This window comes from Alnus glutinosa, chromosome 4, assembly GCF_958979055.1.
Source record: "Alnus glutinosa chromosome 4, dhAlnGlut1.1, whole genome shotgun sequence".
Classification (NCBI taxonomy): domain Eukaryota; kingdom Viridiplantae; phylum Streptophyta; class Magnoliopsida; order Fagales; family Betulaceae; genus Alnus; species Alnus glutinosa.
In genome coordinates this window covers 10,392,236-10,464,324 of record NC_084889.1, presented here as the reverse complement: position 1 = coordinate 10,464,324, position 72,089 = coordinate 10,392,236, and the positions used below count along the sequence as shown (strand labels likewise).

The 72,089-nt window shown below is 36.7% G+C and overlaps 6 protein-coding genes across 6 annotated transcripts in view; 4 read left to right on the top strand and 2 right to left on the bottom strand.

Annotated features, from left to right (window-relative positions):
• The window catches only part of LOC133865942 (WD40 repeat-containing protein HOS15-like), a 14,987-nt gene extending 870 nt beyond the window's left edge, over nucleotides 1-14,117 (bottom strand). The window contains exons 1-13 of the mRNA XM_062302469.1: nucleotides 13,986-14,117; nucleotides 10,772-10,917; nucleotides 10,305-10,668; nucleotides 7,986-8,080; nucleotides 7,852-7,898; nucleotides 5,938-6,088; nucleotides 5,522-5,585; nucleotides 5,213-5,371; nucleotides 4,894-5,015; nucleotides 2,554-2,628; nucleotides 2,313-2,366; nucleotides 2,137-2,210; nucleotides 1-11 (exon numbers count right to left, since the gene is read on the bottom strand). The exon at nucleotides 1-11 is cut by the window's left edge and continues 64 nt beyond it. Of these exons, the coding sequence (XP_062158453.1) occupies nucleotides 1-11; nucleotides 2,137-2,210; nucleotides 2,313-2,366; nucleotides 2,554-2,628; nucleotides 4,894-5,015; nucleotides 5,213-5,371; nucleotides 5,522-5,585; nucleotides 5,938-6,088; nucleotides 7,852-7,898; nucleotides 7,986-8,080; nucleotides 10,305-10,668; nucleotides 10,772-10,917; nucleotides 13,986-14,046 (1,423 nt within the window). The 5' untranslated portion in view covers nucleotides 14,047-14,117. The remainder of the gene's footprint in view (nucleotides 12-2,136; nucleotides 2,211-2,312; nucleotides 2,367-2,553; nucleotides 2,629-4,893; nucleotides 5,016-5,212; nucleotides 5,372-5,521; nucleotides 5,586-5,937; nucleotides 6,089-7,851; nucleotides 7,899-7,985; nucleotides 8,081-10,304; nucleotides 10,669-10,771; nucleotides 10,918-13,985) is intronic.
• A 7,266-nt stretch (nucleotides 14,118-21,383) lies between these two features.
• On the top strand, nucleotides 21,384-23,519 carry LOC133866042 (cytochrome P450 81C13-like). The gene is made up of 2 exons (XM_062302607.1): nucleotides 21,384-22,408; nucleotides 22,843-23,519. The coding sequence occupies exons 1-2, from the start codon at nucleotides 21,491-21,493 to the stop codon at nucleotides 23,461-23,463; spliced, it is 1,539 nt and encodes a 512-aa protein (XP_062158591.1). The 5' UTR covers nucleotides 21,384-21,490; the 3' UTR covers nucleotides 23,464-23,519.
• An 11,500-nt stretch (nucleotides 23,520-35,019) lies between these two features.
• Nucleotides 35,020-35,896, bottom strand: LOC133866114 (protein FAR-RED IMPAIRED RESPONSE 1-like). The gene is made up of 2 exons (XM_062302670.1): nucleotides 35,881-35,896; nucleotides 35,020-35,765 (listed from the first exon to the last, which is right to left on the bottom strand). The coding sequence occupies exons 1-2, from the start codon at nucleotides 35,894-35,896 to the stop codon at nucleotides 35,020-35,022; spliced, it is 762 nt and encodes a 253-aa protein (XP_062158654.1).
• Nucleotides 35,897-45,407: 9,511 nt separating this feature from the next.
• LOC133866040 (cytochrome P450 81C13-like) lies at nucleotides 45,408-47,505 on the top strand. Its single transcript, XM_062302606.1, has 2 exons — nucleotides 45,408-46,394; nucleotides 46,829-47,505. The coding sequence occupies exons 1-2, from the start codon at nucleotides 45,477-45,479 to the stop codon at nucleotides 47,447-47,449; spliced, it is 1,539 nt and encodes a 512-aa protein (XP_062158590.1). The 5' UTR covers nucleotides 45,408-45,476; the 3' UTR covers nucleotides 47,450-47,505.
• Nucleotides 47,506-56,937: 9,432 nt separating this feature from the next.
• On the top strand, nucleotides 56,938-59,097 carry LOC133866452 (cytochrome P450 81C13-like). Its single transcript, XM_062302983.1, has 2 exons — nucleotides 56,938-58,049; nucleotides 58,421-59,097. The coding sequence occupies exons 1-2, from the start codon at nucleotides 57,132-57,134 to the stop codon at nucleotides 59,039-59,041; spliced, it is 1,539 nt and encodes a 512-aa protein (XP_062158967.1). The 5' UTR covers nucleotides 56,938-57,131; the 3' UTR covers nucleotides 59,042-59,097.
• Nucleotides 59,098-70,169: 11,072 nt separating this feature from the next.
• LOC133866467 (cytochrome P450 81C13-like) overlaps nucleotides 70,170-72,089 on the top strand; it is a 2,168-nt gene continuing 248 nt past the window's right edge. Inside the window, exons 1-2 of the mRNA XM_062303001.1 lie at nucleotides 70,170-71,142; nucleotides 71,566-72,089. The exon at nucleotides 71,566-72,089 is cut by the window's right edge and continues 248 nt beyond it. Of these exons, the coding sequence (XP_062158985.1) occupies nucleotides 70,231-71,142; nucleotides 71,566-72,089 (1,436 nt within the window). The 5' untranslated portion in view covers nucleotides 70,170-70,230. The remainder of the gene's footprint in view (nucleotides 71,143-71,565) is intronic.

The window sequence follows — 72,089 nt, the reverse complement described above, 5'->3', positions numbered from 1 at the left end:
CAAAGGAAGCGCTGCTCAAACAGACAAAAGGGAGAAACAATAAGGAAAATAATAAGGATAAAAAAAATTCTTTGCCTCCGCAGCACAGTGTCCGCACTCACAACATGAGTGGTTAGGAGGCTCTTTCATTGCAATAATGACTGAAGAATATTAATTTATAAGCGAGAATAGTTTTGTATGTATCAACCCAAGGTTGGAACAATACGCTGTTCTCAAAGAAAGCAACAGAGATACATTGGCAAACTAAAAATTCTAATGAACATGTAAATTTAAAAGGACTATCCATCTACTGTTTTAGCCACATTCTCCATCTATATAGTAGACACATGGTATAACTAATTTGTTTTTTCTTTTTTCTTTTTTTTTTTACAAGTAATTCACTCTCATTAAAAGCGCATAAGGGCACAACCCCCTAGTACACAAGTATACAAGAGAATATAACTCAATTTTAGAGATCACATGACTCCTAGCCTGACTCCTTTTTGATGGGGCAATAATTGGCTTTCTCAGGATGGAGATATAAATTATAATGACTGGTTTCTCTACACCTAATGCTCATTAAAAAGGGAAGGGTAAATTTTCAGCTGATATATCAAATCTTATATAAATTCAGGAGATACATGTGAAATTCTTAACAAAATTCAGAAACACATTGGTGTGTTTGGTAAAGATTGTTGTGATTTTTTCTTTTTTTAGTAGTAAGAAGTGATTGATGTGATATAAAGTAGAAAAAACTTATATGAAAAAGTGAAAAGACTTGTTTTTAGGGGATTTTTAATTTGAATAGTAATAAAAGTGAAAAAAGTTAGAATGTTTTGAAGTTGACTTTTTTTTGGGAGAAGTGAAAATAAGGGGAGGGAAGGGAATGTTGGTTATCAAACACACCCATTATACAAGCTAAAACATTAACATATGCCACCAACATTTGAGTTGAATTACTTATAAAAAAATAGTTGAGTTGAAATCAGTTCACATTACAATATCATTGCTATCTAATATTACATTTTGAGTAATGCTATATTCCACATTTCTATCCTACAACTATCCTGCAATGCTGACGTAACAGTCTGAATCAACCCTTGAATTTTCTTCTTTTTCTTTTAACAATAACTTATCCAAGAATTGGTTGAAATTGTCCATAAGCATTTTAAAATATTTGTAGGATAAAAATGTCATTACTCTTACATTTTGCATGTGGAAAGTATTTCCACTTCACACGCAATGATGCCACCCACTCACCTGCCAGGTGCACAAGACCTTTCATGGAATTAATACAATTCTAATGGACTACTAGCCTTTAAACTGATACATGTTATAATGGTTCATCGAGTAGGGAAGTCCAAGGACAATTTACTTTCTATGAACAATAATAACAAAAGCTCACGGACATTCTAACGCAATGCATAGATGACAATAACATTGGTATATATTTGGTTCGATCAACAAGAGTCACTGTCTGATTGACGGATAACTTGTTCCATCACCCTGACTGGTGACAATATCAAAGATCCAAGACCACCACCACGGCAAAAAAGCTGGGGCCAGGCATGGCCCACCTCCTTTAACTGGCTATTATAGTCAGTTCAATATGGCGCAAAAAAAACATAATTATATTACTGTTATGTGAGCATGTGGGTATTGGCTTGACCATCAGCAGAGAATACATGCTACAATAAGTGACACAACGGAAGTAGACTAATTAGTTAATAATTTCTTCAAATGTTTTATTAATGATGTGTCATATTTATTTTTCTGATAAGAAAGACAAATGTTAATAATGTCATATTTATTTTTCCCTCAGTGGTGAGAGGTTTTTTTGAGTTTGAGAAGAATGGATTTTGGTTTGGGGGTGGTGTTGTTGAAGAATACATCTAATGACGACCTGAAATTGGGATGTAGAAGACATCCCATATCCGTGTAGAGAACAACTGGTCTATAATAATAAAATAGTTCATTTATACATCCAAACAAGTACATTTATTACTAATGGCATGGCTGGCCAACACTATAGAAACTATTACTGCCCCATCCAGTAACGTATATTTCCCTGAATTGAAGTAAAATTAGGTCCTATTTGAACTAAACCTCTTTAATCCACCATATTGTTACACTTAAATGTGAGACTAGCGCATGTACCTTGCAAGCAATAACTGCTGATTAGGATTGTTTGTGCCTGGTCCTGTGGGACTCCATCGGATAGTATATATCTCCTAAAAAACATTCAATTCATCACTAATAACAATCTGAGAATAAACCAGAAAAGCATGTAAAAGCAGGGGAAATTAAATGACCAAAAAGAAGGAAAGCAGTACCTTAACATGCTCCTTCAAATCGTGCAAATACTTGTCCTGTTTCATACTCCATATCTGTCAAAATTTTGTAGTAGTTGTCAATCAAGTCCCAGAAAAAGCTTGAAAGACAATTATTAGAGACCCCATCAAACAAGATTGTTCTATACTTCAAAAGAAGAAGGAAGAAGAGAATCAATCCTAGCAGATTAAATGCTAGGATGTAACACCAAAAAGACAGAAGTTAGTAATCATAGGCAATCACCTTTGCAGTGTAATCATCAGAGCAAGAAGCCAACAGTGAACCTGTTGGATCCCATTTGATAGCATTAACTTCACCCTGAAACGGCGCAAAAAGAAACGTTTGAGTAAAAATTAGTGTTTATATCAACCTCCTCAACAGTTTCTTTTTTTGATAAGTGAACGCAATTTATTAAAAAGCGCAAGCGGCGCAACCCAAGTACACATGAAGTATACACGAAAAGCACCTAGCTAGGACTTATAAACTAAGCTTTAACTCTTTTTTTCCTAGGGTAAATTACACTTTGCCCTTCTAAACTACCACCCTAATTACACTTACATCTCCAAACTACGACTCACTACAACTCAGACTTATAACCTATCAAAATGTTTTGAGTTGTCCTCTGCGTCAAATTTGACCGTTATTTTGGATGAAAAACGTCACGTGTCTAACACGTTTGAAATATTTTGGAGTAACTAATTTGTCCCCATTGTGTGGAAATGCATCATTTTAGTAGTAGTGATAAATAAAAAATAAAAAAAGCTAACGCAGAGTCTAATTAGATGAGGGTGGATGTGTGGCCACCCCCTTGTTCTGTTAGGGGATGGCCGCGTAGCCACCCCTTAGTTCAAACGAGGGTGATCGCAGTAGCTACCTCCATCTGTTCAGATGGGGGTGGCTTTTGCTAGGCCAGCCCAAGAATGAAAAAAGACATGGTAGAATACCATTGTTTATGGTACAAAAGTTACTATAAAAATGGTAAATGCCCTACCTTTGAGTGTTGTTTGAACTATTGATGAGAAGGAAGTCCGACTTGAACCCAAAAAAAAAAAAAAAAAAGCAATTGTGAATCGAGACCTATTATTTGGCCTGTTTTCATGAGTATTATATTCTCATGTAAGGAAAGAAAGAGCTGCTTGCTGCAAAGTAGGCCTACTAAGATAAGAGCAAATCATGAACCCAAAAGATTAGATACGATCCAGGGTAAGCCGGAGAGCGTGGCCAGATCTTACTCAATAAGGCGATGGATTGTGAGATTGACAATGCTATTATGCCCATTCTGCCGAAGACAACAATACAATGTATATTGTGTTGAGAGATTCCACCCGGAGGTGAGAGACGGGTATTTTGGGGGATATGACAAGAGTATAGTATAATAGGCAGGCGAGTAGAAAGATAGCTAAAAGATTGGAATAAAAAATCGCCCTTGTGTTTTGCTAGGGGGTGGCTGCCTTTGTGTCACTTTTTTTTTTTTAATCACTATTACTAAAACAGTATGTTTTCAAACAAAATAGGAGTAAATTAGTCGCTCCAAAATGTCTCATACGCACGTGCTAGTCACATGTGATGTTTCTCATTCAAAATAATGGCCAAATTTGACACGGGGCACCAAGAACAGTTTGGTAGTTTATAGGTCTGAGTTTCAGTGAGTCATAGTTTGGAGGTGCAAGTGAAGTTAAGGTGGTAGTTTGGGGGGACTAAGTGTAATTTATCCTTTTTCCAGTGATAATACTTACAAAAGCAGGAAATTAAGGTAATCAAATTGTGAGTCAGAACCCTGCAGGTGAAATTTGATGCTGGTCTTTATAGTTATAGAGAATATAATGCAGAAAATGATGGGAATAAGAACAGAAGACGTCTTGCAAACACCAAGTACTTATTTATTCATCATTTTAGCTAGGATAGCTTCAAATTGAAGACCTGCCCTACTGCACCCCTTTACCACTAGAACCAAGTGCCAGGAGCATCCAAATTCTAACAAGGGACAACCACTCAAGTACTCATATCAAAAAAGGCAAGAAAAGAGGTCAGTACTTTGTCCCCACCATGGCACCTAACCTATGTTGGGTAATTGTAGATACTCAACTATTCAATTTTAATGTATTTTTACTGACTGACCCTAATTAGTAGGAATATTAAATGACTTATCAAGAATCTATCCCAAAAAGAAAAAAGAAAAAAAAGAAAAAAAAGAAAAAAAAGAAAATATATATATATATATATATATATATATATATATATATATATATCTGACTCCTAAAGAATTCACATATACAAATTCATGCAATGAACATAGCCTGAAATTTAAGTGGGCTCAATATGAAAAGGTTCAGAAACCAATGAGTTTCTAACCTGCCATCTCCCAGGCAATTAAAAGAACTAGAGACAACTTTATAAGAGCGTATACTGCTCACAATTATGTCATTGCTCATTAAAAAAATGCCTGAAGCACAAGGTACGAAACAAGAATGCAAAGATAAAAAAGGGCTAAGTTGTCTATCAAAAGTTTAATCCAAGAGATGATATGGTGTAAACAAAATATGCATGAGAACTTTGAAAAGCTTTCACATTACTAGGTCAAACCTGATGCCCTGAGAAAGTTTTGATTGGTCGATTCTCTCCAACCTTGCAAACATTTATTGTACTGTCAGTGGAGCATGTTGCAAATGAAACATTGTTTCGCCAATCAACATCAAGGGTAGGGCCTGAAAAGAGAATTTAGCTCATTATCAATAAAAGAAAGAGCATAACCCCCCCCCCCCCCCCCCCCCTCCAAAAGAGAAAAAAGACAGAGAGAGAGAGAGAGAGAAGAAGAAGAATAAGGAGTTTTTTTCCACTACATGATTACATAGATATTCCATATGCCACAGAAATTATTAAAATAAAAATTACAAAGTGGAACCTGAATGAAATTCAAATTGCTGTTTCCATTCCCCGGTCTTTATGTCCCACACAATTGCAGTTTTATCCACACTGCCACTAAGAAGATAATCACCCTTCTTGTTCCACTTCAGAGAAAAGATTGGACCTTTATGTTTGTTTAATGTACTTCTTAACTCCCCTATCAAAGAACCCACCAGTCAATAATACAGAAACTAATGTTATTGCAAAATAAGAACAAAGGACCCATGTACTTTATTAACCTACTGATTTAACCACTGACAGGGTTCAATGCAACATGTTAACAGTGTTTCAAAGTGAACCAACTCACCATCTCTACTCCATATTCTTGCTTGCCCATCATAAGAACCCGTTGCAAGTAATGTCCCATCCCCCTAGATGAAAAGGGCAATAGAAAGAATAAATACACATGTGCAGCCATTCAATTTAAAACTCATGGCAGTTTTTATTTATTATTATTATTTTTTTTTTTAAGTAATAATCAAGTCTTATAAAAAGCATAAGGCGGCTCTAGTACACCGTAAGTATACAAAATGAATTACCTAACTAGAAAGAGATAAACGAACAAAAAAATCGACATAGCTAAGCAATAGTGGGGACACAAAAGCCACTGTCCAATTTCACACCTTACTATCACAAATATGAAGTGAAATTAAAGAAACTAGCTTGATTTAAAACTGAATAGTATAAAAGCGCATCAACCATAATCATACAATAGACACTCACATTCCAATCAAGTGTTGTTACATCCTTGCTTTTCTCATTGGTTCTACCTCTGAAATGCTTCAGCACCACAACATTTGTAGGTCCATTTTGCGCACTAGAGCTACTGGGTCCATCCGCAATGGTCCAAATTCTCGCACTTGAATCTCCAGACCTATATATTGGGAAAAGAAATACATATATTTTTTAAGCATGCAACCAGTTGGGTGCAAAGAAGAAAAAAGTAAAAGAGCTTGAGTTGTTGGCACTTTTTTATACTTGATAAAAGCAAAATATATGTTCCATCCACTCAATTATAAGATTCTGATGATATGGAACATATATGGTCCATCATAGTCATACACACCAGATGCTGCCATGTGCCAGGGTTATGTTACCATTACATGATTTCTAAAAGAACAGAGAAAAGACAATGGAGTATCATCTCTAAACATTACAAACACTGCTGACAACAACAATCTTGGTGAGTCCCTATTCAATCACCAATCCTTCAACACCCCAATGAAGTGGAAAACTCAAAACCTCACTTCTAGGCAATCACATCTTGACAACACACCATCCAACTATTTTACACCAGGGACAGAAGCACATGTGACTGCAAAGAACAAACTAATTAGTAAGAGCATCGTCCATTCTAGGCCCTGCTCCAAACCAAAGTCAAATAAAATCATGTAACAATGCGATGACTCATCTTATGGCAGCTTGTGGTCAACCTAGTACGACAGTTAGTCTAGCCCTTGGCTTGTTTAACTGTATCCAAATCTCAAATACTAAGAAGAGCGCCTTGTGAAAGACCATCAATCCAAATGGCCCCTTCCTAACAGTCTAGGTGACCAATTTAAAGGTCACATCACTACTTCTATTTTTGTCCATCATATTAGTTTAGTTAATGACACTTGTTGGAAAGAAATTGATAAGCAATGGGGCTTCCAAGGGCTTGTTTAACTGTATCCAAATCTCAAATACTAAGAAGAGCGCCTTGTGAGGAAAGACCATCAATTCAATGGCTCCTTCCTAACAGTCCAGGTGACCAATTTAAAGGTCACATCACTACTAGTATTTTTGTCCATCATATTAGTTTAGTTAATGACACTAGTTGGAAAGACATTGATAAGCAATGGGGCTTCCAAAATTGAGCTAAAACCTGGCCACTCACAAACAAATGTGCATGTGCACACACATACAGCTTGTAGTTGGAATTCAAAAATAGGGTTTACATAGGACACCATATAGCAAAATTTAGAGAAAAAGGGAGACTTTTAAAAATGGTACAAAAGAAATCTAATAACTTGTTACCATTTTGGCCAACATGAGTTATGGTTCATATTTACAAGATCAGGATTTTGAACTGGAAGTGCAGACCTCAAGAAATAAGATAAAGAGGAGCCACACAGCCAACCATATAGCCCCACTCTTTTATTGGATATAAGGAAGCCCAATCCTACAAAACTACTATAAAAGATTTAGTGAAACTAGGAACCAGAAAAAGAAAAGACGAAAACATAAATACTATTACAGCTAATTACTAACGCCAGTGCATTGAGTCTGGTCTATGCCATCTTGCTCGCTAAAGAATTTCTTCATTTGTGCTTAATAAGCTTCAGCACATAAACATTTAATAAACAGACAAGTGGAAATTAAAGTTTTGAAATAGCCATATAACATTCATGTTACTCCAAACAGCCAACAAATAAAAACTAAATAGTTCAACAAGAAACAAGTAACACAAAATATAGAGGAAGTTATACACACACACACACACACACAAGGAGGACTACTAAAGGAGAAGCATTTGTAAGTGTGGACAGGAAAGAAGAATGATAATAGCAACTTTTAACTATAATTGAGACATAATTTGGAACACACTGATGAGATAATTCATATTAGAAGTATCTCTTTTGAAGACATTAGACTCACCCAGATGCAAGCAGCAAACCTGATGGACTCCATGCACAAGCAAAAACCTGTTGGCAGTGGAAGAACAAATTCAGGGCACTGCAATGCAACTAATTAAAAATGGTAAACAGCATGTCACAGGGATATGATCAAACCTCTGAGGTATGGCCTTCCAGAATTGTTACATCACAACTAGAAATGTCACAAGGCAAGGATGTTGAGCTTGTAGAGATGTCCATTGGCTCTGTCCCTATTTAGCTTATACACAAACATATTAAATGCTTACACGAGAAAATAATATACAATTTGTCACCTAACAGAATGGAAGATGTGGGTGTGAAAGGGTTTGCGCATGCTTGAGAAACAGAAGTGATCTCTCTCTTAAGCATACTACATAAAATTATTCTACCACGTACAAAACGAGGTAAAATGCAACGCCTACTGCAGAAAATAAATAAGCTATCAGTATGCAAAAACCATCACAAACTGTGTTTGCATGACATTCAAGTATTAATATTTGACATATCAACTGACATAGGCTTAGTGATTTAAAACACATCGTTTCAATGAAAAACAAAATTACAATATAAAACTGTATATAAACTAAAGAAGATAGAAACACTTGCAATTAAAGGATGAAAGCTTTGATGAAAGATTTTTGTTTGGTCTTCTCTTGGCCATGTGGTGTAAGAGAATTGAAGAGAATAGACTTTTCTTCAAGAAATTATAGTGGCAGAATGGTGTAGATGAGCTTTGGTGTTAATGAGCTCTTGAAAAATTGTGAAAAAAAAGTTGAGAATGACGGGCGTTGGAGGTACAAGGCTATAAGGGGTCTTTTATAGGTTTAGGGTTCTTTCCTTGTCTCCAAAGGACTAGGTTTAAGAGACCAAAAAGTATTAAAAACCAATTTTTCGGAATTTCTGAAAGCCTGGACAAAAACACCCCTAAGGGGTGTTTAGGGCTTATTTAGCTTTAAAAATAGCATTTAAAATATTTACCTATCAATAGTACCATGCTAAAAATTAATTTTGAGGCTAGTAAAGTGTTTAAAATAGGATTTTCATGCTATATCATTCACATATGCAATTTCAACCGAATTCATGAAGTTTTAAGAGAAGTTTCTAATATTAACATAATTAATGACATTTGACCCATTAAGCTAAAAAATATTGTTTTATGAAAATAATCATGCTAGAATGTTGCCTAATTGAATCAACATGCAGCTAAATATGCACTTAAAAATGCTTGAAAAAGTATTGTTAATGCTAACTAAGGTTGGAATATTACAATCAGAGCATACAGCATCTGATCAGAAAAACAAAAAAGGAAAATAGAAAATGGTTATCCATATATGAAGCACAGGCGAGACTACCAAATTATGGCATCGTTGAGGGTAACATTGCAAGCACTAAAGTCCACTTTCACCAGGACATAAACCCTACAATTTACTGGTCCTTGGAAAGGTCATGCACCTAGAAATCCAGTCAAGATATTTCATGTGGGGCCTATTCACCACAACCGCTGTTATGGAAATACTAAAGTCTCAGGATAGGCCCCAGATCAAATTAACTGCAATAGGTGCTTGGAAGTGAAGAGCTATCTCAGGTAAAAGTTTTGGAACAAATGCATACCACAAAACTTATATTGCCGAATGCAGACTGATGTAATCATGCCTTGAGGAGCACGTAGGGACTAATAAGGAGTATAATCTCCATATAATTGCTAGTCGTTTCTTTCCTTGTCTAATAAGGAAAATATATTCCAAATAAGGTTATAGGCTATTCGTGAGTATTCTTTTTCACTAGGGTCTAAGTCAATGACAGCTAAACCTAGCCTTGTAACATGTAGCTATCATTCCTCTAGGGTTCCTGCATGTGAGCGGCAGCTAGGGTTCCTGCATGTGAACGGCAGCTAGGGTTCCTGCATGATGTAAATGACAGCTAGACCTAATGGTTATGTCTTATGACCTAGCTGTCTCCTATTTAAGCATAATCCTAATGAATAAAATATCATGCTTGAATATTATCAAATCTAATACATCTCATTGTGTTTTGGAGGTCAAGCTCCCTCGAAGTAGCCATTGGAGATCACAGCTCTCTCAAAATAGCCGATTTATCCTTTCCTATATTTTGTTACTAGTGGGTCCGCATCACAGACCTAAAGATGCCCAAGCAAGCACACACATAACCAGCATGTAATACAAGCCTTAGTCTCTCAGATGCTGACAGGACACTACATTTCACCTTTGAAATTAAACACAAACAATGAGACAATCCATTATCTCCACATCCTAAAATTTGGAATACACCTTCCCACACACAAAGCAAATGGACACTTCAAAATATGAAAGCCAAATACAAACTGAACAGAAAAATATGGACTGACAACCGTACATGTTTCAGAATGATGACCACATGAGGATGAGACACAATTTCATAAATAAAATTGCAAGAGTAATGGCAGACGTAGATCACCTCCAAAAGCTCCATTTTCTTCATATTCCATTATGACCTTATCTTCACACTTTTCTCCATTGAAGTGATCCTGTTGTGACTTTTCCTTATCTTTACCCTTTTCTTGCTCCCTATCCTTCTCTATCTTCTCTTTATCCTGTTCTTGCTCTTTTTCTCTTCCTTTTTTCTCCTTCTCTCTTTCTTGTGCATGTTCCCGTTCATTTTCCTGATTGTATTCATTATGATGTTTCCCATTTTCTTCATGTCTATCCTTTTGTAGATTTTCCTTTTTAGCTTTTATGATTTTCTGTAGTTCATAGGGATCCTTTGTAATAAGATCCAAAGGTTGTAGAAATGAGAAATCATCATCCATGTCACCATTCGTCTGGAAACCTAACAGAGATTTAAATCAGCAGAAATTTCTGAAGTATGCATAATTCAAGTTAAAAAAGATATGGAATGAAAACAAAATTAAGAAAAATGCTTACACTACTCAAATCTGCCTCCAGCTCAAGATACTGAATTCCTTTTTGAACAAATCTAACAAGAGCACCTGGTGGAACTAAGTTACCATCAATTGAGCTTTTATTAATCCCGGCTTCATATCCAAAAGCAAAAGCCGAATGTGTAAAACCTGGAGGAAAAAATGTAGAAGTTAAAGAAACAAATCAAAACAACGTGCAACTGCGGTATGTAAGTTGTTTAAAAGGTAAAACTATATAAATAATATCCATCCCAATTTTTTTAATATGTGATACATGGCATTTAAACCTCCAAATCTTGAGTCCGATTAGTGAAAAGGGCATTACATAAAGACATATGAAGTGTATTATCATAAAGTACAAAATTAAATCCAGGGCTCCAGTTACACACACTTCCAAACTCAACAAAGGCCAACATAAAACTACAAAATTATTCATTTCCTTTGTTAGATTACAAGATACCATGCCTATGCTTTGTGCTTCAGAAGACCATATAAATGGTGTACTCATAATCATGCAAGTTATTTAATATTAAAGACTCCACAACTTTTTAGATATTTCATTTTTACTACTATAAATTTAAATTTAAAAAATTAAAAAAAATAAAAATAAAATTGTTTGTGGTCAGCAATTCTCCATGCTAGATGCTCAAAATTTATTCATTAAACCATCACATTTATTTTTGGGCTGCCCTTTTGTCTTGATTCCAAGTCCATGCTAGCGTCAGTATTGCATTCCCAAAGAGAAAAGACACCACAAGGGTTTGGCAAAGACAGATTTGACATTGCTCCATTGCTTTATTACAAGGGTGTTTTGGGGCACTGCTCGGCTGTCACTTGCATATTAGCACCTGTATAGACCTGACGCAGCAGGCAAACTATCTAGATAAGTGTTAAAACCCTCAAAAATGACTGTCAACAAAGCTTGATGCTGGCATTAGCGTTGTTCTACAATTAATACTAAAACTGAAACATATCCTGATATACTGCCTTAGAAACCTTTTACATTTAAAGCACGAATGCCATTGGTGGCCGGTAATAATCTTTTAATTAAAATGTCCCCAACATTTTCCTCAATAAAGTTGAACTGGAGGCTTTCTGGGCATCTTTTGGAGGTTGCATTGCAAATTGCATTTTCACATAACTTATGGAAATAAAATGAAACCATTACAGCTGTAGTGACAACACCAATTTTTACAGATTCTCAATGCATACTTTCAAATGCCATGAAGAATATGGAATAATTCAATTCCCATGGGACTACAAGTCAAAACCCTAAGTTTTTCGAGTATACAAGACTGTAATGGCTCAAACCAGCCAAAAGAACTACCACGTATTTGATAGGATTGAAATCCAATACAATTACCTGCCCGGATTGCTTGCAATCGGGTTAGCTAATTGTGAGAGGGCCCCACACCTGCATGAGCAGGCTTTGGACTGTCCAAATTGCAGCTAATTGCTGGGGATCCGGATCCTATGTGGTAAATCATTATTTATCCCAAAAGTTTAAGCTAGTAGGAAATGATGAGTTTAATTATTTAATTAATATTCTAATTTTCTCCCTCACGCGTGCGCTCAAACTCTCCGTCAATAAGTGAGGCCTAACACAAAGAATATTTAATTAAAATGGGAGGTGAATTATAAAGACAAAGTTTGGACTCAAAACTTAAATCATCACTTATTCTAAAAACTTAAGTTAATAGAAAATGATAAATTTAATTATTTATTTAATATTTTAACAATATCATTTACTTGAGTTACCCGAAGGTCGAACCCTTCATTTGACTATGCATTACTCATGTCAATCAAATGCAACATGGCCAAGGGTATGATTGTGTTTGACACTCCAAAATAAAGGAATATCTTGAAAAAGGAGACAAATCTGAGACTTGGACACATCATACCTGACATCCACATCGAAGTCCACATAACATTAGCCAAAAGAGAAATTTTTTTTTAGGGACCATCAAGGAACAAATTGATCTAACCCATAATTTTGTCCAATCTCGTTACATTATTATATCAAGATTAGAAATGCCTCATTTTAGACCTGTTGCCATAAGTCTTAACTCATTTGGACAGTCCCTACATGAATGTTTCGTCATTTCACAAGAAAAAATGCATCCAAAAGGCCAGCATTTCATACCGGAATCCTTTTTTTTTTTTTAATAAGTAAGAACGGTTTTATTAAAAAAGCGTAAGGCACCCCTAAGTATACAAGGAGTATATATAGGAACAGTCAAACTAGCCCACATAGGGATGTAAATAAACCAGTCCGTTTGACAACCCGCTCGGTTTATCCCGATTCGAACTCGAACTCGAGCTCGTTACTATAGAAACTCGCTCGTTACTGTAGAAACTCCCTCGATTAGTAAGTGATACATACCCGACTTGCTCGACAAAACTCAATAATGGCTTGCGAGCTCAGCTTGTTTAAAGCTCGACCGGATCGCTCGCCCGACTTATTAGTTCGAGCTTTAATTGAGCCGAATTTGTCAAGTAATTCGGCTCGGCTCGGCTCGAATGTCATTCTCAACAAGCTCGAGCTCGCTCGAGTTTTAAACGAGCCGAACTTGAACACACATTTTATAGCTAGATTCGAATTCGGGTTCGACTATTTAAGCTCGACTCATAAATGAGCGAGTTTTGAAATCTTAAAACTCGACTCGGCTCGGCTCGGTTCGATTACATCCCTAAGCCCACAAAAAAAAACCAAAATAAACCCACAAGGACCTAAGCACTTAAACTCAAAACCCACAAAGTGCACTCAAAGCTACAAGAAAAGAACCCAGACAAACCCACAATGACCTAAACCCTTAAACCCAAAACCCACAAGGAACACTCAACTTAGGATTCTGGATTTCGTACCAGAATCCAAAGCGTAGTTATTTCAAAATTTAAAACGTCTACCATCCAAATAATCTATCTACCACTTTTGCCTCACAACTTGAGGACAACAAAGTCATGTAAAACATTGTGCGAATGTAAAGTTAGGAAAACCGAACTCAACCAAAATAATTGACAATCACCCATTTTTCTATCCACAATCCGCATGCCCTAGTTTTCAAAGCTATAAGATGTAGCAGTAAAGGCAATCTTTGTGAAACCTAATCTTTTCATAATAAGAAGAAACATAAATTTATATATATTTATAAATAAAATAAAAAAATTAAATAGAGCCGAGAAAAGCATAATAAGGCGAATGGAAATAAGCGCCTGACCTGATTCGTGGAGATAACGGAAAACTAGGTAGTTCAACTCGGCGGAAGTGATGGAGATCATCGCTGGGGTTCAAATGCAAATAGGCAGGAAGCCAGTGATACAGAGAGGGTTTCTTAACAAATGCAGGGGGCCTGTCCGACAGTTAGTTGGGCCTGAACTATTCCTGGGAAATAAGGTTAGAGAGAGAGTGTTTTGGGCCTTTCCTTAACCCAAAAACAAAAGATGTATTTTGAGCACGGGCTAGGGCGGGCCTAGGTTTGGGCTCTTACTCACTCCTATTCGGTCCAAAACTGCGTGGTCCCTTTTTTTTTTTTTTTTTTTTTTTTTAATGCTTTTTTAAAAATGCATGTAAAAATTACTAATTTTAAAGACAAATTATCAATTTAATATAATGGACCAAGCTCAATGTTGGAATATATGAAAAAATAGAACAGAAGATGAGAAAAAATTGAAGGCATGTAAGCGGGCACTGATCTAGTCTTTTAGGTTACGTGTGGTACACATGTTGACTATTTAATTAAAAAAAAATTAATTTTTATTAGGAAATAAAAAATGTGGAATATAATAGCCTTGATATTGGAGTCATAGATAATTGCACCACTAATCCTTGTGGTTAGTCTAAATTACGGATCACTTTATGTGGTATAAAAAGTTCATGGAAGATCCATGTGGTAAACTATAATTACAAATCACTTCCTGAACTCATTTTCTGTCCGTCAAGTTAACAGAGTCCGTTAGTGTATTACAATACAAATAATATTTAGAGGTTGCCTCATTATTTATATAACATGGCAAACTAACGGATTATGTTAACTTGGTAAACGAAAAACGGGTTCAGGGAGTGATTCGTACCACGGGGACTCTTCATGAATTTTTTGTACCATATGAAGTGATTCATAATTTAGGTTAACCCCAGGGACTAGTGATGCAATTATCCCTTAGAGTTAAGGTGTAAAAGCGGTTGTTGTTAACAGTTATTGCCTCTAACCGCCAACCACAGTTGTCAACCGCCTTAGACAATTATCAAATTTTCGTAACTACAATAGCCCCGCCTTAGGCGGTTAGCGATTTTAAAATAATTATCGGTTAGTGGTTATTGAAACTCATAACCGTACCACATAATTGCTTTTTAGAAATTATTATTTTGGCCATATTTTAGTGTTTTGGGCCTTTCTTGAGTCTCTTTTAGATGATTTCGAGCATTTTTTAAATAATTAGAAAGCTTAAAAATATAACAAAGCTCAAGAATATATTTTTTCTTTTATGAACAAAGATCAATTTCATTAACCTTAAAACGAAAAACCAAAGCGACGTCGTTTTGTATATTATTATTATTATTATTATTATTATTACTATTACTATAGTATATAATGATAGACAGTTAGCAGTTATTAACCACTTCCGCTTATTCTTGAAACTGCTAACCACCTTACCCTAAGCGGTTAGTAGTTAGGGCAGAACGGTTTTTTCCAACCACTTAAAAATGCGATTATACACTTATACAGTTAGCGGTAAGTAGTTATTAGGCAATTAATAACTGCCCGCTTGTACACCCATAATTAGAGTGATAAGGATTTAACATTTAGAGTAGTTATTCCTTCATGGGCCATGAAAATAACTATTCCAATGTTATTTCATTGCACATTTTTTTATTTTCCTCTTGGGCCAATGTTATTCCGTATACCAAACGAAATCTCCTTATGGCATTTTTCTTCAAAAAAAAAAAAAAAAAAAAAAACTCCTTAGAGCATTTATAATGGCTTACGCATTTGAATTTTTATGTGAAATGACTAATCAAACTCCTAAAAAACACATCCATCCAATTCTCTAAACCAAATGTATTTTGTTTTTCATCTATAATCCTTACCCAAATGCAAAGAAGCAAGGTAGATGCATGCATAAGTTTTGTGTGATTTAAACTCATTCTCTTTATTTATTTATTTATTTATTTCTATTCCATCAAAGAGCAAGTCTATGTTTGAAAAATGAAAGAATATTCCAGTGACCAAAAAAAAAACTAGGTCGATCACATATATAATCATTTGTACTGTTGTACAATATTGTCGAGTGTCATGACTCATGAGCCGCTGAACACATGAAACTATGAGCTGTCCATTTTCGGTTGGAGTCCAGCCTGGCTTAAGGGGCTGGCTGATCGATGGGCATCAGGCATGGCCCATGGGCAATACGAGAGAGAGAGAGAAACCACCAGTCACGGAAATCCCTAAGAAAAGCAGTACTCATATAACCACCGGACTTTCTCGTGTATTGATGCCCATTTTCACGAAAGATATCGGAAGAACCGTCGGTTGTATAAGCTTTTGCACGAAGAAGAAAAAAGAAAAGAAAAAGTCGTTGGAAGAATTGATTTCAGTCTTTTTCAGGTGCAAACTGGCGGATTTTTCTGTGCTTGCTAGGTGAAGTAGGTATAAAGAGTAGAATTGACTACTTTCCCAAACCCGACAATCACTACAAAGACAAAGAAAAAAGCACATGAGCCAAATACATATCTGTCACCAATTGGACTCGGAGTGTGACCCTTGTTTCGGGGACTGAAAGCGAGAAGAACAAAAGCAATATATTGACAGAGGAAAGTTCTCGTGAAGCACAAAGAATATATATACAAAAAATATATATACAAGGGGCCCCTCGTGGGATGTGTCCCTTGTTTGCAGGGTACACTCAATAACACCACATTGCCTTTTTCCTCCTTCGCTGCCAAACAAAGCGATATAGCTTTCCCAGTTACCTTCCCCTTCTGCCTTTCTGTCTATCCCAGTATCCCTCTCTCTTTTCTTCCCCCATTTCTCCCCTCAAAGAAGAAGAAGAAAGAAGAAGATGCGAGTGGGGTGGCTGCGGCAGTTAATTATGGTCGTGGGTTTTTTGTCCTTGTTAGTCCGCGGAGAGAAGGAGGAAGCGGCAGCGGTCGTCGGCGCACACAGCCGTTCGCCAAATATGCAAGAGAAGCAGCAGAAGAAACCTCAGAGGCAGCAACGGCAGCGTTTGAGGCATTCATTTGACGTGTACTTCTCCAGCAAGAGGAAAGTACCGAACGCTTCAGACCCTCTCCACAACCGGTGAAGCTAGCTACTAGCTTTAATTACTAATTTTGTTGGTATTATTATTGCTTAATTAAGAGTTTTTAGAGTTGGAAAATGTGAAAAAAAGAAAAAGAGGATTTTGAGAATCACGGCCATGTTGGTCTGTGCATTTTGTGAATGATGAGGGTTGTGCGTGCTGTTGCTTTTCCCGGCCTATATCCATGCTTTCGACTTTTTCCCAGTTCTTTTAGGACTTTGAAATCCATATTCTCTGTATTTTATATACCAAACGCGTTATGTTGTGTACGTATAATGTAATTCGAATATATATATATCAAGTGATCGATCAAGAAACTTTGGCCTTTTGTGAAACGCTTTTTCCACGCCATTTGTCTTTTCTAGCTTGTCCCTTTTTCATTTTTCTTCTTCTCCTTTATTCTCTGTTTCTGCTTTTCTTTAGTACTTTACTCTTCCTCAAACTTCGCCGCTTTGATCTTGATTTGCTCTCTACACCACAATTTCCGGCGTGAAATATTTCCTCCTTCACCCTCTTGTCAATTTGGTGGCACAGGGGATTTAGGATGCAGGATGAAATTTCACTCTTCTGCTCGCTTCATGGGTAATTTCCGGTGTAGAGTGTAAGATTGTGGGAGAAATTTTAGCAAAGCATGAACATAAAAGATAATGTTTGTGAATTTGTAAAATATTCTTTTAGAATCCTCACGATATGTCATATAGAGTGTCTGATGGACAGTGATGCGTAAATATTGTGCACCAATCACTTTTTGTTTGTAAATAGATCAACACCCTTGTCTACTATCTAAGGTTGCTTAATAGTTGTTTCCATCATGGCATACAACTTTTGATGAAATGAGACAACCTTTCACTTTTAGTAGTTAATTATATCGTTAAATACAATGAAACAAAATTTGAATTATGAAATAATTAAATAGTGTTTATTTATCTGTCGTTGTCATATGCAAAATTTTGTCATATTTGAATCTAATTTATATACGAAAAGGGATATATAATAAACTTATTTATTATAATATTTTCTGAAATTGGACTTTCATGGATTTTTGGTTTTAATTTGTAAAAACAGGTTGAATATATAGTATTTATTGATATACAGATAAATCAAATGTTGTTGAGTGATCATTTAAGTCATTGAAATTTGTGAACCTTAAATATATGGGGATTAGGATTGGTATGGTAATTACTAATTAAGATCTAAATGGCTAAAATATTTGTGCAATTAGTAACATTGGTTTGGAAATTCAATGATAATAACCCCTCTTTCTTTACTTTTTGCTTTTTTATTAAAATCAAAGTAAAAATATTATTTTTGTATCAAATCAAAATATTTTTTCATAAAAAAAATAAAAATAAAAAACATCCAATAATTTTCTTTAGGTGAAGCCTAGCCTGGGAAGAGGTCTATCATGCAGGACGAAGGCAGAGAGCAGCATCTTCTTATCGAGAAGCAAATTGATGAAGCTACTTTGACCGTTGAAACTAGTACGGATCATCGATGACATAACACCATGAAGGCTCAAAAGCCGTGAGATTCGAAAGAAATATATTCGTAGCCTAGCCCTATCCTGCCATCCTCACCGCCACCGCTCAATTCAAAGGATTCCAAAACTCAGGATTCTCAAATGAGTCAAATCAATATATATATATATATATATATATATATTTTTTTTTTTTAACACTAAATGCTAAAAATAGTTGCTAGTTTAAATGAGTCATATGTAGCTTCTTCTTTTTTTATGGGCATGTTTCGTTGACATTTTTTTAAAAAAAAAATTTTTAAAAATATATTTGAGTTTTTTATTTATTTAAATTTTACTCAAATTTTCCCACGTCACAGAGCCAACCAAAGACCCATGTGCCCGCCCAGCAAGCCGATCTCAGTGTCTCACAATGCTATGCGAAGTAGAGGATCTGCGAGTTGATTCAACATTCACCTCGTTTGGAAAATTGTTCTAACAGCTCATAAATGTGTTGTTGCGTAGATTCTTCAAATCTTGAAGTGTTGATACAAGAAAGTTTATTTCGTTGTTGTTAGGAATTATGATCTCTTATCATTATGATACAAGGTGAATATGATTATAGGGTGCAAGAGAATTAATGGAAGAATTCGGGTAGTAATATTAATGAGCCGGAGAATTAGGAGAATAAAAATGATAACAGTAATGGCAAGTTCGAGGTGCCACCCTCTAAAAGACAAAAGCAGTAAATGCTAGATGGTAACCTTAATACCCTAGAGGCTTTATATTTATAACCCCTTACAATTAAGCTCACTAAGCCATAGATAATAATAGACTCACGTGAGGCCCATTAAGTTAGCCCTTATTTACTATGTTCGGTGGCCCAGATACACTCTTTAGACGCACTGTTTGGACCACACTAATGATTCTAGCTGTCACGCATCTCTCTATCTAACCATCTATCTTCACCACGTGTCTCTTGCAACTCCACTTCTTCTTCTGAACTCCCCATTTCTTCAAGACTCCAACTTTACCCTTACTCCTCTCTCAACACTTTGACACATTATAATTTTATGTTTCATTGTTCAAACTTTATATTTTAGTTTATTTTGATTTTAGTACAACTATTAATTGTTAAGCATTTTATATTGATTATAAGTATTTTTCAAATCTCAAATAGGATTGGTAGAAAAATATTGAATCTAGGGCTTCGTTTGTTTTGACGTAAACTATTTTTTGAAAAATATTTTTCATATTTTTCGATATTTGGTAGATCAAAAATGTGGTCAAATCGAAAATATTTTTGGTTGACTAGGAAAATCTTCTTTAATTTTCGTAAAGTGGTTTCCCTTTTTTAAAATCATAATCTATTTTTTGAGTTTGAGCTTCTCATTCTTACACGCACTCTCTTCCGCAATTAATTCTTTGTTGGCCTACAAAATCTATCCCCAATTTTCGCCGGAGGTTGTCGAAAGTCATTGGTCATTTTTTACCGTCGCTAATTTTCCGTACGTCCTAAACGCCAAAAAATATTTTACTTCGAAACAAACGGAGTCTAAATATGAAAAACTCAAAAATTAATAATTGATAAAGAAGCTCCCCAACAATAAATCCAAATGGAAAAGGCAATACATAGAAGGAAACAAACAATAGGCAATGAATCCAAAAAGAATCCAGACAATTTTAAGGGTTGTACAAAGCGATAAACAAGAACAAAATGGCTCAATTATGGGCCCCAAATGTTAAAGGCAGCAAGTGCCAACAACTATCCTCAAGTAATTGTTGCAGGGGAAAGTATTGCGAGAACAGAACTGGATTTGTCGACGAGAAATAAATGCCGGCTTCAAAAGTCTCCGCTATTAAATCAAACCACATAAGATGTGGGAGAAGGTACCCACACAATACAAAGAAAGCAACAAAACACACACACACACAAAAAAAAAAAAAGAGAAAAAAAAGAAAGAAAGAAGAAAGCTACGAAAATAAACTAGAAATACAAAAAAAAACACCAATATACAGCTGCAGCTAAGGAGAAAATAGTGAAAAACTATGAAAAGAAGAACAAGAAAGAAAAAAAATATTGGAAAAGGGAAGAGGGATGGGAAGATATCTATCACTCTTCGCTTGAAAAATCACCAGAGGTGGAGGAAAAGCCTCACAAAGGAGGTAGAAAGACCTTACTCTTTTTAGAGAGGAGGATAGTCTCTTTCTAGAGAGAGAGACAAGGATTCACAATGATATTTAAACATGAAAAATGCTAGCTATTAAAATTTTAAAAAGGTGACATGTTACCTAGGTGGCCAATTTTTTTTTTCTTCTAAAAGTTGTCTTTTTTTTTTTTTTTTTTTTTTTTTTTTTATAATTTTTTTAGAAGAGACTTTTATTATTTAATAAACCAAAAGACAATACTTTGCTCAAAGATTTTTTATGAAATAAAACGTAAAAACCGGAGAAAAATATCCTAAATTCTCATTAATAATATCATCTTTTTAATACCTAGCATTTTTCGCCTTTCAATAGAATAGAAGAATCGACCGTAATTTACATAATTTGATAACCTGCGCATTTTAGGAAATCTTTATCCATCTACCGAGTGGCATCTGGCGGCTCGGGATGGGATTGAGAAATGAGCTCTAAATTCTCATTAGAGCTCAAAGTTGTTTTGTTTTGTAAGAAAATAAATTTAGTCCAGTGAGGATGTTTGCTGACGACGACCAATGGCTTTCCGTGACGGTGGAGGGTCATGGAATGAGTATAAAGACAAACAGTAATCTGTCTGTATGCATAACAAGGGGATAAGCTCGGCTCGTTCTATCTCACCATGAAATCTCATCTAATAAACTCTTTTTTTCTTTTTTCTTTTTTCTTTTTTAATCACATCTAATAATTTAGTTGGCTCTTCAAAAGGTGATGTGATAATGATCTAGCTTCTCTCTCTCGTTCTTGAACTACTTTGTTGCACGTTTTGCCATGGAAGACTTCTACTGCTACCTTGCTTTCTTCCTCTCTGTTGTTTTTTTGGTCATCAAACTTCTACACTCCCACAATCAAAAATTACCGCCGACTCCATTTGCTCTGCCAATAATCGGACATGCCCACCTCCTTAAACAACCGCTCTACCGAACAATAGAGACCCTGTCATCGCAGTATGGTCCAATACTTTACCTTAAATTCGGTTCCCGGTCTATCCTCGTACTATCATCTCCTTCCCTTGTTGAAGAATGCTTCACCCAGAATGACGTAATATTTGCAAATCGCCCCCGCACAATGGCCGGAGATCATTTCACTTACAACTTAACTGCTCCTGTCTGGGCTCCATATGGCCACCTGTGGCGAAACCTCCGCCGCATCTTGGCCGTTGAGATCTTCTCTCAGATCAACCTCCAGAAGTCTTCCATCGTCCGACAAGAGGAAGTTCACTCCCTTCTCCGCCTAATATTCAGAGTCTCAAACAGAGGACCCCAAAGGTTGGAGTTAAGGTATTTGTTCTCACTCTTGATGTTCAATATAATGATGAGAATGGTTGCTGGCAAGCCCTGTGTCGGAGAGGAGGCGGCGGCAAGCATGGATGTGGGAAAGCAACATCTCAAAGAATTCAGGGAGACTTACGCTGCAGGCTTGTCTATGAATATATGTGATTTCTTTCCGATTTTGAGGTGGGTTGGTTACAAAGGGTTGGAGAAGAGCATGATCAGGCTGCAGAGGAAGAGAGACAAATTCTTGGGGGTTTTGATAGAAGAGATTAAGCAAAAGAAAGCGAGTTCCAGCTTGAATACCACTACTATAACAGACGTGGAAAAGAAGAGAACGCTGATTGAAACTCTTTTGTCTCTTCGTGAATCAGAACCTGAACTCTGTTCAGATGATGTCATAAAAAGCATCGTTTTGGTAAGTGATCATATAAATCTTTCCCATTATTGCTTAATTGTGGGTTTGATTACTTTTTGTACGTCGTCAATGTGGTTTTTTCATCATTTTCTTTTAACCAAAGTAACTATATATCCAGCTCTGTTGTAGCAGAACATGATGCAGTTTGTGTAAGGTAAAAAGTAAAGCAACTAAAGACAGCAATTCATATGCATGAAAAGTCCCACATGATTCATCCATTCATCATCTCAGCATTCAGATGATACTTCTGATTATACCATTTAGTGTAATATTCCAACATATTTCAGTCAATTACTGTTTGGGTGGGTACAGAATTAATCTTTAAGAAGATCGAGCTACTTCTGATGATCAATTGAATTATTCCACCACCTTCTGATGATCAATTGTAACTCAAAATTTATTCTAACGTTACTAGAGCATTTAATGTGTTTCAGATGATGTTTGTTGCGGGAACAGATACAACAGCAACAACCATGGAATGGGCAATGTCACTGCTTCTGAATCATCCAGATGCATTGCAGAAGGTTAAAGCAGAGATCGACAGCCAGGTTGGACATGGGCGCTTGCTAAATGACTCTGATCTTCCCAAGCTTCCCTATCTTCGCTGTGTCATCAATGAGGCACTTAGACTATATCCTGTCGCCCCACTTTTGTTACCTCACTTTTCCTCAAAAGACTCCACTTTGGGGGGGTTTCAGATACCAGGAGGGACGATTTTGTTGGTGAATGCATGGGGCATTCATAGGGATCCCAAGCTGTGGGACGAGCCCGCCAGGTTCAAGCCAGAGAGATTCGAAGCATTCGACGGAGAAAGAGAGAGGTTCAAATTCATTCCGTTTGGAACAGGGAGGAGGGCATGCCCCGGCGCAGGCATGGGCGTGCGGACAATGTCATTGGCATTGGGTGCACTCATTCAGTGCTTTGATTGGGAAAGGGTTGGGATGGAGAGGGTGGACATGAGCCCAGGTTTAGGATTTCTTCTGTCAAAGGCTGAGCCTTTGGAGTCTGTTTGTAGTCCACGCCAATCCATGACTACCATCCTCTCTCAACTTTGATTATATGAAATCTGTACCTAATTTCTACCGATAAATAAACATCTTTTCTTTTGTCCCTTTCTTTCCTTCTTTTTCTGAAGGTTCATTGTACTGAGGTTGTAAATAAAACTTTTTTCTCTTATCAATATTGGTTGGATGTGATTGTGACCAATATTTGTGGACAAAATTTCGGGTTTGATTCTATTTTGTCATGAGAATTGATTTACCGTCCTCTCTCCCCATTTTAATATAAAAAAATTAATTTTAAAAACAAAAATATACTATTCTAACTTTTTTTTTTTCTTTTTTTTTTCCTTTTGACGAAAATTAATTAATTTTTATATTAAAATAGGGGAGAGGGACGGTTAATATCAATTCTCATAAATGTCATAGGGTCAGTAAGCAGCTGCCTATGATTTCAATAATTTTTTTTTTTTTTTTTCAATACGTTGAAAACAATGCTAACGTTTAAGCCAAAATGTCTTATATGAAGACAATTGGACACGTCCATGATTGAGACTTTATTTATTTATTTATTTTTTTTCCACCCCAATCTACCAAGGAATTCATCCCTATCTTCCTACCCCCCTCCCTGGCCTCAACCTTTCTTTCCTAACTCTATAACTCGTCTCCCCCTTAACTTAATTACTGTAATTTACTTCTTTATCTCGTGTTAACTCTTATGGATTCAACGGTTCTATGTAATTCACGTTTCAAAAACCTTCGTTCTCTCTCCTGGCCCGAAAGAAAACCGCTCTGTTAGCCATGTCTACCGAGGTCCTCCCCCTTCCCCCTTACTTCCCTCCTCCTATATCCCCATCACTTTCCAGCCTCTTCTGAGGCTCCAACCGCCTTTTTGAAGGCCCTATCCGCCTCTTTTGAGGCCCTATCTACCTCTTTTGAGGTTTTTTTTTTCAATAACAGCAATGTCAGCTCCTCCTCCACCATGCAGTTGGATTCCGCTTTCCCCAAACATTCCCTTTGGCGGATTCGTCATTTTCTTGAAGTTTTTAGATTTGGGTTTTTCAAACTCAGATATGTAAATTTCTGGAAGCCCCACCCTCAAATGCACCATTCCACCGTGCTTCTTGGCTTCATCACTTTCATCCTCCATCGATCCCACCTCCATCTAGCCAGCATGCGCCAGCGTGTGACCCTCACGGGCCCGCGAGTAGATCTTACTTGTAGGCGCGTGAGTCTCACGCGCCGACGTGTAGATTGCCATCCATCATCGCGCGAGCTCCTCTTCCGCTGATGTTGCTACTGTTTTGTGGTTCTTTGCTTTTTGTTTGTTGTATTTTAGTTGTTTTCCCACACTTTTGTGGGTGTTTTTTGTAATTATGTTTGTGTTTTGCTGTTTTTGTTATGTGGTTTGGGTTATAATCTCCCAGTTCCTTTAAAGGCTGATCAGTTAGTTGAGATTATTGTAACTGGGTTTTGTTCTTCACCAACAGATCTTCTCCAATCTTTGGCAATGGTTCTTCAGCAACAATCATCTCCCGGTGGTTGTTGTTTTTATTGGTTGGGGCTCTTTGAGCCATTTTGCCATTTAAAGCCGCTTTGTGCTGTCCTAGGAAAGACTCGGCTTGTTTATGATTCTTTTGGAATCATAGATGATTTTCATTGCCTAATATTACCTGTTTGTGTTTGTATTTTGCTGCATTTTCCATTGTGGTTCGTAGGGGTGTGCAGATCCCACCTGTACCGGCGAACCCGCCCCGCCAATAATGGATATAAGACATTTCTAGAAAAGTTCATTGGGCCACCCTTAGTAGATCTAGGGGTGGCCTTTGGGCCACCCCAAGCCTGCCATTTTTTTTTTTTTTTTTTTAAAATAAGTTTATTTATTTATTTTTTAATAAATTTATATTTTTTTATTAAGATGGACACATGTCGCCATCTTATTGGCGACACGTGGCGCTGACGTGTAGGGCTAATAGATTCCGTCAAAATGGTAGACGAAAAATCGACCCAGTGAGCAAAACGTAATTATTGCATACTACAGGAACCTCCCATGAACTTTTTAAACCATAGGGAGTGAAAAATAATTATGACATATCACAGGGACTAACGGTGTAATTATCTCTAAAATATGAATGACCCAGGTTTAACTTAGATTTTTTTAATTAAACTGTACATGTCGTTTGAGCTTCACGGCAAATCGTCTATTTTCTTTTGTAACTTGACGCCGTTTGGGTAGGAGAATCGTCTCTTTCAATGGCAACACGGGAAACATCACTTAGAGTGGCGGACATGATCGCCCATTACCAAAATGAACCCACGTACCTCCCACAAATCTCACTCTCTCTGATGAACAAAAACATAGGCACCTCCACCATGTCCATGTCCTTCAAGAACAAAAACAGAGTTAAAGTGTGTGACTTCGTCGATTTTCTCTTGCTTGCAAAGCTCCCTTGTCTTTTCTGATTCATCGCCCAGCAAGCCCTCTGTTGGATGCGTTGTTGCTTGCCTGAGGGCTGAGGTAAAAATTTCATCACACATACATCTTTGATGAAAATCTGCTTTGAAACTTTCAATTTTGTTGCATACTTTACTACCCTGATCTGCATATTCTGCTCCTTGGGTTTTCGTTTCTCTCAATTTTGCTCACTTCTATATGTGCATCTAAAGTTGTGCTTCTCCTGTGGTGAATTTCAGCTTTATAAAGTTATGGAAAAGCACGGCATCGTCACCATTCTTCGGCCAAACAGCAAAAGAACCAAAGATGCTTCTCTTCAAAGAACTCTATCCGCAGACATGTCATCCAAGAAATGGCTAGCTCAAAATGACTTCTCTCCTATGAAAAAGATCGCATCCTTTGAAAGGTTTTCTGTCTCCTTAGCATATTCTTCATCGTCCTCTTCAGAAGGAGAAGAAGACTACGAAGAACGGAAGCAGCAGGTTGAAGGGCGAGGACTGATCGATATGTGGAGCTCTATTTCCTATCCAAACGGCGTCAAGTTACAAAAGAAAATAGACGATTTGTAGTGAAGCTCAAACGACACAGTTTTAGTTTAAAAAGAGTCTGAGTTAAATCTGGGCCATTCAAATTTAAACATTAGATGTGTTTTAGTTTTTCACTACGGCACTGAGGCCGGATCCATAAAGAGTAATGATAGGCAGGGCCATCTTACCGGCCCCTGCCCGGCCCTTTCCTACGTGGAAAGGGCCATTTTAGTTTTACTCTTTTTTTTTTTTTTAAAAAAAAAATAAAAAAAAAAAAATCAAATTTTGAAAACAACTCGTCGATATCTATTCCCATTTTCTTCATTTCAGTTCAGAGCTTCCCCCCATTTTTTCCCTCCCTCTCTCCATCTGCCAATTTTCTTCCCACCGTCGACCGCGAAGAACGACCCGCCACTGCCGTTCTCCACGCACGACTCGCCACCGCCGTTCTCAACGCACTACCCAACTCCGTCGTTCTTCCAGTTTCGGCGGCGACCATTCGACCATTCGTTCTCCACCGTCGTCCTCCACCACCGGCCAAAACTTAGGGTTCCGGCGACCCATTTTCGGCCCAGAACGACCCCAATTCCGGCGTTCTCAACGCACGACCCGGCACCGTCGTTCTCAACGCACGACCCAACTCCGTCGTTCTTCCAGTTCCGGCGGCGACCATTCGACCATTTGTTCTCCACCGTCGTTCTCTACCTCTGGCCAAAACTTAGGGTTCCGGCGACCCATTTCCGGCCCAGATTTCCCCAATTTCCGGCTCTGGTACCGATCTCCCCCATTTTTGCGTTTTTTCAGTTATTTTCAGAGTTGCTTTCTTTAGTTCCTTGCTGTGATTTGTGGTTTTTTGCTATTGGGTTTCCGGTTATAAAATGCCTTCTTACATGTTTGTGTTATGTGGATTGTGAAACATTGATTGTAAACCGAAAAACCCCTATGGAACATGAAGCTTCAGAAGCCAATACCCAAAAGCTTGAGCTTCTAGATCCTTGAACCGGGGGAGCAGATTTTTGCGTTGATTGGGGATCTCATCGAGCTCGGTTCAGCTCGTTTCCTTTCCAGGTAATCTCTCACAGTGCTGCGTTTAAATTCCTCTTTTTCCTTTTGGGAATCACTGAATAGTTGCTTGCTTTTTCACTTTTGTTTAATTTAATGTTTTTGGCATATTCGTATGGAAGTATATGAATTCAAATAATTATCATTGCTGATAAAATTGTAGTCTACCTCAAATTAGGGCACTTTAATTTTTATTCTCTTTTGGGTTCATCAGTGACAAACTGACAAGTACATCATTCCTCCCCTCTTTTGGTGTTGCATAAGTGTGAAATGTGGATGAACTTGCATTTGATGTTGTAATGTTGCCCTAATTTTGTCCCATCCTTTTCAATGATATCTTCTGACAAATATTCTCTTATGTACTTGACATGTCCAGCATTATGGAATGATCTTATCTTAAAGAAAAAAAAATGATTTTCATATGATCAGTTTTTGTGTGCTTGTGCTTCGTTATTTCTTTATTTAATTTTTTGATCCTCCTAGTTATTCGTTAATAACCGCATGCATAGAAGATTGGTAGAATTTGAGGATTTTTTTTTTTTTATTATGTTAGATGGATTTTGGTGGAATCTGAGCTTGTCACTTATCTAAAGGTTATGATTGTATATTTCTTGTTTGAGTAACATATATTTAGCCTCCCAATTTAATATATAGAAGATTCTCATGTCATGTGTTTCTGAATTTAGGCACAAGTAAATGTCTACAACAAGTGATTTGTCAAGCGGTCATCCGTTATGTAAGTGTGGAATTCCTGAACGTCTAAGGTACTCTTGGACCACATCCAATCCCGCTAAAAAGTGGTATGGATGTAATAACTACAAGGTAATTTTTGTTATATTTTGAAATTAGCTTTGTGTTATATTTCGTCGTTAGTAGTTCATGACATTTTTGTTGACTCTTGTTTTTTTCATGCAGAAAGCCGGTGATTGTGATTTTTTTGAATGGGCTAATAAGAAGATGTCTGCATACGAGAAGGGATTAGGGCAATATCTGAAAGAGATGGAGGAGAGAAGACAGGCTGACAATGAAAAAGTTGAGAAATTAATTGAAAAAAAATGCAAGGAACAATTAGCGCAACATTTGAAAGAAATGGAGGAGAAAGTTGAGGAATTGATTGAAAAAAAAATGTAAGGAACAATTAGCGCAACGTAACGAGAAGATGTTTCGTGTTTTGTTGTTAGTTGTCGTTTTGCTGTTAGCCTTTTATTTTTGTAGTTATAGTGAACCTAGACATACTAACTTGATGTTAAAATGAAATTATGAAAACAATTCAGTTGTAAGAGACTTTTTTCTGTTTGTATGAATATCCTAAATGTATGTTAAACTTAATTGTTGTCTTTTGGTCTTAAATTGAATTGTTCCTGCAGTTTCTTTGGTCTTTTGGTTAGTTGTTGGGTGATTTTGGCTGGTCTCTTTAACTGAGTTTTGTAAGTTATAGAGACCTAAAACTAGGAAATTACTGTTAAGAATTGAGTGGATGTGGTAGGGAACTAAGAAGAGACTGTGGCTTCAATTTCAAAGACGTCTGAAATGATGAAACACCTCACTTACCCCATCGAACTACTTGCTTGGGATGGACCCTCTGAGCACCAAACCAACTCAATTGACATGGGAAGAAACAAAACTTCCCCACAACTCAATGGACTCTCTTTATCTTCCATATATGGATGAACTGCAACTTGCATGTGCCAACAAATGGCAATCTATCAAAAACCTTTTTTCTTCACAATTTCAAGTCTATATGTACGTAGACTTCATTCATTTTCAAGTTCATTTACAGTGGAGCACTTGCCAAAGTCAACTTCAAAATATCCTCTCCATTACACCAATCAGTAATCGCCACAACCAACGTCTCATTTGATGGGAAGAAAAAGGAAAAAAAAATAAAATAAACAAAAGACCAATACCCCATCATTTAGGTTTTGATTGCTGCTATTTATATACATACACAATTAACAACTAAATCTAAAGGCATGCGGTATTCATAAAAATTCACTTGTTATGTCTCACTTGCTAAAGAAAAGTATTAGAATATAATTTAAATATTAATTTATTATTTACTATCGGCTTAAATTTTTGAGATAAATAATAATTAAACCCCACGCAAATCAGCTAATAAGCTTTAGCAGTAGATATGTTAATGAGAGCACCACCAAATGCTAGATAACCAGTCATTCATTTTTACATAAAGCATTCGCATATGTCCCATGGAAATAGTAGTAAATTCATGCTATATTCCTAGTGAATGATGCATAGCTCAAGTGTTTCCCTTCCTGGGTTTCATTGACCAAAAGTCTAACAAAAACAGTGAGTGACATGATCACAATCCAGAACTGTTTTGACTTGTTCACCCACCACCAACGTACCCCTTTGCATCATGGAACACTGGGAAGCATGGCCTTCAACCAGGTCAATCGCTTCTCACTTTTCAATGACATGAATGTTTTTCTCCAGTACTTGCATAGACATACGGTCCAGTGGCCTTTGGCTTTGTAAGTATGGTGCATAGCTCTTCATATATTGGACACCCCCATTTCTTGTATGGCTTAATCTCAGGATACGCCTGTGAGTTTCATAAGTTGAAAATCTTACAATAATTAAACCCAAAAACAGAGAAGGAAAAAAGAGACTAAAAAGTCATAATTTTTTTTTTTTTTTTTTTTTTTTTAAAAAAAAAAGTACCTGGATATATTCTGCCCAAATACCATCATCAACATCCACCATCTTCCGACGATAATCCCAACCAAAGCCACCATAGAAAAAAGATCAATATAATAAAAATAAAGCCAGTACACACATCTTGAATGCCTATTATTAATTTCCGTCTATTAAGTAAAAAAATTAACCCAAAACTGATGTAAATTAAAAACAAGCTCTCCTCTCCTTCCACCACTTGAATCTGTGAAGGAAAGACATATTTTCTTAAAATTTTCTCTTTTCTTTTGTTAGGAAACACAAAATAATGGTAGAGCAAAGAAACAAATCCGAGAAGAAAAGAAAAGAAAATCAAACTATAAAAAAAAAAAAGCAAGCAAGAAAGCCTAAATGTTTTTTGCAAGGTAAACCGATAATGACATATTATATAGATCTCCGGTCAATCACTTCTCATACTCTTCCTTCCCCCACCATAGAAAAAAGAACCAAAAACTAAAATAAGCATTGAAACCTGAAAACAAAAAGTGGGATAACGGTTCAGTACATGTATCTAAACTCTTACAGTAGAACAAGAGCTGAAATGCAGAAGCACCCAAAAATTTAACGCCAATAGAATGGTAGATTATCAAAAGAAACCAAATAAACAAGAAGCCACAAAAACTTCCATCCTCGCCAGTCGCCATGATGTAGAAAATTCACAATTCTAAAGCCATACAGATTCTCTTAAACTCACTCACCAAAAACAAATCTTTGATTATGTTAAAAGAAAAAAAAAATGTACTTTACCAGAAGTCGCTGTATCCACTTCATCAGCATCTGCATATAAAGGATCAAGATAAAGTTAGGGTACTGGGATAACAGCTTAAAAAGGTGCAACTAAAAGACTAAAGCAACTATTAAACAAGTGCAGTAGCAGTATTTACTTCCACGCATGCTTGGATAATATAGCAAATTGATTTTTCAAATACTATAATAGGACACCATCTCATATCCATAACAAAAAATAAAAATAAAAAAGTACAAATATCATCTCATATTGCGTTCAGTAGCTTTTCTCATTGTAAGAAACAGAGGATGCGAAAATCTCAGCTGAACTAAACCTGAGTAATAATGTGCTTCCAACATGGGTAAGCAGGAAAAGAATATAATGGGAAACAAGTTTCCTAGTCAGAGAATGTGATATACTTTTTTAATCAAAAAGACCTTACCACTTACGACAAGTATATAGAATCTCCTTCGAAAATACATGACGATTGTGAATTCCCAAACGTCTGAAACAAATACATCGAACAATTAATATATATGAAATTAAACTATTCATGAACATGTATGAATCAAATGCATGTATATGAACTTTTTCCCCCCTCCTTTCGATCAGCACCTATGTAAGTACACTATGTTGTGTTTCAATCACTTGGTCATGCTGCACATCAGTTGAAAAAAGCAACGGATCTTCACTTGTGTCCAGTTCATCTACTAGCGATCTTTGGCATGTCTTCAAAAAATAAAATATTCAAAAATGTTAAAATTAATATTAAAATTACACATCAATATGTACACATACAACGACTTTCGAATAGTTGAATACCTTCTTTCTTTTCCTTCGCTGCTCAGGATTTGTGTTACTTTGTTTCTTATTTCCTCCTTTTGATGACTTTTTCCCCACCACTTTTTCAACCACAGACACTTTTCTGATTGATGGTCGCGCGCCTTTAGTCCGAGCCACAAGCGGACTACACACCTCCACCTCCATACAATCTATGGCTCCATTATCGATCATAGGTGCACTTGGGAGATCTTTTGCACTTGGGAGTGATTGAGAAGGTTGACTTTGTTCACAGCTTGGACCGCTAAATTTCTTAATTAGCATAGCAGCATACTTTTGCACTTCAATGCAATGATCCACGTTTGGTGCTGCAATAGCGGCCAACTTCAGCACATTTTTGCTCAGTTCAGCATATCGATCTGCAGTAGGGTTGCCACTCAAAGGATCATAACTACTCTTGATTAATTTATATGGCCGCTTCAAATCCTTCTGATGAGTGCAAAATAGTGTATAATTTGACCCCTTAATTTACATTTGTTAATCCTTTAACTTTGTTATTTTCTAATATTTTTTTGTTAGTTTTTGTGTCTTGGTGTTTTGCAGGTCTTTAAGAGAAATAGCGTTATTTTCGTGGATTAACAAAGGAAAGAAATATTGGAGAGAATAAAATATAAATGAAGAGAAAATAATTATTTTTGTCTTTCACTTTGGACCACCAAGCTTTAATTTCTTTCGGTGAAAGTGCAAATCAATTTCTAGACTTGTGGGGACCGAATCAAGCACATATCTCCCTCCAAATTGGGCAGCACACGCAAGTCTTCTTCCACGCACAAGAGCCGTTCCAGCACCAAAATAAACGGACGTGCATGTTTCCATAGCTGAAGACCTGACCACCGATTTCTTTCCAAAATAGCGTGAACATGGAGGCGCAAGCAAATCTGGAGCATTAATTGGTAACCAAATAAGCAGCACACAATTCTTTCCATACCTGGGCACTCGACTCTCAAAGTCTCTCCAAGACCTGCGTGAGTTTGTTTTTCACGGATTTCTTTCAAAAAGGTAGGAGCAGCAAATCTTTAATTACGTGGGCCCAGTGTGCGTCACTTTTGGCAAGACACAATTCTTTCCAGGAAAGAATAGAACCAATCTTTACGTGGAGGAGAACCGATTCCCGTACAACATTTTTACAACAAGTGTACAACAACCCTCTCACATGAGGTGGGCTCTACACACTGTGGGGCCCACCTCATGTGAGAGGGTTGTTGTACACTTGTTGTAAAAGTAATGTATTTCTATCATTTTTCTACGTGGAGAGGGTCAAGTGCGACAATTTCTCCAAGGATTCTTTCCATAACCGGCTGAATAAGAGACAAGTTGTCCTTAATTAGTGCTGAGGCCAGCGATTGGTGGTAATTAAAGCATGTTTTTCTCTTGTAAGAAGGACGTGCGGCGCCTTAGAGATTGAGAGATGTATTGACCTAATGGCACTCAAAAACCCTAGGACTTGCTTTTAAATATCACGCTTTTCTCTTGTAAGGTGGTGGGGAGTAGAGGCGTGAGCCTCTTTGTACATAAGGCGGCAGTTGGCCTCATTTATAGTATTTCTCATGCAATTTTCTCTTTTGTAAGTCTTTTATTTTCTTTATGTCTTTAATAAAATTCAGCATTTTATTTTTATCCATGAGTAGCTAATTTCTCAACTAAGGTTGAGGATGAAACCTCACCTTTGAAGAGCAATTATATTTTTATGTGAGTGTATACCATCCGATTTTATTAGATTTAATATTTCTAATATTCTACTTCTTTTCAATTGTTGAGATGAATACTTGGATATCTATTGTGATTTCCGGATACATGTGATGATTTGAGAATAGTCTCATTTAATTGATTGCTTGGATTTTTAACTTGTCAAAACATTGGATATTCATTGTGTTTCGTTCTACGGATATATTTGATGATTTGGTTTAAACCGGATATCTTTTGTGATTTGTACAAAGAACGGATTCAATGAATGATTCAATGAATTTTTGAAGCATAGTAGAATATACAAAAGATTTGTACGGTGAAAACTTCGGATGTGTATTTACGAACTTGAGAATATGTTGTTGTGATTGGGTGGGTGTGGATTCTAAAACCTTAGTACATTTCTTTTTTCTTTTCCCTTTATTTTATTTTATTTTTCTATCATTCACCAAATTCGGAACTAGGTTAAAATAGAATTAGTTTAAATAGAAATTAATTTTTGCAACGCAATTCCCTGTGGATACGATCTCGCACTTGCACATACACTATATTGCAAACGATTTGTGCGCTTGCGAGTATTAAAATTTGCACATCACCTTCCTCCATCGATTTAGAAAATACTTTTCAGGCAACAAATCCACATCTTCAAATGTAGTCAACACGGATATGGCATGTTTGCACAAAATTCCTCTTGATTCAAACAAACGACAACTTCAATTTACTTCACATACAGGGCCATTGTAGCAAACATTAAAAACGATTTTTTTCCTATAGGATTCATTAATTTCTACCCGTTCAATCACCTGATAGGTACGAATTCCACATTCACATTTTAAAAGAGAAGAACCACAATACATAATCTCTGAAATCTCCTTCTGAACTTCTCTAAACTTTGCATGGGTGTAAATTTTTTGAAATTGCTTCTCAAAGGGCCAATAGCTCACATATGAAATGGTGGTATTGAAGGAATCGAAATCAGCAACATTCTCAACCTCAACCTTCCTACGCAAAGCGTTATCAAATTGATCCACAAATTCTTTCAATGAGGTGGACGATTGCACATAACCATCAAAAAAGGCATTCATACTCTCACTACGTTGTGTGGTAGTCATGCCGGCCCAAAATACATCATTCAAATATGCTGGTACCCAAAATGTTCGTTCACTGTATAAACCACGCAGCCATGCATTCTCCTCCAGATTATAACACTCAAGCATACTCTGCCAACATGCATCAAACTCGTCACATGTATGAGAATTATACACACAATTTCGTATGTCACTCTTAATGGCATAGTATTGTGAATGTGATCCAAACTTTTCCGGAAGTTTTTTCAGTATATGCCATAAACAAAATCTATGATGGGCATTCGGAAACACCTTATTAATAGCATTTTTCATGGCCCTATCTTGATCTGTAATAATTGCTCTTGGCGCACGGCCCTTCATGCATTTCAACCATGCCTCAAACAACCAAACAAATGACGCCGTATCCTCACTTGAAATTAATGCCGCCCCTAAAAGAATTGATTGACCATGATGGTTTACTCCCACAAAAGGGGCAAATGGCATTTCGTATTTGTTAGTTAAGTATGTTGTGTCAAATGTAACCACATCACCAAAATCTTAATATGATGCTCTACTTCGTGCACCAGCCCAAAATACATTTCTCAGCCTACACTCATCATCCACATCTATATCAAAATAAAAATCATCATTTACTTTCCGCATTCTATTGAAATAGTCATGAAGTGCTGTGGCACCTCCTGTACCAAGGCGAAGGCGTCTTGAGTTCGCAATATAATTGCGACACTCTCTCTCTCCAAATGTAAGATTCTCATATCCCCCCGCTTTAACGGCTAGTGCGTTATAAATTTTATTCGTACGGATTCCAGCTCTATCATCTATATCAAGCTTTCTCTTCGTAGCAGGATCCAACTTCTTGTTGCACTGAAAGTATCTCGCTTTACCTGGGCTTAAGTCGTGATTATGCCCTAGATTTACATTTGTCACATACCACGATGTATCCACTAACGTTGCATTCAAAGTAGCCTTACACCCCGTTTTGCTTGTTTTGCTAGTCTTGCAAAGGTTATTACTTGAACTGGATGATGCTTTGCCTCCGCGAGCACATGTCAGAGTGATGTAATGTACATCTCCATTTTCATACTTTTTCTTCTTCTTTTGTGTCACACCAAAACCCGCTTGCTTTCCATAATTCCTATAATAGTCAACGACTTCCTCTATGGAGCCAAATAGCATACCGTTCTTAGGCTCCTCGACAACTTTATCTCCATCTATGAGCTTGGCCTTGGACCGACAATTATCCACACCATCATTCAATTGGTCATTAGCAACAATTTCATTTTCATCTATCACAAAATGAAAAGAAATAAATAAATAAATATGGTGTAAAGAACCCAACTATAAATAATAACATTTATAATGTTACAAAAATTAAAGGTAAGCATGAAGTGTCCAACATACCATTTTGAGGGTCCATTTCGATGGGCACAACATCATCAAGTTCAATATTTGTCAATGAACAATCATCTTCGTGTTATGAAATTAAGTCCAATTCTGATAAATCCATTTAAAATTTTCTGTAACAAATAACTATATATATCAATGCATTATCATTTAGTTCATAATTACAAGATAAGCACTCAAGAAACATAGCACTCAATAAATAAGAACAATATCAGGTTACTAATTAAATGGGGGAGGGAATAAAAAAAATCAAAAAACCACAAACAATATCCAATCAGGTGTTTTGATATATCCCCCATTTCAAATGCGTTTAAGCAACACAAGATCAACAACGTTCAAAATTTAATGAAAAATGAATTGTCTAAATGACCTCCATTAATATCCAAGGAGTAGTGCTTCAATTGAAAATTCAAAAAACAAGACAATATGAGCAAACTTCTATGACATATCATAGGAATAAAAAAAAATTCTTTAGCTTAGCAGAGGAATGAAATCAATTGTAAGACCCATAAATACAGAAAGATACAAAAGAAGCAGCATATCATGTTTGAGCATTTTACCAAGTCCATTTATTTTGACAGAATATCATTTGAAAAGCTTGGCAGGTTTTTTTTTTTAAAAAAAATTTAACCCCTCAATGCAGGTGGATATTTAAGAATGATATGATTGGGAAATTTTATAACTGTAGCCTTAGGGGAGAAAAGAAAAATCTATGAAGCTCAACTTTATTTTTTGTTCTTTTTAAAAAAGAAGCCTAAATTTCCTTATTAATTAGCAGAGTTTGCAAAAGGAAAGCAGTTGGTTTTTAAGGGAGGGAGAATAGAAAATAAGGAAGGGTGTCTGTGACTTTTGGTTTATTTTTTCTTTTTCTTTTTCTTTTGCTTCAGAATACTTGTTCATTTGAGCAAGTATTAGTTACATTCAATAATTAATTTTTGGCACCCATCACATTTCATATAAATTTTCATCACATGCAGAAGAATAAATAAATCAATGATTAATTTAATGCCCCAGTTGGTTGGTGGAAAAACCAAAGGAAAAGGATGGAAAATCAGCAACTAAGTATGTCACCAAATTCCGTAACAATTTCCGATCAGAGTTAAATGACAATTACCACCTGACTCACGTTTACTCTCACTCTTGAATTTCGTTGCCATTTCTAGAGGCCCAAAAAACAGCATAGACAACTCCAATTTCAGCAACAATTTCCACGTTTACTCTCACTCTTGAATTTCGTTGCCATTTCTAGAGAACCAAAAAATAGCATAGAAAACTCCAATTTCAGCAACAATTTCCATTTTCTCTCGCTTTCAACAACCTTTCTCACCAACCAAACATCACCACAAAACCCGATCTCACAGATTCCCACACCTACACAGAAAATCCTAGCTGTACGTACTGACGATACACACCGACCCGTATAGAGAGATTACTAAACAACGAAACCAAAGAACCAAACCGTAAAGATAGAGAGAGAGACAGACACAGAGAGAAAGTGGGTATTACCTAGGAGAGTTTCTTCTTCTTCTTCTTCTTCGCCTTCTCTGGTCGGTACAATCAGCAATGATAATTATTTGAATTCATAGACATCCCATTCTGAAGGCATTTTATAACCGGAAACCCAATAGCAAAAAACCACAAATCACAGCAAGGAACTAAAGAAAGCAACTCTGAAAACAACTGAAAAAACGCAAAAATGGGGGAGATCGGTACCAGAGCCGGAATTGGGGTCGTTCTGGGCCGGAAATGGGTCGCCGGAACCCTAAGTTTTGGCCGGAGGTGGAGGACGATGGTGGAGAACGAATGGTCGCCACCGGAATTGGAAGAACGACGGAGTTGGGTCGTGCGTTGAGAACGGCAGTGGCGGGTCGTGCGTGGAGAACGGCGACGCCGGGTCGTGCGTTGAGAACGGCGGTGGCGGGTCGTGCGTGGAGAACGGCGGTGGCGGGTCGTTCTTCGCGGTCGATGGTGGGAAGAAAATGGGCAGATGGAGAGAGGGAGGGAAAAAATGGGGGGAAGCTCTGAACTGAAATGAAGAAAATGGGAATAGATATCGACGAGTTGTTTTCAAAATTTGAATTTTTTTTTTTTGAAAAAAAAAAAAAAACAGTAAAACTAAAATGGCCCTTTCCACGTAGGAAAGGGCCGGGCAGGGGCCGGTAAGATGACTCCTGCCTATCATTACTCCTCGACCAGACCTTTTATATAGTTTGTAATAGTTATATTTAGTTATACGAAAGTTCACCGTAGCACATTGTAGTCATTTTATATATATATATATATATATATATATATATATATATATATTTTCCCTCTTTCCCTCCCCTCTCTCTCTCCCTCAACTTTCACAACAAAAAATATATTGAAAAATTATTTTTAAAGAAAGTAAAGAGTGAGATAGATAATCTGTTGTAATTTGTATTAAAAAATTGGGTAAATATAAAATAAATCCTTGGGTTTTTGTGAAAATCCTGAAAAATCCCTCACTATTTTTTTTTTTTTCAACATTGAATCCTTTAGTTTTTCGCGAATTTGAAACAGGTCCCTCTACGAGTTTTCCGTCCATTTTTCTAAGCTCCGTTAGTGCCACGTTAGCATTTTCACCACCTCATCCTAAAATAGTATTTTTTATTATTATTTATTAATTAAAATTTTATTAATTTTTTTTAGAAAAAAAAAAAAAAAAAAAAAAAGGAAAGAGGGGGGTTTGGGAGTGGCTGCTGGTGTGGGGGTGGCTTTCGGGCCACCTCATGGCACTAGAGGTAGCCGTGCGACCACCCCCAGGAGCTGAGAGTAATTTTTTATTTTATTTCATGTTCTTTAAACCATCCAAACATAATTTCAAAATACAAATTTTTTCAATATTTGTAATTTTGAATATAATAAAATATAAAATAATATAATACGAAAAAATCGCACATCGAAACGAGTCCTATATTTTTCAAATTCTGCAATGACGAAGCCTGTTTGGCAATTCGCTTACTTTTTTTTTTTTTTTTTTTTTTTTTTTTTTTTTAAAAAAAAGAAAAGACAAAAACCAAAAAAGTTAGACTCTTTCTTTTGTTCAGATTACCAATTAAATTTAAATATTTTTCTTTTGTGAGAGGCTGAATTAATAAAATAATATATTTTTTTCAGCTGATTATTTTATCACATACAATTGATATATATATATATATATATATATATATATATATATAAAATTGTAAATCGACAGAAATTTGTGCCCAAGTTAAACGAAAACAATATGAACGTACTTACCTCTGTTTTGTTTAAAAAAAACAAAAAAAAAACATCATGAACAAAACTTTGCATTTACTTTCACTTAATTAAATGCCTACACCAATTTAGCAAAATACATTGATATTAACTAAAAGGAAGTGGAGAAAAATGAAACTTTCTTTTTAAAGGTAAAACATTGAGATATATTCCTTTTCTTTTCTTTTTCTTTTTCTTTTTCTTTTTTTTTGACGAAAAAGCTATTTTTAATGGAGCATATCTTTTTTTTTTTTCTTTTTTTTTTTAAATATATATATATATATATATATATATATATACATTGCATAAGTAGAATATAATGTGTTATTTTTGTAGGTAAAGTCAGGGTTTTTGTGATGGAAAATGGTAGCTTTTAAGAAAAGAGAGGTTGAGTTGTGTGGATTGTATGTCCCATTTCGAGTTGGGATTTGATTCATACACAACACCATCACAACAATCACACAACAACCCCTCACATGAGGGTAGGTCCCAGTATGTGGGGTCCACCATCATGTGAGAGGTTGTTGTGTGATTGTTGTGTTGGTGTTGTAAATTTAACATTTTCCTTTCGAGTTTTGTGCTTCTTAAGAGTAGATCTTCAGCTTATGTTGTGAATTGGGCCGACATAGAGAATCTGCCCACGTCACAGAGCCAACCAAAGACCCATGTGCCTGCCCAGCAAGCCGATCTCAGTGTCTCACAATGCTATGCGAAGTAGAGGATCTGCGAGTTGATTCAACATTCACCTCGTTTGGAAAATTGTTCTAACAACTCATAAATGTGTTGTTGCGTAGATTCTTCAAATCTTGAAGTGTTGATACAAGAAAGTTTATTTCGTTGTTGTTAGGAATTATGATCTCTTATCATTATGATACAAGGTGAATATGATTATAGGGTGCAAGAGAATTAATGGAAGAATTCGGGTAGTAATATTAATGAGCCGGAGAATTAGGAGAATAAAAATGATAACAGTAATAGCAAGTTTGACGTGCCACCCTCCAAAACACAAAAGCAGTAAATGCCAGATGATAACCCTAATACCCTATAGGCTTTATATTTATAATCCCTTACAATTAAGTCCACTAAGCCATAGATAATAATAGCTCCACGTGAGACCCATTATGTGACGACCCGTTTTTTTTTTTTTTTTTTTTTTTAAACATGCAAACGGATCTTCACAGTAGCACGACTACTTATCGCTCAGCCAACATATGACACATGCCCCATAACATGCACCTGATAATCAGAGTTACATCTAACAACGGAATATAATAATCAATATGCAGCGAAAAACATATCATAAGCGGAAATACATCTAATACATAACAGTTAATTACAACAAGAGTCATTTACCAATCTATCTATTTAAAGCTTATAAAACATATTACACTAATTACATACTAAAATACAGGCTCAACAAATACGGATGACACGTAGGACATGGGCCATAAATAAAAGACCCAAAATACGGACTAACCTTGAGTCCGCGACTTATGACTGTCGCGATATGCTCCAATCATAGCATCTCAAACGCTAGGTGGACGAGTCAATATCTATATCCGTAGAACCTGCAACCAAATCATCAATGTATGTACGATTGCGGGGGTTACCGCATCCGTACAGGTGGAATTATGAGCCCACCGTCTTAGCATAAATAAATACACTAAGACCTCAGAGGTATACTATTCACTGAGTTTTCGCAAAGAACCAACTTTTCTTTTTCTAGTCATGCGTACATTATAACAGCCACCAATTTTATAAACTTTTGTTTGAAAACCCCCGTAGCTGATATAGCAAACATCGACTAATAGAAACATTAAAACATACTCGACAGCTAAGATTATACGTAGAAGATTCGTTATAAGAATCTATGGCATTTAAATCATCCGACCATCCGATAGAAATATACATAAGTACTTTTCTATTGAGACTCTTATGCATACTAATACGTCTAGCAAAACTACTCATAGTATAAAAACATCACACTCATGAAATCAATGCTAAACATACTCATGTAAGTTTCAGTTGTATTCCTATTGGGCGTTGGTCCCCCAATACTAGTTCATGCGTATGTTCCTAAGGGGCGTAAATCTCCCAATACTAGTTCATGTGTACGTTCGTATGGGGCGTAAATCCCCCTGGGGCATATGTCCTCCATTAGTTCATGCGTGTGTTCGTATGGGGCGTATGTTCCCCACCAGTCCATGCGTATGGGGCGTAGATCTCCCTGGGGCGTATGTCCCCCACTAGTTCATGCGTTTGGGGCGGAGATCTCCCTGGGGCGTATGTCCCCCTCTAGTTCATGCGTTTGGGGCGTAGGTCCCCCCATTAGTTCATGCCTATGGGGCGTAGATCCCCCTAATAGTTTGTTTATGCGTTCATGTTTCATGCTCAATGCTCATGCTCAAATATTATACATTAAATTTCATAATCATGCCTTTAACACATGCTTTCTTTATAAATCATAAACAGTCCTACATGTCGTTTCTTAGACAATTTGCATAACTTAAATCTCCAACATATACTCACTCTAAAATCACATATCATATTCATACTTCAAAACATCATCATAATTTCAATATACTCAAAAATACTTAAATCATCCAAAACAGATTATAATCAACATATAGTTGGTTCAGGTTTGTAAAACAATATATATTTTGCAATTCATCATATATGAAAATAATACTTCTCAGTGAGTAGAATACTCACTTTGGCTACACGGATATTAACCACTAGGTCTCCTAGACACCACCATGCAATGCATTACTGTAAAAACAATACATTGCACATTATTGACAACTTTTGATATTGGACTCACATTTAGTTCTTAAATTGCTTAAGAGCTAAACCATGGAAAACCCATAATATTTTAAGGGTTCCAAACGTCTACCCATAAATCCTAGACACTAACTAAAACTCAAACAATACTAACCGAAAGTATTTACTAAGGGTTAGATATTAAAATCACCATTTAATTATTTACTCATAATATTAATTACTAACCCGTAATTAATTTCACTAACCCATACATTATTTTCACTAACACTTTTATAATAATATTAGCCCTAAAATTATATTCAATAATCTCTAGATTATTTCTCACTAACATTTTCTCAATATCATTTACTCTAATATTATGTTCATAAATCTTTTTACATCAATTGCTAACATATTAACATAATTTAGCTATCTAAATTTTAATCACTTAAAACTCTCAAATTAATTTAACCCATCAAATTAGGGTTTCCAAAATTAACCCATAATTTATAAAATACTAACTTAATCACAACAAATATTAATCTCACTAACATAAACACTAATATATTTAAAATAATATTAACCCATAAATTAGGGATTAAAGGAACTTACCCAAAAATTTACCCAAATAATACTTGGTGTTTGGAGAATCTTTACAAGCTCCAAATAACACAAAGCCTAAAGAAAACACTATATCAAATTCATATTTTGCTAGATTTAACAAAAAATCTCAAAATATGAATTTAACTATTTACCTCAAAACGATCGGTGAAAACGTAGATTGGGTTTTGTAGATCACGTTACCGAAATCGGATTTGAGTTTGGACGGTTAGATATTCATAGATCATGATTTTTGTATGAAAAATCAAAGGAGATGAGAGTGAGAGAGAGAGAGAGAGAGAGAGAGAGAGAGAGAGAGAGGCGTTCTGCCTCTTTTAATTAAGGGATAATTGCACCGTTGGTCTCTGTGGTATGCCATAATTATTTTTCACTCCCTATGGTTTAAAAAGTGCATGGGAGGTCCTTGTGGTATGCAATAATTACAAATCGATCACTAGCGTCAAATTCTGTTAAAATTTTCAACAGATTCCGTCAAATGCCACGTCAGCGCCACGTGTCGCCATGACGCTGACATGCACGTCTTAATAAAATAATATAAATTTATTAAAAAATAAATAAATATACGTATTTTTTTTAAATAAAAAAAAAAACAAAAAAAGAAAAGAAAAAATGGGGCAACGGGGTGGCCGCGCGCCACCCAGAGGCCGCTTGGGGTGACGCACGACCACCCCTTTGCTAGCTTTTTTTCTTTAAAAAAAATAATATATTATTTTTAATAAATTTATATTTTTTTTTATTTAGATGGACATGTGTCGCCATATTATTGGCAACACGTGGCGTTGACATGGCATTTGACGGAATCTGTTAAATTTTTTAACGAAATTTGACTGTAGGGATTGATTTGTAATTATCGCTAATCATAAGGACCTCCCATGCACTTTTTAAATCATAGGAAGTGAAAAATAATTATGACATACCACAGGGACCAACGGTGCAATTATCCCTTTAATATATATATTAGTTTCATTGATGATGCGCCCCAAAACGGGACGCAAAGTGTGGGGCGCATGCTGCCTCACACCATGCTTAATACACACACACACACACACACACACACACACACACACACACACACACACACACACACACACACACACACACACACACACACACATATATATATATATATATATATATATATATATATATATATATATATATTTTTTTTTTTTGCGCATGCTGCCTCACACCATGCTTAATACACACACACACACACACACACACACACACACACACACATATATATATATATATATATATATATATATATATATATATTTGCGCATGCTGCCTCACACCATGCTTAATACACACACACACACACATATATATATATATATATATATATATATATATATATATATATATATATTTGCGCATGCTGCCTCACACCATGCTTAATACAGACACATATATATATATATATTTTTGCGCATGCTGCCTTACACCATGCTTAATACACACACATATATATGGCCATTTGGCCATTCCTTCTCTTAATGGCTGTATGGCCTTTTGATTTAAAGGCCATCAAGCCTCTTTTCATATATATATAATTTTATTTTCTAATTTCTTTTATTTTCAATTTTCTTTCTTAATTTCTTTATAATTTCATTTTTATTCTATTTTTTTTATAATTTCTTTTTCTTTTCTATTTCTTTGGACCTAAAAATATTCATTTACATTTTTTAATGACACTAAATTAATTTTAATCAATTATTTATTTGAATTTATACTTTAATTATTAAATAATGTCTTGAACATTACACATTAAGCTGCCCTTATTTACTACGTTCGGTGGCCCAAATACACTCTCTAGACGCACTGTTTGGACCGCTCTAGTGATTCTAGCTGTCACTCATCTCTCTATCTAACCATTTATCTTCGCCACGTGTCTCTTGCAACTCCACTTCTTCTTCGCACTTCTTAGTGAAAAACTATGAAAAAAAAAAAAAAAAAAGAAGCTACGGAAATAAACCAGAAATACAAAAAAAAAAAAAAACAAAAAAACACCAATATACAGCTACAGCTAAGGAGAAAATAGCGAAAAACTATGAAAAGAAAGAACAAGAAAGAAAAAAAAAATTGGGAAAGGGAGGAGGGATGGGAAGATATCTATCCCTCTTCGCTTGAAAAACCACATGTGGTGGAAAAGCCTCACAAAGGAGGTAGAAAGACCTTACTCTTTTTAGAGAGGAGGATAGTCTCTTTCTAGAGAGAGAGAGAGAGACAAGGATTCACAATGATATCTAAACATGAAAAATGCAAGCTATTAAAATTTTAAAAAGGTGACATGTTACCTAGGTGGCCAATTTTTTTTTTCTTCTAAAAGTTGTCTTTTTTTTTTTCTTTTTTTTTTTTTTTAATTTTTTTAAGAAGAGACTTTATTATTTAATAAACCAAAAGACAATACTTTGCTCAAAGATTTTTTATGAAATAAAACATAAAAACCGGAGAAAAATATCCTAAATTCTCATTAATAATATCATCTTTTTAATACGTAGTATTTTGCACCATTCAATAGAATAGAAGAATCGACCTTAATTTACATAATTTGATAACCTACGCATTTTAGGAAATCTTTATCCATCTACCGAGTGGCATCTGGCGGCTCGGGATGGGATTGAGAAATGAGCTCCCTCCCAGCTTAGAGCTGAAAGTTGTTTTGTTTTGTAAGAAATTAAATTAAGTAATTCTACATGGCGATCATCCGTCCCTCACTCGTCTATCGCGGTCGACGTGGCACCATGCCACGTCAGCTGAGTATAAAGACAAACAGTAATCTGTCTGTGTCCATAACAAGGGGATAAGCTCCGAAATATTAAACTCTTTTTTTTTTTTTAATCACATCTAATGGTTTAGTTGGCTCTTCAAAAGGTGATCATTATTAGATGTGATATAATTTAGTTGGCTTCTCTCTCTCGTTCTTGAACTACTTTGTTGCACGTTTTGCCATGGAAAACTTCTACTGCTACCTTGCTTTCTTCCTCTCTGTTGTTTTTTTGGTCATCAAACTTCTACACTCCCACAATCAAAAATTACCGCCGACTCCATTTGCTCTGCCAATAATCGGACATGCCCACCTCCTTAAACAACCGCTCTACCGAACACTAGAGACCCTGTCATCGCAGTATGGTCCAATACTTTACCTTAAATTTGGTTCCCGGTCTATCCTCGTACTATCATCTCCTTCCCTTGTTGAAGAATGCTTCACCAAGAATGACGTAATATTTGCAAATCGCCCCCGCACAATGGCCGCAGATCATTTCACTTACAACTTAAATTCTCCTGTCTGGGCTCCATATGGCCACCTGTGGCGAAACCTCCGCCGCATCTTGACCGTTGAGATCTTCTCTCAGATCAACCTCCAGAAGTCTTCCATCGTCCGACAAGAGGAAGTTCACTCCCTTCTCCGCCTAATATTCAAAGTCTCAAACAGAGGACCCCAAAGGTTGGAGTTAAGGTATTTGTTCTCACTCTTGATGTTCAATATAATGATGAGAATGGTTGCTGGCAAGCCCCGTGTCGGAGAGGAGGCGGCGGCAAGCATGGATGTGGGAAAGCAACAACTCAAAGAATTCAGGGAGACTTACGCTGCAGGCTTGTCTATGAATATATGTGATTTCTTTCCGATTTTGAGGTGGGTTGGTTACAAAGGGTTGGAGAAGAGTATGATCAGGCTGCAGAGGAAGAGAGACAAATTCGTGGGGGTTTTGATAGAAGAGATTAAGCAAAAGAAAGCGAGTTCCAGCTTGAATACCACTACTATAACGGCCGTGGAAAAGAAGAGAACGCTGATTGAAACTCTTTTGTCTCTTCGTGAATCTGAACCTGAACTCTGTTCAGATGATGTCATAAAAAGCATCGTTTTGGTAAGTAATCATATAAATCTTTCCCATTATTGCTTAATAGTGGGTTTGATTACTTTTTGTACGTCGTCAATGTGGTTTTTACATCATTTTCTTTTAACCAAAGAAACTATATATCCAGCTCTGTTGTAGCAGAACATGATGCAGTTTGTGTAAGGTATAAAGTAAAGCAACTAAAGACAGCAATTCATATGCATGAAAAGTCCCACATGATTCATCCATGCATCATCTCAGCATTCAGATGATACTTCTGATTATACCATTTAGTGTAATATTCCAACATATTTCAGTCAATTACTGTTTGGGTGGGTACAGAATTAATCTTTAAGAAGATCGAGCTACTTCTGATGATCAATTGAATTATTCCACCACCTTCTGATGATCAATTGTAACTCAAAATTTATTCTAACGTTACTAGAGCATTTAATGTGTTTCAGCTGATGTTTGTTGCGGGAACAGATACAACAGCAACAACCATGGAATGGGTAATGTCACTGCTTCTGAATCATCCAGATGCATTGCAGAAGGTTAAAGCAGAGATCGACAGCCAGGTTGGACATGGGCGCTTGCTAAATGAATCTGATCTTCCCAAGCTTCCCTATCTTCGCTGTGTCATCAATGAGGCACTTAGACTATATCCTGTCGCCCCACTTTTGCTACCTCACTTTTCTTCAAAAGATTCCACTTTGGGGGGCTTTCAGATACCAGGAGGGACGATTTTGTTGGTGAATGCATGGGGCATTCATAGGGATCCCAAGCTGTGGGAGGAGCCCGCCAGGTTCAAGCCAGAGAGATTTGAAGCATTCGACGGAGAAGGAGAGAGGTTCAAATTCATTCCGTTTGGAACAGGGAGGAGGACATGCCCCGGCGCAGGCATGGGCGTGCGGACAGTGTCATTGGCATTGGGTGCACTCATTCAGTGCTTTGATTGGGAAAGGGTTGGGATGGAGAGGGTGGACATGAGCCCATGTTTCGAAGTTCTTCTGTCAAAGGCTGAGCCTTTGGAGGCTGTTTGTAGTCCACGCCAATCCATGACTACCATCCTCTCTCAACTTTGATTATATGATATCTGTACCTAATTTCTACCGATAAATAAACATCTTTTCTTTTGTCCCTTTCTTTCCTTCTTTTTCTGAAGGTTCATTGTACTGAGGTTGTAATACAACTTTTTCTCTTATCAATATTGGTTGGATGTCACCAAATTTGTGAACAAAATTTCGGGTTGGATTCTATTTTGTCACGAGAATTGATAGAATGAGGACGTTTATCCCCTATTTTAATATAAAAAAAATTAATTTTAAAAACAAAAATACATTTTTCTATTGTTTTTTTTGTTTTCTTTTATTAAAATTAATTTTTTTTTTATATTAAAATGAAGGAAAAGAGACGGTTAAATCAATTCTCATAAATGTCATAGGGTCAGTATGCAGCTGCCTATGATTTCAATAATTTTTATTTTTATTTTTCTTTTCAATACGTTGAAAACAATGTTAATTAACGTTTGAGCCAAAATGTCTTATATGAAGACAATTGGACACGTCATGATTGAGACTTTTTTTTTTTTTTTTTTTCCCCACCCCTATCTACTAAGGAATTCATCCCTATCTTCCTACCCAACTCCCTGGCCTCAACCTTTCTTTCCAAATTCTATAACTCGTCTCCCCCTTAACTTAATTACTGTTAAGGGGGAGACGAGTTATAACTCGTCTCCCCCGGTGGTTTATGGGTCCTTTTGATGGTGATTTTTGGTCTTTTTGTTATTTTTTTTTTTGTCCTTTTTGATAGTCGCCGGAGTAGTTGGTTTCTTTTGGTGTTTTCTACTCATTCTCGGCCAAATGGGTATTTTTGGAGTGGGTATTTTCGTCTATCGGTGGCGTGGGAATTCTTACCGGCCCTCACCGGATCTTGACAACGTCCTCGACGACAAGCTGGACGAAGATCCGGTGCGGATCTCGCTGGATTCACCGGCCCTTTCTCCAAATCTCGCCGGATCTCACCGACCCTTTCTCCAGATCTCGCCGGATCGTCGGATCTCGCCGGATACACCGGCCCTTTCTCCATATACCGTATACAATGTTAGAAAGAAAAAAAAAAAAATGAAGAAGAAAAGATATCTGTTCCTTTCTTCTTCTTCTTCTTCTTTCTTTTTTTTTTTTTTTTTTTAAAAAAAAAAATTCCTGATTTTGGCAACGTGTGTAAGGAATAGGTGGCTAAAAATATATAATTTTTTATTTTTAAAATAAAAATAAAAATAAAAATACATTTAGCCACTTGAAGATACATGTGGCTAAAAGTCAAGTGGCTAAATGTCAAATATATAAAATTACATGTTGCTAAATGTACATTTAACAACAACCAGATTCCCCAAGCAAAACCCACGTGGCTAACTGCACGTGGCTAGCAATTAGCCACGTGGATGACCCTCATGCACATGGCTAGCTGCAAGTGACTAAAAAACTAATTTTTTGTAGTGTCTATCTCTTTTGAGGTTTTTTATTTCAATAACAGCAATGTCAGCTCCTCCTCCACCATGCAGTCGGATTTGGCTTCCCCTAAGTATTCCCTTTGGCGGATCCGTCATTTTCTTGAAGTTTTTGGATTTGGGTTTTTCAAACTCAGATCTGTGAATTTTTGAAAGCCTCACCCTCAAACGTGCTATTCCACCGTGCTCCTCAGCTTCATCACTTTCATCCTCCATCGATCTCGCCTTCATCTGGCCAGCACGCGCCAGCTCGTGGCCCTCATGTGCCCGCGAGTAGATCTTACTTGCAGGCGCGTGAGTCTCACGTGCCAACGCGTAGATTGCCATCCACCATCGCGCGAGCTCCTCTTCCGCCAATGTTGCTGCTGTTTTGTGGTTCTTTGCTTTTTGTTTGCTGTATTTCAGTTGTTTTCCCACACTTTTGTGGGTGTTTTCTGTAATTATGTTTGTGTTTTGTTGTTTTTGTTATGTGGTTTGGGTTATAATCTCCCAGTTCCTTTGAAGGCTGATTAGTTAGTCGAGGTTATTGTAACTGAGTTTTGTTCTTTACCAACGGATCCTCTTCGGTCTTTGGCAGTGGTTCTTTAACAACAACCACCAGCAATCATCTTCCGGTGATTGTTGTTTTTACTGGTTGGGGCTCTTTGAGCCATTTTGCCATTTAAAACCGCTTTCTACGGCCCCAGCAAAGGCCCAGCTTATTTATGATTCTTTTGGAATCATAGATGATTACCATTGCCTATTGTTACCTGCTTGTGTTTGTATTTTGCTGCCTTGATCTCCTTTCCCATGTTTGAATAGGAAAAAAAAAAAAAAACAACAACAACAACTCTTATGGATTCAATTGCTATTATAAAGTGGGATCTGGCTTCAGAACACTACAACACATTTGCTGTTAAAATATGAATGGCCCAAGTTTAACTCAGATTTTTTTAAGGGTTAAATACATATTTGCCCCTGTGCTGTACGAATTTTATTTTTTGCCCCCTCAGTTTTGTTTTGTATCAAAAATGGTACATGTGGTATGAGAAAAGACAGAATTGGTACTTCCGTCCAAAACTAACGTCCAACCACGTCATCCTACAGGTGTCAGCGTACATGTGCGACACCTGTCCCCATGGCACACCTCAGTGCTGACGTGGCTACCGTTTTTTTTAATTATTATTTTAATGATTTCTTATATATAATAATAATAATAATAATAATAATAATAATAATAATAATAATAATAATAATATAAAAAAAAAAAAAAAAAAAATCTGGGGTGGCTTGAGCCACCTTCAAGGTACCATTTCTGATACTTATTCAAACCACTTGGGGCACATCATGAAATTTATAAAACCACATGGGTATATATGGGAAAAAAAATTGTGTTTAAGTAACAAACATTTAGTCATTTTTTGGGTTATATCAATTGGCCACTCATATAATTTTGTGTTTCATGACTGATTGTGTTTTGGTTTGTTTTTTTTTTTTTTTGAAGGGTTCAATTCTTGTCAACATGTTATTTTGATACACGACAGGCATACATGTTACTTTTTGTTCAAAACAGGCATACCAAATATACCAAATATTATTTGTGTATAGAGTATCATTTATGATATAATTACAAAACTAAAGTACCATTTCTGGTACTTATTAAAACCACATGGGGCACATCATGAAATGTATAAAACAACAGGGGTGTATATTGGAAAAGAAAATTGTAGTTTTTAATTTTAAGGTTTTTTTTTTAAAAAAAAATATAAAAAAATAAAATTATAGCGGTGGCTTAGCCACCCCTTTGGGCCACATGGGGTGGCCGAATCACCCCTTGGCCAAAATGTGGGTGGCCGACCACCCCCAATGGCCAAAGTAAAAAAAAAAAAAAAATCAAAAAAAAAAAAAAATTAGGTTTTTCGGCCACCGCCACGGGCCACGACCACCCCCCAGACCCCTAGCCCAAATGGGCGTGGCTCGGCCACCCACATTTTGGCTAAGGGGGTGATTCGGCCACCTCATGTGGCACAAAGGGTGGCTGAGCCACCGTTATAATTTTTTTTTTTTTTGAAAAAAAAAAAGAAAAAAACCTTCAAATTAAAATCCACATTTTTTTTTTCTTCAATATATACCCTTGTGGTTTTATACATTTCATGACGTGCTCCATGTGGTTTTAATAAGTACCAGAAATGGTACTTTAGTTTTGTAATTATATCATAAATGGTACTTTATACACAAATAATATTTGGTATATTTGGTATGCCTATTTTGAACAAAAAGTAACATGTATGCCTGTCGTATATCAAAATAGCATGTTGACAAGAATTGAACCCTTCAAAAAAAAAAAAAAAAGACAAAACAAAACACAATCAGTCATGTGTAACAATTGGAAACACAAAATTATATGCGTGGCCAATGATATAACCCAAAAAATGACTAAATGTTTGTTACTTAAACACAATTTTTTTTTTCCATATATACCCCTGTGGTTTTATAAATTTTATGATGTGCCCCATATGGTTTAAATAAGTATCAGAAATGATACCTTGAGGGTAGCTCAGCCACCCCTTTGTCCAAAATGGGGGTGACAGCCACTCCAGATATATATATATATATATATATATATATATTATATTATTATTATTATTATTATTATTATTATATATAAGAAATCATTAAAATAATAAAAAAAATGGTAGCCACGTCAGCGCTGAAGTGTGCCACAGGAACAGGTGTCGCGCATGTACGCCGACACTTGTAGGATGACGTGGCTGGACGTTAGTTTTGGACGGAGGTACCATTTCCGTCTTTTCCCATATCACAGGTACCAATTTTGGTACAAAACAAAATTGAGGGAGCAAAAAATAAAGTGCGTAAAGCACATGGGTGTTTAGCCTATTTAACCCTTTTTTTTAATTAAACCGTACGTGTCGTTTGAGCTTCACAGCAAATTGTCTATTTTCTTTTGTAACTTGACGCCGTTTGGGTAGGAGAATCGTCTCTTTCAATGGCAACACGGGAAACATCACTTAAGAGTGGTGGACATGATTGCCCATTACCAAAATGAACCCACGTACCTCCCACAAATCTCACTCTCTCTGATGAACAAAAACATAGGCACCTCCACCATGTCAATGTCCTTCAAGAACAAAAACAGAGTTAAAGTGTGTGACTTTGTCGATTTTCTCTTGCTTGCAAAGCTCCCTTGTCTTTTCTGATTCATCGCCCAGCAAGCCCTGTGTTGGATGCGTTGTTGCTTGCCTGAGGGCTGAGGTAAAAATTTCATCACACATACATCTTTGATGAAAATCTGCTTTGAAACTTTCAATTTTGTTGCATACTTTACTACCCTGATCTGCATATTCTGCTCCTTGGGTTTTCGTTTCTCTCAATTTTGCTCACTTCTATATGTGCATCTAAAGTTGTGCTTCTCCTGTGGTGAATTTCAGCTTTATAAAGTTATGGAAAAGCACGGCATCGTCACCATTCTTCGGCCAGACAGCAAAAGAACCAAAGATGCTTCTCTTCAAAGAACTCTATCCGCAGACATGTCATCCAAGAAATGGCTCTATTTCCTATCCGATATGTGGAGCTCTATTTCCTATCCAAACGGCGTCAAGTTACAAAAGAAAATAGACGATTTGTAGTGAAGCTCAAACGACACAGTTTTAGTTTAAAAAAAGTCTGAGTTAAATGTGGGCCATTCATATTTAAACATTAGATGTCTTTTAGTTTTTCACTGTAGCACTGAAGCCGGATCCATCTCGAGCAGACCTTTTATATAGTTTATAATAGTTATATTTAGTTATACGAAAGTTCACCGTAGCACATTGTAGTCATTTTATACATATATATATTTATTTATTTTTTCCCTCTTTCCCTCCCCTCTCTCTCTCCCTCAACTTTCACAACAAAAAATATATTGAAAAATAATTTTTAAAGAAAGTAAGGAGTGAGATAGATAATCTGTTGTAATTTGTATTAAAAAATTGGGTAAATATAAAATAAATCCTTGAGTTTTTGCTAAAATCCTGAAAAATCCCTCACTATTTTTTTTTTTTTTTAACATTGAATCCTCTAGTTTTTTGCGAATTTGAAACAGGTCCCTTTACGAGTTTTTCGTCTATTTTTCCAAGCTCCGTTAGTGCCACGTTAGCATTTTCACCACTTCATCCTAAAATACTATTTTTATTTTTATTATTTATTAATTAAAATTTTATTATTTATTTTTTTAAAAAAAGGAAAGAGTGGGGTTTGGGGGTGGCTTTCGGGCCACCTCATGGCACTGGAGGTAGCCGTGCGACCACCCCCAGGGGCCGAGAGTAATTTTTTATTTTATATTTTATTTCATGTTCTTTAAACCATTCAAACATAATTTTAAAATACAAAATTTTTCAATATTCGTAATTTTAAATATAATAAAAAATAATATGATATAATACGAAAAAATCGCACCATCTAAATGAGTCCTATATTTTTCAAATTCTGCAATGACGAAGCCTGTTTGGCAATTCGCTTACCTTTTTTTTTTTTGTTTTAAAAAAAAAAAAAAAAAAAAAAAAAAAAAAAAAAAGACAAAAACCAAAAAAGTCAAAACTCTTTCTTTTGTTCAGATTAATTACCAATTAACTTTAAATATTTTTCTTTTGTGAGAGGCTGAATTAATAAAATAATATATTCTTTTCAGTTGATTATTTTATCACATACAATTGATATATAAATCGACAGCAATTTGTGCCCAAGTTAAGCGAAAAAAAATATGACCGTACTTCCCTCTGTTTTGTTCTTTTTTTTATTATTTTTTTTAAAAAATCATGAACAAAACTTGGCATTTGCTTTCGCGTAATCACATGCCTGAGAGATATTTTTTCTTCGGAAGGGCGAAAAAACCGAAGAAGAAAAACGAAGTGAGAGCAAAGTTCGGATGTTTTGTTTCGCCCGCCGCGGGGGGTGGGCTTCATGCCTTCTCCTCCGGGTGTTGGTGTCTCCTCTTAACCTTTAGGAATAGGGTGGCTTTTGTTTTACCTTGGCTTATTTTCAGGGGTGAATGATATTTTTCTCCAAGCTTTTAGGGCTGTTGGAGCTTTGTTCTTCTCGATGTTTGAACTGGTGGAGGTTGTTTTTTGTTTTTTTTTGACTTTTTTCCTGTTGTTTCTTTGTGCAAGCAGAGTTTTTTAGGTGCTGGGACTAACCAATGAGGGCAAGTCACCGTGTTTTGTATGTTTTTTGGATTGAAATTTTGGGATCTAGATCTACACTTCTTTCTCCATTATTGCACAACACTGGCCTTACCATTGGGTTCATCGGCGTCCTCCGAGTCCCCCGAAGTTCTGCGTGTCCCCCATCGCCCCCTCCACATCGGCGCATGGCATTTATGCACCAGGGACCTTCCTGGCGTATGATGGCCACGCACCACTCTCCCGCCTTCCATTACCACGACTGACGGCGTTTTTTGGACGCTCTGGTGTTTTTTTGCTGGCGGCTCCCCCCCTCCCCTCACCGGGCTCTGTTGGTGGTTTTTTTGTTATCTTGTTGTTCTTGTTTTTTAGATGCAATTTTTCCGGCCATCTTCGTTGGCAGGGTGTTTTTCTGGATGTGTGTTTCGCTTCACATGCTCTGTTGATGCCATATCTGTTGTTGGATGCTATGTTCTTTAGTTAGATCTGCAGGCCACCTGTTAAATGTTTGGATATTATTGAACTTTTTCGCTTTATAGCGTAGATCAGCCATCTTTTATTTTTAGTAGTGGTGCTTATTTGTTTAGAGTGGCTTCTAATGTTTATTCTTGTAATCTTTAGGTGTTTTTAGGTAGTTTGCTCCCAAATAAAAAATTAGTTCTAATTTTATGTTTAGGAAGTCTTTGTATTCTTTAACGTTGTAATTGGACCTTTGGGTCTTTTTAATGAAAGCAGGTACTCTTTGTTTTAATAAAAGCAGGTACCCTTAAACTTTCTTTTGAAGGGTAAAATATTGAGATATATTCTTTTTTTTTTTTTTTTTTTTTTTTGACGAAAAAGCTATTTTTAGTGGAGCATATCCTTTTTATATATATATATAGCATTGCATATCCTTTGATTACATTCATTATTCACATGCATTGCATAACTAGAATATAATGTGTTATTTTTGTAGGTAAAGTCAGGGTTTTTGTCATAGAAAATGGTAACTTTTAAGAATAGAGAGGTTGAGTTGTGTGGATTTTATGTCCCATTTCGAGTTTTGTGCTTCTTAAGAGTAGATCTTCGGCTTATGTTGTGAATTGGGCCGACTTAGAGAGCCTGCCCACTTCGCAGAGCGAACCAAAGACCCATGCGCCCAGCAAGCCAATCTCAGTGTCTCGCAATGCTATGCGAAGTAGAGGATCTGCGAGTTGATTCAACATGCACCTCGTTTGGAAAATTGTTCTAACAGCTTTATAAATGTGTTGTTGCGTAGATTCTTCAGATCTTGAAGGGTTGATACAATAAATTTTATTTCGTTGTAGTTAGGAACTATGATCTCTTATCATTATAATTTTATGTTTCATTGTTCAAACTTTATATTTTAGTTTATTTTGATTTTAGTACAACTATTAATTGTTTAGCATTTTATATTGATTTTAAGTATTTTTCAAATCTTATATAGGATTGGTAGATAAATATATGAATCTAGGGCTTCGTTTGTTTTGACATAACTTATTTTTTGAAAAATATTTTTCATATTTTTTGATATTTGGTACGCTTGAAAATGTGGTCAAACTGAAAATATTTTTGGTTGACTAGGAAAACCTTCTTTAGTTTTCGTGAAGTGGTTTCCCTTTTTTAAAATCATAAGTTATTTTCTGAGTATGAGCTTCTCATTCTTGCACGCACTCTCTCCTGTAATTAACAATTTTCGCTGGAGGTTGCCGGAAGTCGTTAGTCATTTTTCACTGTTGCTAATTTTCTGTACGAGCTAAACACTGAAAAATATTTTACTTCGAAACATACGGAGCCTAGATATGAAAATTTCAAAAATTAATAATTGATAAAGAAGCTTCCCATCAATAAACCCAAATGGAAAAGGCAATACAGAGAATAAAACAAACAGTAGGCAATGGATTCAGAAGGATTCAGTTAATTCTAAGGGTCGTACAAAGCGATAAACAAAAGCAAAATAGCTCAGTTATGGACCCCAAGTGTTAAAGGCAATAACTACCGTCAAGTAATTGTTGCAGGAAAAGTATTGCGAGAACCGAACCGAATTTGTCAACAAGGAATAAACACTGGCTACAAAAGTCTCCACTATTAAATCAAACCACATAAGATGTACGTGGGAGAAGGTACCCACAAAATACAAAGAAAGCAACAAAACACACACACACACAAAAGGGGCAAAAAAAAAAAAAAAAAAACTAACAAAAAAGACAAAAAAAAAAAAAAAAAAAAGCTACAGAATTAACCCAGAAATACAATAAAAACACCAATATATAGTTGCAACGGCGGGGGAGGGCAATGGAGTTGCAAGCCTCACAAAAGGGGTGGAAAGACCTTACCCTTTTTAGAGAGGATGATAGTCTCTTTCTAGAGAGAGAGACAAGGATTCTTAATGATATTTAAACATGAAAAATGCTACCTATTAAAATTTTAAAAAGGTGACTTGTTAACGAGGTAGCCAATTTTTTTTTCTTCTAAAATTTGCCTTTTTTATTTTATTTATTTATTTGTTTTTCTTTCATTTTAGAAGAAATGCTTATTATTTAATAAACCAAAAGACAATTTTTTGCTCAAAACTTTTTTACGACATAAAACGTAAGAACCGAAAAAAAATATACTCAATTCTCTTTGATAATATGATTTTTTTAAATAGATAGCATTTTTCACTTTTCATAGAAGAATCGACCTTAATTTAGGTAATTTGAGAATCTAAGCATGCATTTTAGGAAATCTTTATCCATCTGCCAATGGCATCCGGCGGCTCGGGATGGGATTGAGAAATGAGCTCCCTCCGGGCTTAGATCGAGTTCAAAGTTGTTTTGTTTTGTAAGAAATTAAATTTAGTGCAGTGAGGATGTTTGCCGACGACGACCCATGGCTTTCCGTGAAAGTGGGGGTTCATGAAATTTTCTAGACAAACAGCAATCTGTCTGCTTTCTGCATAGCAATGGGATAAGCTCGGCTCGTTCTATCTCACAGTGAAATCTCATCTAATAATTTAGTTGGCTCTTCAAAAGGTGATATGATTGTCCATCTAAAAAAAAAAGGCGATATGATAATCTCTTCTCTCTCTAGTTGTTGAACTACTTTGTTGCAAGTTTTGCCATGGAGAACTTCTACTGTTACCTTGCTTTCTTCCTCTCTGTTGTTTTTTTCATCATCAAACTTCTACACTCACACAACCAAAAATTACCGCCGACTCCATTTGCTCTGCCAATAATCGGACATGCCCACCTCCTTAAACAACCTCTCTACCGAACACTAGAGACCCTGTCATCGCAGTATGGTCCAATGCTTTACCTTAAATTTGGTTCCCGGTCTATCCTCGTACTATCTTCTCCTTCCCTTGTTGAAGAATGCTTCACCAAGAATGACGTAATATTTGCAAATCGCCCCCGCACAATGGCCGGAGATCATTTCACTTACAACTTAACTTCTCCTGTCTGGGCTCCATATGGCCACCTGTGGCGAAACCTCCGCCGCATCTTGGCCGTTGAGATCTTCTCCCAGATCAACCTCCAGAGGTCTTCCATCGTCCGACAAGAAGAAGTTCACTCCCTTCTCCGCCAAATATTCAAAGTCTCAAACAGAGGACCCCAAAGGTTGGAGTTAAGGTATTTGTTCTCACTCTTGATGTTCAATATAGTGATGAGAATGGTTGCTGGCAAGCCCTGTGTCGGAGAGGAGGAGGCGGCGGCAAGCATGGATGTGGGAAAGCAACATCTCAAAGAATTCAGGGAGACTTACGCTGCTAACTTGTCTATGAATATATGTGATTTCTTTCCGATTTTGAGGTGGGTTGGTTACAAAGGGTTGGAGAAGAGTATGATCAGGCTGCAGAAGAAGAGAGACAAATTTTTCAGGGTTTTGATAGAAGAGATTAAGCAAAAGAAAGCTAGTTCCTTGAATACCACTACTATAACGGACGTGGAAAAGAAGAGAACGCTGATTGAAACTCTTTTGTCTCTTCGTGAATCAGAACCTGAACTATGTTCAGATGATGTCATAAAAAGCCTCGTTTTGGTAAGTGATCGTTTAAATCTTTCCCATTATTGCTTAATGGTGGTTTTGATTACTTTTTGTTCGTACGTTGTCACTTGTCAATGTGGTTTTTACATTATTTTCTTTTAACCAAAGTATAACTATCCAACTCTGTTGTAGCAGAACAGGATGCAGTTTGTGTAAGGTAAAAAGTAAGCAACTAAAGACAGCAATTCATATGCATGAAAAGTCCCACATCATTCATCCACGCATCATCTCATCATCTCGAAATTCTTCTTCAACTATCAATCAATACGAAATCTCGATTGAAACTTCCCATTGAAAATAGGAGTGTCTCAGACTTGTACCTCAAAATTTATTCTAACGTTACTAAAGCATTTAATGTGTTTCAGATTATGTTTGTTGCGGGAACAGATACATCATTAACAACCATGGAATGGGCAATGTCACTGCTTCTGAATCATCCAGATGCATTGCAGAAGTTTAAAGCAGAGATCGACAGCCAGGTTGGACATGGGCGCTTGCTAAATGACTCTGATCTTCCCAAGCTTCCCTATCTTCGCTGTGTCATCAATGAGGCACTTAGACTATATCCTGCAGTGCCACTTTTGTTACCTCACTTTTCCTCAAAAGACTCCACTTTGGGGGGGTTTCAGATACCAGGAGGGACGATTTTGTTGGTGAATGCATGGGGCATTCATAGGGACCCCAAGCTGTGGGAGGAGCCCGACAGGTTCAAGCCAGAGAGATTCGAAGCATTCGACAGAGAAAGAGAGAGGTTCAAATTCATTCCGTTTGGAACAGGGAGGAGGGCATGCCCCGGCGCCGGCATGGGCGTGCGGACAATGTCATTGGCATTGGGTGCACTCATTCAGTGCTTTGATTGGGAAAGGGTTGGAAAGGAGAGGGTGGACATGAGCCCAGGTTTAGGATTTCTTCTGTCAAAGGCTGAGCCTTTGGAGGCTGTTTGTAGTCCACGCCAATCCATGACTACCATCCTCTCTCAACTTTGATTATATGATATCTGTGCCTAATTTCTACTGATAGTTAAACATCTTTTCTTTTGTCCCTGTATTTCCTTCTTTTTCTATATATATTTAACTAACTTTTTGTCTTATCAATATTGGTTGGAGGTCACCAAATTTGTGGACAAAATTTTGGGTTTGATTCTATTTTGTCAAGGTCAGTATGCGGCTGCCTATGATTTCAATAAATTTCATTTTTATTTTTTTGTCAATAAACATAGTTTTGTTATTTATTTATTTATTTATTATTTTTTACACTAAATGCTAAAAATAGTTGCCAGTTTAAACGAGTCATATGTAGCTTTTTTTAGGATAAAAATTTCCTACAAACCGGTTTGTAAGAAATTGTCTACAACCCACGTATAAAATTGACATGTGTTCCTTGGCATATGAGAATCACATGTTATTTACATAGCATTTTCTTCTTACATGCTTTTTTATAGCATTAATAAAAAAAACATGCGTTTTTTTACATGTTTAAAGGACATGTAACAATCTTATATGTAGGTTGTAGTTGTAGGAAATTTCCTACAAATCGGTTTGTAGAAAATTTCTATCCCTTTTTTTATGGGCATGTTTGGGTGACATTTGTTTTTTTTTTAAAAAGTATGTTTGAGTTTTTTTTAAAAAAATTTAAATTCTACTTAAATTTTATTTAATTTTGTCTGATGTTCTCTAAACTATCCAAACATAATTTCAAAAAACAATTTTTTTGAATATTCGCAATTTTGAATATAAGAAAAAATAGTATAATATAATACGAAAAAATCGCACACCCAAACGAGCCATATATTTCTCAAATTCTTCAATGACGAAGCTCGTTTAGCAATTCACTTACTTTTTTCAAAAAAAAAAAAATTAAAAATTAAAAATTAAAACTCTTTTTTTTTTTTTTTTTTTTTTTTCAGATTATCAAACAACTTTAAATATTTTTCTTTTGTGAGAGGCTGAATTAATAAAATAATATATATTTTTTTTCAGTTGATTATTTTACCACATACAACTGATATATCTATATATATATATATATATTGTAAATCGACAGAAATTTGTGCCCAAGCTAAGTATGAACGTACTTACCTGAGTAGGCTGAGTTACCTCTTTTGTTTTTCAAAAAAAAAAAAATAAATAACAAATAATCGGAAAAGGAAAAACAACAAAATTATTGCATTAACAATCAACATAATGCATTAACAATCAACATATTGTGCTTATTTTTTAAAAAAAAAAAAAAAAAAAAAAAAAAACCATAATGTGCTTATAGAAAAAAAAAATGTTTCCCACCAAAAAAGAAAAAAAAAATAGCATGCATTATGAATAAAACTTGGCATTTGCTTTCACTTAATTACATGCCTACACCAAAACAATAAATCAACTAGGCAATCTAGCAATTTAACAAGTTTTGTGTTTCTTTTTTCTTTTTTTTGAAAAAGATAGAATTATATTAAGAAATCACTGAGAATTACATATGCTTAGCAGTAACAAGATCCTGGATGAAGGATGGACACTCCTCCTTCCGGCTTACATTATTGTATAATAACTAGTTTTGTGTTGTCTGTTAATGTAGGCTTGACTTGTGTACGTGGAGGCCTAATAGCCACATGCTAATACTAATAGTTAAAGTAGTTACTTCTATCTATAATACAATCAAAATAACAAGATACAAATGATATTAACTAAAAGGAGTAGGAGAAAAAATGAAACTTTCTTTTTAAAGGTAAAACATGTGAGTTATATTCTATTTTTTCTTTTCTTTTCTTTCTATTTTTTGATGAATAGAAAATTCTCATTAGATGATAAGAGCTTGCTCTAAAGCTACAATATTCTGGATTGGGGGAGGACACTCCTCCTACCAAACATGATTAACTAGTGACCGTAAACCATATTCAGCCAACAAATGGGCGGCTTGGTTTGCCTCCCTTTTTATATGCCTCACCTCAAAAGGTTGAACCCTCGGAAGACATAATCGGGTGTCCTCAATAATTTTCCCATAACTACTCAAGCAAGGGAGATTCCTATTAATTGCTGACACCACCACCTAAGAGCTCCCTTCCAAGATAATACGATTAAGGCCCTGTCTTTGACATAGAGATAATGCATACCAAGCCCCCAGAGCTTCTGCAGATGTTGGGTTTGTAACAAAAGGGACAACCGTCATTGAAGCTACAACGACTCCTCCATCAGCATTTCGCACTACCACCCTGATTCCCACCTTCTTCCGGTCCTTGTCCAGTGCAGCATCCCAATTGGTTTTCTTCCAACCGACTGGTGGCTTTTTCCAAAGCCTCTGAATCTGCTAAGGGGGGCCTACCCTCCGGACTAGCTTGAAGATTGGTTAAAATAAAAGTGGCAACCATATCTCGTGCCTAAGAGACTAAAACCATCGGATCAGTAAACTTGTTACTAAAAACAAAGGTGTTCCTTCTGAGTCAAATCACTCTAGCCATCGTTAAAGTTTCCAACATTTCCTCCCCATCCAGCTTGTCCTGAAGCTGCTACAGTAAACCCATCCCGTCAATAGCCATAATAGATAATTTTTGTACCCTGCGACTCCCTTCTTGCTAGACAGCTATAGATGAGGGGAAACAGTATATGGAAAGTGGTTTTAGTTTCGGCCGAGCATACCAGGCAAAGAGGGTTAGAAACTACCTGTGACGCAGTAGAAATTAAAATAAACAGAAAATTAAAGAGATAAACCTTTGCTAACCTGAATTCTCACTAAACTAGCAATAGGGAAGAAGAAACCAGCATCTCACTGGCTTTGGCAGCGTCTCACCACCAAAAGATAAAGAAGAGAGGAGTCACACCTCAAAGAAACAAAACTGTTTTTTCATAATATCATAATCTGTCTTATTACAAGAGAACATTAGGCTTAAATAGACACTCTAACCCTAACCCTAATGTGACCGACTTTTGGCCAAAGGCCAAGCCCACTTTTAAAATGACAAATAACTTAAACTTAAATGACTAACTGTGGGCCAATCCCATTATTGAATTACAAAGAAAAACTAATAATTTAATTAAACTAAATGACATATTTATTCTTGTCTCGTCCTGCATCATTCTCCCCTTCTTCGAAAAGAACTCGTCCTCGAGTTTAGAAGGTGAAACACGAGCTGAAGATTTTCAAACCAAAGAAGACGCACAAACACAATAAATAAATCGAATCTTACGATCTTCCTATTGTGACCACAATAGAGTCTCACCATTGTAGGTTGTCATGCTTCAGATCTAGTACTCTTGATACTCGGTTGCTTCGTGTACTCATAAGACGATGAAATACGAGCTAGAGATTTTCAAACCAAGGAAGAATCACAAAAAACAATAGATAAATCGAGTCTCACAATCTTTCTATTGTAACCACAACAGAGTCTCATCATTGTAGGCTATCATTCTTCAGATCTACTACTCTTTATGCTCGGTTACTTTGCATACTCATAAGGCCCAATTGCAAGACACAAAAAAAAAACTAAGAAAGTTAGCAAAACATACTATATATATATATATATATATATATATATATATATATATATATATATATATATATATATATATATATATATATATATTCTTTTTCTTTTTCCTCTTTTCTTTTTTTCTCTCTCTCTTTTTTTCTCTTCTTTTTCCGTTTCCTTTTTCTTTTTCTTTTTTTTCTTTTTTGACCTAGACATAGGAAACAAACTCTATTTTCTTCTCTTTTTGAACCAAACACAAGAAAGCTCGTCTTTTCCCTTTTTCCATAAGCCAAACAATACAGAACTTTCTTGAATCTTCATGTGGGCAGCGCAGACTAAGGACATCTCGATGGGATTTTTTTTTTCTTTGCAGCAAATCGTCAATTGTTTGAGAAAACAATTGATTTTGTGCTCTGATACCAAAATTGACGCAGTAGAAATTAAAATAAACAGAAAATTAAAGAGATAAACCTTTGCTAACCTGGAGTCTCACTAAACTAGCAATAGGGAAGAAGAAACCAGCATCTCACTGGCTTTGGCAGCGTCTCACCACCAAAAGATAAAGAAGAGAGGAGTCACACCTCAAAGAAACAAAACTGTTTTTTCATAATATCATAATCTGTCTTATTACAAGAGAACATTAGGCTTAAATAGACATTCTAACCCTAACCCTAATGTGACCGACTTTGGGCCAAGGGCCAAGCCCACTTTTAAAATGACAAATAACTTAAACTTAAATGACTAACTGTGGGCCAATCCCATTATTGAATTACAAACAAAAACTAATAATTTAATTAAACTAAATGACATATTTATTCTTGTCTCGTCCTGCATCAACCTGCCTTTTAAACAGATTATGTTTAGTAGGAAGGAGGTCATGACTAAGTCTCCAAACGAAATTCTTCAACACTACTAGGCATTCATATTCCAAAGCCATTTCCAGAATTCTGTAATCTCTTCCTGTCTTGAGAACTCCCCTATCTCTTGTCCCTTTCGCTGCACTTCTAGGTGATAGGCACTCCTAACGGTAAAAATCCCGTTCTTTGCTCCCCTCCAAATCAGCTTGTCCGATTGGTGCAATGGACTAATAGGCAGGTCAAAGATATGTTCAGCTTCCACATGGGGAAACAAGGCTTGAATGAGTTAGAAATTCCAGCTACCCGAATGCTGGTCAATAAGAGTGGACACTCGAGTATCCGAATCCAACCCTGGCGCTCGAGATTGTACCTGAAAAGTGGGAGAAGTTTGCAGCCATTTGTCGCCCCAAATTTTGATGTCTTCGCCATTGCAAACTCTCCAAATCAACCCCTGCTTAAGCATTTCCCTAGAGTTGAAGATACTCCTCCACGCATACAAGGGATTGCTTCCCAAGTTTGGATGCACAAAGGAAGAATTAGGGTAATATTTCTCTTTAATAATCTGCACCACAAGAGAGTCTGGGTTATGAATAAGTCACCACCCTTGCTTCGCAAGTAAAGCCCGGTTGAAAATCTCCAAGTCTCTAAACCCCATTCCCCCACTCTGTTTCGAGTTGCTCAAGCTGGCCCAATTCTTCGAGATCATGCTCCTTTGAGTGGGTTGGTGTCCCTACCAAAATTGATTCATCATTGAATTTATCGATCGGCATAAAACCTGTGGGAGTTGAAAGACACTCATACAATAAGAAGGGATTGCCTAAACAACCGCCTTTAAAAGAATTTCCCTCCCCGCTTGGGAAAGGAACTTTTCCTTCCATCCCACCAATTTCTTATGCACTCAGCCTTTTATTACAGTAAATGTATGAGTATTAGACCTACCAACCAAAGCATAAAGCCCCAAATACTTCTCATAATTGGTAGTGGCTGGAATTCTTACAGAGGAGCTAATAAATTCTTTGAACTCTTCTCTGGTGTTACGGCTATAGAAAATGGAGGTCTTGTGATTGTTCAACTTCTGACCCGAAGCCTTTTCATAATGGTTGAGTAGGTGCAAGATTGTTCTCCATTCCATAAAGTTAGCCCTGCAGAATAGAAGGCTATCGTCCGCAAATATGAGATGACTCAGACGGAATCCCCTAGCAAAAGTTGGGATACCAGTGATATGACCATCATGTTCGACTTTCCTCTATAAGGAAGATAGTCCCTCAGCACAGAGAAGAAATAAGTACGAGGAGAGAGGATCCCCTTGCCTAATGCCTCTTGTAAGGATGATTCGTCCATGAGGAGTCTCGTTGATTAGAACAGAGTAAGCTACAAACTTCACACACTACATAATCCATTATGTTCAGGCCTTAGTAAAACCCAATTTACGCATAATAGCTCCAAGGAAATCCCACTCCACCCGGTCATAAGCCTTGCTCATATCGAGCTAGAGGGCCATGTATCATTTCTCCCCCCACATTTGGGTGTGCATGGTATGGAGAGCCTTGCGCCACTAGGATATTGTTGGTAATTAGCTTGCCCGGGACAAAGGCATTTTGATGCTGGGAAATCACCAAAGGGAGCACTTGCTTCAACCTATTTGCTAGCACTTTTGCAACAATTTTGTAAATCACATTACACAGGCTAATAGGCCTGAAATCACTAACAGAACTCGGTGGAGAAATTTTTGGAATTAAAACAATAAAAGTAGAATTGACAGAGTGATAAAAAATACCAAGGTTAAGGAAGTCCAAAGCCGCTTTTCTGAACGAGTCTCCAATTGTGGGCCAATGCCTCTGGAAAAAACAAACTCCAAATCCGTCCGGGTCCGGAGCCTTCAGAGGGTTCATATGAGCAAGGGCATGGTCAACTTCTTTCGGGGAAAAAGGCTTTAGCAAACTTGCATTCATAGCAGGAGAGACTTTGGGGCTTACTGCAGCAAGGCATTCTTCTAGTCCTTTCGAGTAAAGAGCTGCTGGAAGTAAGAAGAGAACACCCTGCCAAGGTCATCCTGAGCCTCGTCCAGTTCCTACCTTCAACATCTTTTATTTTATCAATAAAATTATGCCGTTGTCGTTGGGTAGCCCATGCATGGAAAAACTGTGTGTTCCTAAACCCGTTTTTGTACCAAATAACTTTTAGCCCTCTACTACCACTGGACATTTTCCATTTCCAGCAAACGATCAATCTCCAGCTGCACCACTTTTATAGCTTCTAAGTTGCTCGGATATTTGTGACTCTAAAGCTTCTTTAGTCTCTTGGTGAGCTTTCTGATGGTGTGACTAAAGTTGCCAAATTTTGCATTACTCCATTCTGATAAAGCCCTTTGGCACTGTCAAGTTTTAAAAGGGTCACAACTATCTCACTTTCAGCCTACATATGAGCACCCCAAGCCTCTCTGACTACCTCCAAGCTCTCCTCATCTAGGTTCCAACAAGCCTCATACTTGAACGACCTCAGCCCCCTTCTGTATAACCGTGTTGAATCAAAAGAGATCCACAATGGCTTATGGTTTGAGCTACGACTAGCAAGGACCTCCACTGAAGCATTTGGAAAATGGCCAGTTCACCCAACATTAGCCAATGCCCTGTCAAGTCTAGCCTTGATGAAATCTGAGGTGTTCTGCTTATTGCTCCATTTATATTTGGGTCCCCTGAATCCAAGGTCCCCTAAATTACACGTGGTCAACGTGGAGTAGAATTTAGCCATTTGAACCTCATTTCGAGTGTTGGCTCCTACCTTCTCGCTAGGGTCAGCTATCTCATTAAAGTCCCCTACACATAACCAATCCAAGGAATACAGAGTGCTGAGGTGAGACAAAAGATGCCAAGATTATTCACGCTTAGAACGATCTGGGTGACCATAGAATCCGGTAAAAAGCCAGTGAGAGTCTGATCCAAAGGAGATAATCTTGGCAGTGATATGCCTCAAGGAGAAGTTAAGAATCTCCACTTCACTATTCTACTTCCACAAAAATGCAAGAGCATCACTCTTGCCAATGGGCTCTATAGTTAAACACCCTTCGAAACCAATTTTTCTTCTAATACTCTGAATCTTTTTTTACATTCCTCATTTTAGTCTCCATGAGGAATACAAAGTTGGGCTTCTTCTCCATGAGGAATACCCACATTGGCTGCATTGGACTCTTGACTCGAACATCCCCTTAGACTCCAGTCACTTGGACTCTACATTGGAGAATCAATTAAAGTCTCCAATCCGAACATGATCCTGCAAACATTGGTATTGTTATACTACACTATTGAATCCCATATTCTATGACATCCTAACTACCCGCATGCTCACACGTCACATCACTCGCTTCTATGCTATCTAGATACTTTAAGCTATTGTTAAATTAGTCGTTGGTTATAGGTTTGCGTCCTATCTTGTTTATCATTATTATTATATCATATTGTCATTGTTAACCCATTAATGGCTAGGTACTTATTTACTAAGTTAAAAACATATATTTAACCTATTTACATGCATATGTATATATACATTTATACCTTCAACATTTAAACCTAATCCAATAATACACTAAAATACTTAGTGTACATGGATAGGTGAATTAGGTACTAAGTTAGCTCCTATAGGATTCAATGTACATTTATGTATTTCTACATTTTTATCAATTCTTTGTTGTCTAAGGATTATATGAATAATTATCATTTCACGGCATTTACATCTTAACCATTACTTTAATGCTTAACCTTAATTAGTCACTAACCACATAAGTAGTTTAGATTATAGAACATTAATCTTATTTAACATACTAATCTAATAACTCTTTAGATTGGCTTAGTTTACAATCTCGTTTTGTAATGTTTACGCTTACCAAAGCTTGAGGCATATACCAAGACCTCAAAACTAAGCGTTACACTTAGGCTCAATTTACTATTAGTCCACCACAACTCTACATTAACGCTCCTACCTTATTATTGATACACTTATCCCTTAAGTCTTTCCAACCTAGGACCCTAGTGATTTAATCTTAAAGGTTATCTAAATGTCTTTAACTATATTATACTAAAATCCCATAATCTATTTATATAATCACTTTACCTATTCATGGGTTTATTCTTTCATTATGCCCACATACTTTATTTTCTCGTTTACTCTATGTAGTCTTTACTCATTTATTTACTTTAGTAATTATCTTGTTCGTTTAACTACATACAAAATAATAACTAACTCAACTCCTTTTAGGGCATAATCCAAAACTCCGTCACATAACCAAAACTATCTTCTCCGAGACTACTCCACCACATTAAGTCCATTAATACAACACCACACATCTCTCATTTCAACTCACACGGCCATCCACAGTAAATACACCATCACTAACATTTAAAACATGAACATGGCCAATTCCAGAGACAATTTCAACATCAAAATCATTAATAACCTAAATTCAACACACAATTAATGGAATCCCCAAATCCGAATACCCATCAACAATGGACACAAACCTAATCCAATCCCTTTGCCAAGAACAGTGACCAAATCTAATTTAGCCAAAACCATAAAGCCCTAAACAATTGAACACAAACTTGATCAAAGAACTTAAACTCAAAATCATTAAAGCATAATCATTATTCCAAACCATAGTACATAGGTGAACAAGAACACTGCCAATACCTAAAACTGGGAAGAACAACAAGGAAACATCAAAATACCCATCCCGTTGACATAAAAACAAGGGAATCACACAGCTCCAAGAACATTGAGGTACACGGCTAAACAGGGGGAAATATCACCACAAAATCCTCAACAACTTCAATAATCAGCCCAAATCAGCCAACCACAGTGAACCCCATCACGGTACACACACACGGCCAGCCATCCAAAACAGTGAACACCCGAAGCTCCCAAATCAGTAAACAGCCCACACAAAACCCATACAATCGGTTCAAATTCATAAATTCTTAAACTATGCATAGCCGAAACACATTCAATTGAAAAGCCCAAAATTATCAAACCCTAATTCCATAATAATCAAACCAATCCACAAAAATTATAGAATTTATACCTTGGGGATTTTCCTCAACAAATCCGCCGGAAAACGCCGCTGGCAGTTGCCGGAAAACACCCATAGAGAACCGAGTTCTTGGTCTTTCAGGTTACTGTCGCTTGTGTCTGGGTCTCGGGTCTCACGATCATGGGTTGCACACACGGGTCACAGGTTTCACCGGAGATCGCGTCACCGGCGTTCTCTGGTCTCTTCGGCACCACCCACCAAAGGATCGGGCTCCATCTCCCTCAACTCTCCCAATCTCACACTCTCGGTCTCTCCCTCTGAAATTCTCTCTCCGACCTCTCTTCTCTCTCATCCTCTCTCTTCTCTCAACTCTCTCTCTCTCTGATCTCCCTCTCAATCTCTCGTCTCTCTCTTTGTGTTCGGGTAGAACAGAGAAGAAGGAAGAAAAATAGAAGAAAAAGAAGAACGAAGAAGTCGTGGACTGCTGTCCACCGAAGAGGGAAAAGAGAAAAAAGGAGAAGAAAAAAAAGAAAAGAAAAGGAAAAGTGAAAGTGAAAGGGATAAGGGATAAGGGAGATGTGGCAAGTTGTAAGTGGGTGGGGATTTTTCCTTTTATTTAAAACCCCCCACTACTATTAATCACAATGGGACCCTATCTAATTTTATTTCTATCTTTTATCCTAGACTTATTTAGTTTAAATACTATAAATATCACTTAGAATCTAATTATTAATCCCATCAATTTATAAACACTATTTATTAATTGCTAAACCCTCTATTTATTTTATTGGTCTTCACACAGGAGCATGAGGTGCGTCTGAGGGTGGGCCTAATAGAGGTTTACAGATTGGGCCTTGAGAAAGCCAAATCTGTGAACGTCTATAGATTCGAGAAACAGCTGACAAGGGGGAGCGAGATAGGTCCGGAGAGCAGCACAACAGCGAGGGACTTCGGGCTAGAGCCAGAGGTTGAGCTTCAATGGTATTATTTGGAAGAACCGAAAACAACAACTAAGGAGAAAATAGTGAAAACCCATGAAAAGAAAAACAAGAAAGAAAAAAAATGGGGAAAGGGAGGAGGAAGGAGAAGATATCTATCCGAAATCTCTTGAAAAAACCATCGGAGGTGGAGGAAAAGCTTCACAAAGAAGATGGAAAGACCTTGCTCTTTTTATAGAGGAGGAGAGTTTCTTTCTAGAGAGAGAGAATGATTCATAATGATATTTAAACATAGAAAATGTTACCTATTAAAATTTTAAAAAGGTGGCATGTTACCGATGTAGCTAATAATTTTTTTTTTCTTTTTTCTAAAAGACTTTTATTTTTTTTATTTTTTTTTTCATTTTCGAAGAAATACTTATTCTTTAATAAATAAAAAATAATTTTTTTGCTCAAAATTTTTTAGGGCATAGAGCCTAAGAACCGGATGAAAATATAGTTTTTAATGGGTAGCATTTTTTACTTTTCAATACAAGCTAGAATCAACCGCATTTTAGGAAATCTTTATTCATCCACTGATGGCATCCGGCGGCTCGGGATGGGACTGAGATATGAGCTCCCTCCGGGCTTAGAGTTCAAATTGGTTTTGTTTTGTAGAAATATATTAAATATTTTAGTCCAGTGAAGATGTTTGCCGACGACGACCAACGACTTTCCGTGAAAGTGGAGGGTCATGGAATGATTATAAAGACAAACAGTGATCTGTCTGTATGCTTATATAAGCTCGGCTCGCTCTTTCTATCTCCCCATGAAATAAATTTAGTTGGCTCTTCAAAATAAAGGTCACGTGATAATCTCTTTTCTCTCTAGCTAGTTGTTGAACTACTTTGTTGCATGTTTTGCCATGGAGAACTTCTACTGTTACCTTGCTTTCTTCCTCTCTGTTTTTTTCATCATCAAACTTCTACACTCACACAACCAAAAATTACCGCCGACTCCATTTGCTCTGCCAATAATCGGACATGCCCACCTCCTTAAACAACCTCTCTACCGAACACTAGAGACCCTGTCATCGCAGTATGGTCCAATGCTTTACCTTAAATTTGGTTCCCGGTCTATCCTCGTACTATCTTCTCCTTCCCTTGTTGAAGAATGCTTCACCAAGAATGACGTAATATTTGCAAATCGCCCCCGCACAATGGCCGGAGATCATTTCACTTACAACTTAACTTCTCCTGTCTGGGCTCCATATGGCCACCTGTGGCGAAACCTCCGCCGCATCTTGGCCGTTGAGATCTTCTCTCAGATCAACCTCCAGAGGTCTTCCATCGTCCGACAAGAAGAAGTTCACTCCCTTCTCCGCCAAATATTCAAAGTCTCAAACGGAGGACCCCAAAGGTTGGAGTTAAGTTATTTGTTCTCACTTTTGATGTTCAATATAATGATGAGGATGGTTGCTGGCAAGCCCTGCGTCGGAGAGGAGGCGGCGGCAAGCATGGATGTGGGAAAGCAACATCTCAAAGAATTCAGGGAGAATTACGCTGCAAACTTGTCTATGAATATATGTGATTTCTTTCCGATTTTGAGGTGGGTTGGTTACAAAGGGTTGGAGAAGAGTATGATCAGGCTGCAGAGGAAGAGAGACAAATTCTTCAGGGTTTTGATAGAAGAGATTAAGCAAAAGAAAGCTAGTTCCTTGAATACCACTACTATAACGGACGTGGAAAAGAAGAGAACGCTGATTGAAACTCTTTTGTCTCTTCGTGAATCAGAACCTGAACTATGTTCAGATGATGTCATAAAAAGCCTCGTTTTGGTAAGTGCATGATCATATAAATCTTTCCCATTATTGCTTAATGGTGGTTTTGATTACTTTTTGTACGTACGTTGTCAATGTGGTTTTTACATCATTTTCTTTTAACCAAAGTATGACTATCCAATTTTGTTGTTGCAGAACAGGATGCAGTTTGTGTAAGGTGAAAAGTAAAGACAGCAATTCATATGCATGAAAAGTCCCACATATATGATTCATCCACGCATCATCTCATCATCTCATCTTCATTTTTTTCCCTTAAACTAATTATTTGACATGTAACTACCCTCTACATGAGTCTCGAACTTCTTCAACTATCAATCAATACGAAATCTCGATTGAAACTTCCCCATTGAAAATAGGAGTGTCTCAGACTTGTACTTCAAAATTTATTCTAACGTTACTAGAGCATTTAATGTGTTTTAGGTTATGTTTGTTGCGGGAACAGATACATCATCAACAACCATGGAATGGGCAATGTCACTGCTTCTGAATCATCCAGAGGCATTGCAGAAGGTTAAAGCAGAGATTGAGAGCCAGGTTGGACATGGGCGCTTGCTAAATGACTCTGATCTTCCCAAGCTTCCCTATCTTCGCTGTGTCATCAATGAGGCACTTAGACTATATCCTGCCGTCCCACTTTTGTTACCCCACTTTTCCTCAAAAGACTCCACTTTGGGGGCGTTTCAGATACCAGGAGGGACGATTTTGTTGGTGAATGCATGGGGCATTCATAGGGATCCCAAGCTGTGGGAGGAGCCCGCCAGTTTCAAGCCAGAGAGATTTGAAGCGTTCGACGGAGAAAGAGAGAGGTTCAAATTCGTTCCGTTTGGAACAGGGAGGAGGGCATGCCCCGCCGCCGGCATGGGCATGCGGACAATGTCATTGGCACTGGGTGCACTCATTCAGTGCTTTGATTGGAAAAGGGTTGGGAAGGAGAGGGTGGACAT

Excerpts from the sequence above, each read along its gene's own strand:
- LOC133866040 (XM_062302606.1), top strand. The coding sequence starts at position 45,477 with ATGGAAAACTTCTACTGCTACCTTGCTTTCTTCCTCTCTGTTGTTTTT. Across the intron at positions 46,395-46,828 it reads TCATAAAAAGCATCGTTTTG|CTGATGTTTGTTGCGGGAAC; the intron begins GTAAGTAATCAT and ends AATGTGTTTCAG.
- LOC133866042 (XM_062302607.1), top strand. The coding sequence starts at position 21,491 with ATGGAAGACTTCTACTGCTACCTTGCTTTCTTCCTCTCTGTTGTTTTT. Across the intron at positions 22,409-22,842 it reads TCATAAAAAGCATCGTTTTG|ATGATGTTTGTTGCGGGAAC; the intron begins GTAAGTGATCAT and ends AATGTGTTTCAG.
- LOC133866452 (XM_062302983.1), top strand. The coding sequence starts at position 57,132 with ATGGAGAACTTCTACTGTTACCTTGCTTTCTTCCTCTCTGTTGTTTTT. Across the intron at positions 58,050-58,420 it reads TCATAAAAAGCCTCGTTTTG|ATTATGTTTGTTGCGGGAAC; the intron begins GTAAGTGATCGT and ends AATGTGTTTCAG.